A 70,740-nucleotide genomic window follows, 5' to 3' on the forward strand; every position below is an offset into this window, starting at 1 on the left:
AGATCATAGATATCAGATGGTTTTTTGATAGTTTTTCTGTTGTTAACACAATTATTTGGCTGGCAATCTGGTGATGATTCTGAGATATATTTTCATCTGCCATCTGCAGCATTACAATTGTTTATTTTTGTTTGTGGTTTTTCAATTCCTCTGACAATTTTAGAAAAATTTTGCTCAACATTTTCTTGTTGCTTTCTTTCTTGCTGGTTTGGTTCTATGGCTTTTTCTTTCAAGAGAATGAAAGGTTCAAGCATTTTCTTTAATATGATATGAAATATAACTTGGAAATGATTCTTGATGTTCTGAAAGTTTTACTTTGCCATTCAGAACTGTCAATCTCGTGGATGCATTATTTCTGGTTCTTTTAATATCATATTTCTAAAATAATATTTCTTAATCATATTATTGCATTACCTTGTTATCTTTACAAATATTAGAACAAACATCTGGGTCGTAGGATATTGTATGTTTATGTATGATGCATTGAGAATGTTGTTGAATGTAACAAACCTTTGTTTCAATACATATATTGCTAAGAGTAACTATAGAGTATTTTTGTTTGTGTGAAACATAATCCTATTTTGATGTATCTAAGTAAAAAATATTTATGTGATTTGTAAGAGGAAGAGTGTGTATTTGTGTATTGTATGGACAGTTCTTAGTTAGGAAGACAGTAATGAGATATTGCATGTCGAGAAAAATTTTAGTGAGAGAAGCGTGTCGGTAGAGTGGGTTAGGGAAACATTTGTGAGAAAAAGTATGTGGGTGGAGAGATTATTTAGAAAGTAGGTAGAAGGTTATTAAGTTTAATACCTCTTTACGAGTTTGGTCCTCGGTTTCTGAACTATTTTGTAATTATCAGTTTGGTCTTATTCTTTTGGATTGGAGTTTGTTGATTAGTCAGGATTTGTTTTGAGGGGTTGACCTTTTGTATGCTCTTGTATTTTCTTCCTGTTTCTTAATGAAAGGTTAGTTTCTCATTGAAAAAAATATTAAGAAAGAAGTTAGTGAGAGATAACTTGAACATGGGTGAGTGGGACAAAGTGTATATAGAATAGTTAGAACGAAGTTATTGAGATATCATGTGTAGAGAGATTATTGAGCACGAGTTGTATAAATAGGAATTAGCAAGAGCAAGTTCGTGTGAGAAAGGAGTTAGTGAGACATAATGTGTAAAGAAGGATTGTCGAGAGAGAATGTGTTAAAAAGAGAAGTTAGCAAGAGAAAATGTGTGGTTAAAGAAATTGTATGCATACAAAATAAGGAAAATGACCACGTAGGGTTAGAGATTCGAACTCATATCAGACATAGGTACCTTTAACCCGTTGAATTATGTTCAGGTTGACAAAAAAATTACCAGAGACAGATTAAGAGAAGTTTTAGTTATGATTTTTACTCACAGACCTAGTAGATTAGGTTAATTTTTATCTTAAAATTTCAATGGGATAAAATTGGATTTTTTTTCTTTTTTGAGAAATGGTAAGATGAACGTTAAACTTGAATAAATTTATAAAATATCAATGTGTCATTTATCGTGTATTTTATTTAATAATTTTAAAAAGATACCATGGAGCATTATTCAATTATGAACAACTTTTCCCTTCTCAAATTATGAAAAGTAGTTATTATATAAATATAACAATGGAAATTACAATTAAATTGAAGAGCAGTTGGTGAGATAATTCTTGACATACAATCGACAGCTGCCACTTGAAGATGTCTTTGTCTCCCAATAATGAATTGAGTTTTCAATTTTATTGGTTGGTTACATTCACCCAACCCAACCAACTTAACTTCTTCATTCTGCCTCCAAATCTCTAGTTAAATATCCTTAATCCTAGCATTATGCTTACAGTAATTCCCTCGCTCTCCAAAATCGCCCGATTACCCGGTTAACTTAACCGTTGTCACCGTCACGACAACGATCTCTTTTCGCCATTCGTTACCGGGCACGTTGGTATGTATGTGATTTCTACTCTACTACTAAAAACATCTATGCTGGATTCCCACACTCAACCTTGTCCTGGTGTGATTCAATCACAGTTCTTGCTGCCTCGATCGCTACTTGCCCGCTGACGTAATGTCGTCGACACACAGGCATGTACACATCTGCACCACCGATCAGCTCAGTCTCTTTTTCTTCTGTCTTCCTTAAGGTAAAGAAAGCTCGATTCCCACAGATCTCGCATCGAGCAGTTAGTTTTGTTACAGAATCAGCTAGTGGAATTATGTCGAGAACCGAACCGAAGCTCCTCCTGTGCAGTTTTTATTGGATAAACGAAACCCCAATAGAAAACTTTAACTAACTTACTGATAGGTATTAAATTTTAAATAAATCTGAAGTTCTAACGAATGTCTTTGTAAGAAAAGCATAGAAATTATTGAATTAGACTACCTCAAGTAATCCCCATCCAGCCCAGAAACTATAATTGTTTTGCCATCAATATCAGCAGCTTCCCGACAGAAATCGTAAAGATCGTCAAAGAATTGAGCTTCATCAATACCGATCACGTCTAGCTGTTATGTGAATAACACAAGTAAATTAACCATTTTGCCAACCAGGAAAACTAGGCAGTTCGATTACGATGGTTACCGAAAACTCAGAAGACTTCATAATTGATGAAACGTTTATCCATGATCCGAACAATTTAAGTACATTGACATAACAAATAAAGGGGGATAATGGTACCTTGTCATAAGCACCTTGCCCAAATTTTTGTTTGAAAGATGACAAGTTTGGTAATGCCCAGCAAGGCAGTTTCATGCCATCATGCGTGACAATCGAATCCAATCCGTATCTTGTGTCCTTATTCGACTTAATTATAGCTACACTTCTGTGAAAGAGAGAGAAAAAAAAAACAGACATGAAAAGAAAAAAATAGTATCTTTCATGAATTGTACAAAAAAAACTTCTTCTAGTTGTACACCAATCAAGATACATTAGAGTATACATACCATCCAAGTAATCACTAGGTTGAGGTTCTAAAATTTCCAAAAGATATATTTATATGCAATCACAAGTATACAGACCTTAAACCTTCAGGAGGAATGGCACTATCAAGACCTTGAGAATACAGAGAGAAGAGCAAACTTTTGTATACAAAGATACTATTCATTAAACAGAATAAAGACACATCATTTTTACAGGGCTAAAGGGGAGAATGCCCAATACTTTCAAGTAATGAAAATCAGAAAGGGGGAGTTGTTACTAAATTACAAGAGGTTTTGTATATGACAAATTCTTTTTTTCATATCCGTGAGTGTCTGGATTAGTTTGCACGCACCTAGACTAATTTCACGGAACAACCGTCTGACCTTACTACATTTGATGGCTAAAAAGACTCATAGAATATTAAATCTCAAGTAGATGGTCACTGTGGTTGGAACTCATTCTCTATAAGCCCCTTACTATTTACCTTGGTTCCTATTGATCGGTCATTAGGTCAAACCATGAAGGTTTTGTATATGACACTTCAAGAGGAGGTTTCAAAAAAACATATCGGAATAAACATTTGGGTCTGTATTTTAAAACTCTCCAGTTATATTATAGTCCTTACAAGATTAGACAACGAGATCTCAGCTCTATTTGAAAGGATGAACAACGAGAGCTTGAACCAAGAGATGGAATCGACTCGAACATAGACCAAGGAAAATCATAGGAATGTGTTAACTCTATTAAAAACACCATCATGGACGGAGGAAAAGACGAGAAACAGAAACATAATCTGAATGCTCATAACGTCGCCGTCATAGAAGTTAGGGAATCTCTTCTTAAACTTCCAATGAGCCTCCATTCCTTCGTGAGCAAAAGTCCAAATAAAGGCTTTTTTTTCTTTTGCAAGGCTCTTCAGCCAACATCCTATTTGTGGAACGTAGTATGACTAACGGTACTGTCGAGCATCTCGTGTTCCGCTCTGAATCTAATTGGCAGTGGACAAATCCCACAGCAGCCATAGTGTGCAGGGATTCTCACCCTTCTAACAGAGTTCCTCCAGAGAGGACCATAATTCATGTGTCTACTTCCTTCCTCTACATAACAAGGAGTAAAGGCCAAAAAAGATCTCTAATGCATCATTTTTGTGCACCTTCCTAGAGCATTTTCTCCAAAGAATTCTGCTACTACAGCTTGCCAATTCACTCGTTTAACTCATATAGCATTTAGAGGCTAGGAATTAAATAGCCAAAGCCCAAATCATAGCAGCTCAAAACCTCATTTATCACCAATATGCACACGTCTACTTTTCAAATTAAACAATCAAATGTACCATTTCATAACCTATATGCTTAAACTATCAGTTTGAAGCCATAAACACCAAAGAAACAAAAAGGGCAAAGTATGAAGTACCTGCCATCACTGCTCTCGGACTGAATCCGGCGAAGAAGAGTGGTGGTTTTCCCGGCGAACATGGGCCCGACTATTACGTGGACCTCGCCGGAGGGGGGTGACGAAGAAGCTCCGATTGGCCCGGTCCGATTCTGGGTTGAGAAAACCCCGTTTATGGGCAGCGAAATTGTGGGTGTTTTGAAAGTGAAAAAATTGACGGGTTGGGAGAAAATAGGCCTGCAATGGGTGGGTTTAGAAAGCAGAGAAAAGAAGGGCGGAGGAGTGGTAATGGGGATACCGGGGAAAAGGGTTGAGAAAGAGGAGGAAGAAGATACGAAGGGTTTCATCCTGGAAATAGTTGACATTGACATGGTGAGCTTTGAGCTTTGAGCTTTTTTGATGAGGGTTTTAATGGGGTTTTGCAGAAGGGTTGAGGAATCTCTGTAAATTGTTGCGAGGGTTTTTGATTTGGAGGGAAAGTGGAGATGACGATGGTACAGAGAGAAGGGGCGACTTCGGCTTTGTCTTTCCCCAAACTCTGTTGGTTAAATTACTCATTTCACTTCACAAACTTCTAGTTTGTGTTTAATTGATTTAAAATTTGCTACTCCAAACCTAATGTGGATGAATTACTTACTCTATTATAGGTACGGTGTTTTATTGATCATCGGAAGAGATTCAACGGCTTCAGCTGAATTTTCGAAGCTAGGAGGTTTGGGGAACATTCCTTTAACTTAGAGGCAGAAACGAAGTCCTTTTTATGGCTATCTCTGGCTCTAAAGAAATTGGAGTTTTCATAAATTAAATAGTTTCGTATCCATTTTGTGTGAAATAAGTTTGTTGGATCAAAATGGGAGGTTCAAATTTCCACTTCATTGGTTGTTGAATTAAAATATATATATATATATATATATATATATATATATATAAAACTTACAGAACTTTATAATTGTATGTGAAGCGTAAACCTATTGGATTTTTTTTTTAATTGGCGAATCTATTAAACATAAAATTATAATGATATCAAATTTCAATTTTATGTCTAATAGATCTAAAAATAATTAAATAGATGTTTAATTATTAGGCATAGCATTGAAAGTTTATAGATTTATTATTATTAACCACAAAATTAAAAATTTATTATATATTTTTTAAAGTACAAAATCTATTAAACATGAAATTAAACCTTGCGAATTATACACAAATCTAAAACTACAGTGACTAAATTTTAATTTAACCAAATATGTTTATGTTATAAATGTCAACTTTATCAGTTTATTATTATTATTATTAATTTCATAGAGATGTAGTTTAATTTTTTTTAGTTGGTCAAGTCAAATCATTTTTTTGGTACGACACATGAGGTAGAAATTAGAACTCATGACCATTTGATCGGACATAAATATCTTAACTCGTTGAGCTGTTTGGATGGACAATCAAATCTTATCCCTTGTTCACTAAAAAAATTAAATCATTATAAAGAAAAGTTTTGACCAAAATATTATAAACAATAACAATGATACATAGTTCTTAATTTTAATATCATGAGAAAGTCTATTGAAATATTCAAATTCATAAATATTTTATGAAAACTCATCTAAATATTTTAATTATTAAATCAATTATGTTTTAGCAATGTTAACCTACAAATGTCTTTAACTACTACAAAGAGATAACAAAAATTTAATGTAACAAGATGTAAAATTTTGTTTTTATGAGATGTAAATGGTAAGATGAAAATTATAAGATTGAATCCGAGTTCAAAGTATTATTTTAATTGAAATAACACATTAAAATAAGTTAATTCAACCCATCACATTGAATTGTATAAATAATTTAAAGTGAAATAAGAAATAACTTCTATTTTTATTTTACCTCACTAACTTCAAAATATGAATATGGTAATAAAAACTTTCAAAAGCATAAACTAAAATAAAAGCTGAAATTAAAAAAAAAAAGTAAACTTTTAACCTTGAAAAAATCACTCCAAATTCCATAATTTGTGTCCAGCTAAAGTTTTAAATATCAATGTTGATATCGAAAAGTAATGTTAAAAAAATATTATAAATACTTAAATTAATAAAAAAAAACATTTCACTAATTTTAAATATATTAAAAATTATTAATATTAATATTAGGTCCATATTACTAATATTTAGTTGATATATACATTTTTATTTTATTAAATTTTTTGAAATACATGTTATTAGCATTTCAACTTTTTAAAAAAATAATTATAGAAAAAAAACCCCTCCAATGATAAGCATGAAGGGGCATATAGTCCTTTTTTTTCTTCTTCTTTTTTTTTTTTAATTTAGGATTTCTTCCTACATTATTGGGTTGCATGTGATGAAACCCTAATTATCATCTACTCTTCTTTTATATATTTATAGAAAATTTAACATGCCCACACCCACTATAAAGCAATTCCATTATTCAATAATCAAAATCCAAAACCAATTGGCACTAGGAAAAAAGGACTTTTGTGTTAAAAGTTATTCTAACCATACCATATAAATTTCCAGCTAAATTACGAAAGTTACCCCTTCAACTTTGTCCCTTGTTTCAAAATTATAACTCTAGTAGTTCAAAAGTTTCAACATTATCGTTGACCTCTCATAAACGTTTCAAAAATATCTTTTGAGCAAACATGGGTTAATATTTTGTATAATGACATAGCAATTTAATATGGGAATAATTTGCTTGGATTTAGTATGAAAGAAAAGGAAATGCATAACAAGTTATTGTTTTTAAAAGAGGGATTAAGGTAAAATTGGGTAGACAATGGAGAAGTAAACTCTATTGACAGCGGAGGAAGAATTTTACTACATATTGGGTAGACAATCCTACAAGTCCTCCACATTACCGTCACACCGTTCTAGATTCTATCCTATCAAATTTTCATTCGAAATATTAGTAGATATTTAGTCGAAGAGCTAGTCTTTTTGGAAAGAAATGTCAAAGATAGTATTGAAAGTTTTAAAATGGTTGAAGCATTTTTTGAACCAAAAGATTTATAAATATTTTTTTTGTAATTTAGCCTCAATTTTCTAGAGTTAGTTTTCATTTTCATGAAAATTATGTCAATTACCGCTAAACTATGTTCAATTTGACAACAAACCACTCGTAATCCTAGAAAAATAAATAAATCAATCCATACATAAAACATAAAATTGAAAATTTCCGTTTCCCTATCCCTATCCCTACCATAGAAATATCATACAGTTCAAGTTTCATTTTCACTTTTTTTTTTTTTACCACTGGTAAGTGATGAAGGACCAGTCACCAGTAGCATCAAGAGTCAACTTTAAGAAAAAGTAAAAACAGTACTCCAATATGATAGAACACTTTTTTTCTTTTATTTTTAATTTGAACTTGTAGAATATAATAGGGAAAAAAAAGAGATTTAAGAAAAAGGAAAAAGAAAGAATGGTTGGGATTAGTAGGTTTTGTTTATTTATTAAATTCCACTCTCTCAAGTTCTTTCTGTAATATTGAAGATTGTTGTGTGTGGTTGGTTGCTATTCTTTTGGATTCATTTGGACCATGGCAAGTTGGTGATCCACCCTCCTTTATAACACACTATTAAATAATTATTATGTTAGGGTAAATAATCATCTGCTCGACTAATAATTTATTGTGGTTAACGATTTAGTTCTTATACTTTTAATTTTTTTTCTATCGATAACAAAAATTGAATGTGACATCATGAGAAAGCTGATGCGATCGTCACATCGATTTTTACATTTTCGATACCTCTCCCGCTCTGATACCATCTGAACAAACTACCACTCAATTCAAAAGTTTAAGCTCATGAGTTGGGTAAATTTAATTCATTTTATATGGATTCTAACAATAAGAATTCAAAGAGGTGATAAAAATGCAATCTTTAAAAGTTTAAGAAGCAGTCAAAGCAAACTCAACGGTAACTGACATATATCTCAAACTAAGAGGTTGTAAGTTTAATCACCCACCCCAGATGTTGTACTAAAAAAAAGTTTAAGAAGTAAAACAAGATGAATATAAAAGTTCGGGCCAGCCTGGTCGATCGATTACGTATTAATCAATATTCGATTGATTGGTCTGAGGTTATTAGGTTATTGGTAGAAAAGATTTGTCGAGTCACTCTGTTTCTTTTTGTCCAAGTTAACATTCAACTGATTAAAATATATATATTCAAAATTTAAATATCCACCAATATATTCAAAAACCAAAATACAATTGAAATCCATGTTTTTTTAAATACAACATGTGGGTGTGGAAATTCGAAGTCACAATTTTGAGCGAAAATACGTATTTTAACCCAAACTTATCTTAATTTCATGCAAATTTGAGTTGAGCATTAGACAAAACTCCCATTAACTAGGTCATAAAAAATGAATTTTGTTGTTGTTTGGTTTCCAAGAAAATGATGAAAAATGGAGGATTATGAGTGTAAAATTAGAATTAATACAAGTTTTTATAATAAAGTGAATAGGGAGATACATGTGTATTGTGAAATTCCCTAGAATGTGTGGAACCACAAGCAATCCCTTCTGTCTTTCACACATCTGCCCCACCTTTTCTTTTTCCTTTCTCTATTTTTATACTCAAAAGTCATCCATTCATTTATTTATTTCATTAATTAATCATTCTATTTACCACTCTGTATTTTAGGAGCCATTATCAATGAAATTCACCTATTTTTTCCTATTTTTTAAAAGTTTTTTTTTTTATTTAAAATAATTCAAGAATGATGTAAACAAGTTAGTTTAGCTTAAAATTGGCTCATTCCTTGCCTCCACAGGAAGTAATTTGGAAGTGGGTGGTGAAATTTTTTTCCTTTTTTGGAAAAAATTACTGTGGAAAAGGGAACAAGAGATCAATTTCATTACTCAAATCAGTAGAATTGGGAGTTAAATAGTGACGGTAAAAGTTAGATTTTTTTTTTTACCTTTGCATTTTGTGGTAATTCTCATTGACTAGTTCCATGGAGAAAATCAATAATTGTTGCAGACATCTCTGAATCTTTCTCACATCCATTTTGAATAATAATAAAAAAGAAAAATTGACTCAGACACTTACAATTGTGGAACATTTTTTTTTCTCTTACAAAATGTGGGAAGTTGTTCTTGTCTTTGCCTCTTCAATTAAGCTTAATGGGGTTGTGAATTTTGTGTAAAAATTTGTCCTTTTTCTTATAAAATAGTAACAATCTTAAATACCCAGAAAAAGAAAAAAAGAAAAAGAGAGAAGATTTCACTGACCCAAAAGAAAAAATTGGACAAAAATGGCAACTTTTTACAAATTGGAAGTTAAAAAACTTTGGCCTAGCTAGCGATTTACCCATCTTCCATGATTCCATCGTCTCTCTTCGTAACTTTCTTGCGCGGAAGACAGCCAAGTCTTTCTTTTCTTTTCTTTCTCTCTCAACCTATACATATATTATTATATATATATATTTATATATATTTTGTGCAAATATTGCGCCCATTCCAGATGCACATTCCTTTTTCTTACACAAATATCTGCCTCTTCTCTGTTTCATATATAGGCTTTCTTTCGTTTTTTGTATTACATATTTATCTGGAACAAAAACGAAAACAGTAACTGGAACAAGGAAAGAGATAGGAAAAAAGGAGGGCCTCTCGCCCTCTCTTCTTATTATGCCTTCTCTTAGATCTTAGATTCTAGAGTTCCCAAGTGGGTCGTTTTCATTTGGTAAGTTTTTTTTTCCTCTTTCTTTTATTTTTGTTCTGCAAATCATTTGTTTTATTAATCTTTTACTCGAATAGTTTTCTGGGTCTTGAATCAAAACTTCATTTGTTGGCAATTTTAGCCTCTTTTTTTTTTTTTGTTTTGGGTCGTTTCCTTTTTGCCTCTGGCTTTTGAGGATTCCTGGGTTGTAGATCGATCGATTTTTTCTGATCGGTGAATGGTCCGATTCTCTGAGATCGAATCTGATAGCAATCATTTTTGTATCTAACGATAAGAGCATTTTGTATTATGATGAATTGGTTATTGATACATCTGTCTAATTTAGCTCGCATTGTGATGTTTCTCAAATGAAGGCTTCTTTTTAATCGTTTGTTCAATTCTATTCCCCTTCTAAAACATTTGAGAAGCTGTTTCATCGAAATACATATCGGTTTTGTGTAGCTTTCTGTTTTTTTCTTCAACGTGGATTGATCGGCTACGTGGTTCTTCTTGTTGAATGATATTGATGGGATTGGTTGGAATGGATTTGTAGAGTGGGCATGGATCCTGGCAAGCTTTTTATTGGTGGTATTTCGTGGGACACAGATGAAGATCGTCTTAGGGAGTATTTTCAGAGCTTTGGAGAAGTGGTGGAGGTGATGATCATGAGGGATCGGACCACCGGCCGTGCCCGTGGCTTCGGTTTCGTCGTCTTTGCTGATCCTGTCATTGCAGCGAGAGTTGTATTGGAAAAGCATGTAATTGATGGAAGAACTGTAAGTTTTGTGTGTTCTTCTTGGTTCTCATTGATTTTTTACCTGTATTGGAACCTTTAGATGGTCTCTCATGACTTGTTGAAGATGTGTTCTGATTTGATTTTGTGTATAAATATGCTTCATAGAGGGATCAAGATTTTCCAGATTATCCTGTGGTCCATCTTGATTCAAAATTTTTAGGATTCTTCAGCATTTGTATTTTGAAGCTGTTTTGTTTTGGAAAACTTGCAATTTTCCTTCAGAACATAGATGGAAGATTTGGTTGTTCGCATTTTATTAGGACAAATTCTGTTTCATGTTTTTCTTGAAGCACAATGGCAATGCTGTTGCTCGGAATATCGATCGTTCTTGAGAATCAAATGCTTTATACATGTTCTAGAAAATGTGATTAGCATCTTGGCGGTAAAACATTTATTTGTATAAGAAAAGGTTTAAGACTACTTCTGGAATTAGTTTGAGAATAAGCAATTATGAGAAATCTGTTTGCATCATTTAAGGGGGAAAAAGATCATTTAAGAATTTGCTCCTGAGCTTCATTAGGAAGTTTGAATCTTTTAAGATAGAGGTTGAGAGATCCTAAAGCTACCCTAATTGTTAATTGAAGTGAGTGGTTGGCTTCATTTTCATAGTTGGAGGCAAATTTTTTTTTTTTTTGGTTGTATTGATTGTCTGCAAGCAATTATGATGTTGTCTTACAGTTACACCTACATCTTTTGAGCTGTGTCCTATATGTACAAACATTTATAAATCTAATCATTACCATGAGAGGAGCCTTGTAAGGAATATGCGGACTTTCAAATAGAAAGAAGTCTGTCATAATTTTCCTTACTAGTTCTCGATGTGAAACCGGGATATGCGAAAATTAGAAGACTTGATGTCTTAGAGAGTTCGTGGATGCACAAAAATTAGGTGATATTTTTGTGATGATCATAACTTGTATTAGAATGATATGTTTCGTTGCTTCTAGACTTCCATTTGTGTTGGTTACCATGTTCATGTTTGGTTATCCTTTTTTGTTTAGGTTGAAGCAAAGAAGGCTGTTCCTCGAGACGATCAAAACATTTTGAGCCGAAACAATACTGGTATCCTCGGATCACCCGGCCCTACTCGCACAAAGAAGATATTTGTAGGAGGTTTGGCATCCACCGTCACGGAGAGTGACTTTAAGAAGTACTTCGATCAGTTTGGAACAATCACAGATGTCGTGGTGATGTATGACCATAATACTCAGAGACCAAGAGGTTTTGGATTTATCACTTATGAGTCAGAGGAATCAGTGGAGAAAGTGTTGTACAAAACTTTCCATGAACTCAATGGTAAAATGGTTGAGGTTAAGAGAGCTGTTCCAAAGGAATCATCACCAGTGCCCAACCGAAATCAATTAGGCGGTTACCCTTATGGTTTTGGTAGAGTTGGTAGCTATTTAAATGGCTATAATCAAGGATACAATCCAGCCTCAGTTGGAGGATATGGACTGAGATCTGATGGTAGATTTAGTCCCATTTCAGTTGGTCGTGGTGGGCTTTCTCCAATAAGTCCTGGTTATGGAATAGGACTAAATCTTGACACAGGGTTGAGCCCAAACTACGGGGCAGGTCCGAATGGTAACTCTAATCTCAGCTATGGACGAGTAATGAGCCCCTCGTATGGTGTAAATTTAAATAGGTATGGTAGCCCAAACCCGATGCTATATGGTGGAGGCAGTGGAGGGAATGGTTCTATTTTAAGCTCATCGGTTCAGAATCTGTGGGGGAACGTCGGTAACTCTGCTGGTGCAAACTCCTCACACTTGAGGACTTTTCCCGGCTCTGGTGGTGTGCATACAGGAACTAATTCCTTGAACAGTATCGGAGGGCTTTGGGGTGCTTCTGCAAGTCTCGGTCATGGGGAAAATGCTGGTTCTCCATTCAATACTGCTAATCTCGATTTCGGAAACGGAGATGCCAGCTTTACATCAGGCACAACAGTAGGTTATGCTAGAAGCATTGGAACTAATGTTTCCTCAGCATCTTTGTACTCTGCACCAAATATTTATGATGAGGTTCATGGGAATAATGATGAAGGAAACTCATTCTATGGCCATTCCAGTTGGCAGTCATTGCCAACAGAGCTTGAGGATTCTTCCTCAATTGGCTTTGGCCTCGGCAATGCAGCTTCAGATGTTATTAGTAGAAACTCTGCTGGTTATACTGTTGGATATGGTGTTTCTAATAGACAATCTAATAGAGGTGAGTTCTTCTACTCTCGAGAAAACTTTGTATATTTTTGCATATTTTCGACTGTCTTACTTTACACATCTCTCGAAGCTTTAGATCTTCAAGCTTGTAACACTAAAGGCCTCACAAAAACTTATGCCAAGTTTGGATTGTTAAACTGCATAAAAGCTGCCTGCCCTTTTCATTTTTTAGTAGTTTTACCTGAAATTTTTTACAATCTTGTAAGGAGTTAAAATATGTTTAAAACCACTATATGATGTTCTCATGCACCTTCCAAAGTTGAGAGAGCCTACTTAGAGCTATTCTGAAAAACATTTCTTATTTTCCATTAGTTTCTTCTTATGGGTGATCTGTTTTTATGGACCTGTAAACAATGATTTCTACCCCATGTTAGTTTTAAATTGTCCCACCTATTTGATCACATTGTTAGGGAAACAAAAGCATAGAAACCACTCGAAAACAGTCCCTAATCTTTTCAATGCGAGCTATGGATGCTGACTAGTTTAATCAAACATGAAATAATCAAAATTTATGAACTTCAAAAGGATGTCATTACTTTTATAATCTCACTTAAAGAAACATAGCTTTTAAGACTAGGAAAATGGGCTGATCTTCTTGTTTTGTGGTTAAATGTTTGATTCAGGAATTGCTGCCTAGGAAGAAGATGATACAACAGATGTCAAAAAATTTATAGTAGGTGATGCATATTCGGTAAAGCAGGTGGACTGCGATTTTCGTATAATTTTCGTCATTGTGATACACTCCCCATTTGATACTGTCAGAGCTAATTTGTTTTCTGTTTTGACAAACTGTCCCATAAAGAAGCAGGTTCCAGAGGGTTTTCTCTTGGTCAGGATTGAGCTTGAAAATATAGGTCTTTCTTCTTCTTTCTTTCTTTATTTCTTGTAATTTGATTGATATGTATAATTGGATTGTGGGTAAGGTATATATATGCAGAACTGTTGCATAATACGTTACTCCGAGAAACGATGTCACACGAACAAATCAACATCTTTCTTCTTTTTTTTTTTTTTTCTTTTTTCGGGTTCGCTTTTCCGGGAAAGATGCTAGTTACTACTCATCAGGTTTTCTTGTTGTTTCACCTTTTATCATTAGCCATTCTGGGTTTTTATTTTTACTTCCCAATCTGATTGTATGAAACTGAGGTTGATTTAGTGGTGTGATACTATCCAGCTTGCTAATTCTATGTTGTAAATTTAGCTCCTTTTGAGCTAAACTTTTATTATAAGTTCAAAATCGCTCGCTCGCTGTCTTTATAACACCGACTTGAGTTGCTCGATCAGACATTAGTGTCTTTTCTTATCTTACGGATTACAGATTATAGGTTCGAATCAGGAGAAAATGACTTTTCAGCTCTCCACTCCATTTTTTCAAAAACTAAAACTGTGTATTGTTGGTTGTATAAGCTCAAAGTTTCAATCTTTACTGTCTTGTAATATACTTTCTTGTTTTTGTGAATTTTCTTTTGCTGAATGACTACTACTATAAGGAGAGATACTTTACAAGGCAATGATATTTACTTTTTGGTGATATTAAAAATTCCTTTTCTAATTTAACAAATGTTTATTTATAAAATGATTTGAAAACTGAAATAGAAAATTTTTTTTCTAGTCAAAATTCATTGCATAATGATATTCTCTGCCTACTCAAAAAATTTAGTAACTATGTTATGTCAAGGTAAAATTTATAAATTTACAGAAATTTAAATAGGTCCAGAATAGGGACCCAAGCCAATAAAAATTTAACTTAGAGGTAAATGACATCTATCGAAAATTCAAACTCCTGTACCCAATATATTGATTTAAGTAATATCTTTGAGTACATTACCAAGATAAATAACTCGACCCTTACAATATTTTTGAATTAGATCGGTTATGTTTATGTTATACTTAGCTCATTCTTAATAATACTATGATGTGTCTGGATTAATTTTTAAATTCCTACGTATTTCACATTGCATTACATATTATTGTTGCATTTATTCATTAAGACATCGTGCATAAATGTATGATAACGAATATTGCTGATGTTGGTTTCTGGACAAGTACTGTGTAAGTGCCACTCGTGCCTTTATCTCTTAACCCAAGCTTTACCTGCATATAGAAATTTAACACCGATGTATTGCTCTTCCAAATGCACTCTAATACCTAAGTTAGTACTTAGAGCGAATGAGTATGGAACACTAAGATATTCGTAAGTAGAGATTTCACACCAACATTCAAATTTTGCATACCTTGATTAGAGTTCTAAGTGTTGTTTTTATATGGGGAGAGAGAGGAGAGATGTGGGGACCCGATATTATGCTTTCCCTCCGACTTTTCAGAGTGGTGTGCATCACCCTCAAAGACAACCACTTGACACATCGTCAGGTGCGTCGCGGGTCTTGAGTGTTACGTTCGTTAACCATATTTGTACCTTCATACGATGCGCTCGGCACTCCCCATCCGGTGTGCTCAGCCTTGATCTGGTGTGCTTGACGCTCTCTTCTTAACAAGTCATATAGGCTTAACGTGTCTCTCGACAGGTGTATATCGTCAACAAATATAATTTTCAAAAAGTAGCTAATCATTGTATTATAATTCACTTGATCAAAAACCTCTTCATCAAATGTGGTGTATTGGTTGAGGTTAGACTATAGGTAAAATTTGTCTAATATAATCACCACACTAATAATCACATTCCAAGGTGAATTAATTATTCAACTGAAATTAAGTCTGTATCTATCATGTTGACAAATTCTCATTGTCCCTCATAATTTATGATACTATGATCATGTTATGTGTATGTATTTCTAATTTTCTGCACTACTTGGCCATCAAGTATTTTGTCTACTTGGTATTTCTCTATGATATATGAGGCGAGTGATAGGAATGTTTGATAAACATAAAATTGACTTCGAGAAAGAAATCATCATTTTCGAGATTCAATTGGTCTAAAGAAGTTGACAATCTGGAGATTAATTGTTTAAGGTACATTTTTGTGAACTTTACATTATATATATATCTTGAATTTGACTATTTAAGGTTATTTTAAATATAATAATCGAAAAAAACTTGGACTATAATATAAAATTATCATGTTTCAATTGATTTTATACATATAATTATTATCATTCTTATTTTATATTTTATATTCTAGCTTTTTATAAGATTTAATTTGAAATATAAATGGAGAGGTGCTATAAAAAAAAATTGGTGAAGTCATATCTTATGATAATAGAAGATATTTTGCATAACTAAATTTAAAATAATACCATCATGATCTGGATATAAAATTAGAATTGTTGATTACAATGGTAATGTTCGAGACCAAATTTACCGAGCATATTTACAAACAGGGCATTGCCAATCTCAAAATCATGAAGCAATTTGAGTCATTGTGTGCACGTTAAGGGCTAAGGTGTGCGCTCGCCACTATCCCAAGGGTAAGTTCTATACTTTTATGTATTAATTATATACAATTCAAAGTTCAGGGGACTCGAGCCTTTGAGCATACTGTAGATCTGTCCTTGTAAAAGTATATTTTCCTTACAAAATATAAAATAATTGTTTAATTGAAAATAAAATATAAAAATTACTTGTAGAATTATAAAAAAATTTATGCTAAAAAATATTTTTATTAACCAATTATTCTCTAAATTCTCATATGTTAAATAATGTAGTTCATTAAACAATTTAGTTTTTATAGTCTAAAATTTGCCACAATTTAATTTCTAGCATAGAAAAATATTGTTGCAATTTAAGGAAGTTTCTTATGTAGAGCGATAAACTGACCAGGGATGTATTGAAATCGAAAATTGGTGGCTACTTTTTGCAAATTCCTATGAAAAAGGGGAAAAAAGGAAATAAATGGGTTGTTTTTGGGCCATGATCATGTTAGCCCAGCCTAGAATCTCACTTCCGATCGTAATTCTTACAATCCAATCTTTTCGATCTCCCAAATTCCAAGCTTGAAGCCCTTTCTTCAGATTTGCTGGTTCTGCTTCCGTTTCTTCATTTTTCCGTTTCGAACAAATCACGATTCACATCACTGCTCATTGCTATTGCCATCGCCATTATCTGAAGAACTGATGAGCGTTGACGGAGTTGCTTCGTCTCCGTAATCTGCAACCCTAGCTCTCACTTCAAGGTATTTTCTCCATTTTTCTCTTCGTTTTAATCCATTCTTAAGCTCCAAGTTCTTGCAGTTTTTTTTTTCGCTTTCAGCATTCAGTCGCTGCCCCCACATGCTCACTAGAATTTTGTATTTAAAATCAAGAAAAAAAAAAGTCAGCCATTACCATTAACCACCCTTCTCACTCACCTCGCATTCTCTCAGACCATCAACGCCACCAAATCTACCACCCCTCTTGCCCCTGCCCTCCTCGAACTAGTAAGATTGAAGTTTCACGTCCTTTTGATTTTTTATTCTTTCGTTGACGAGTGATTTTTTGTTGATATTTGGAAAGATTGACTATTTCTATGGGCTGTTTGATTTATGGAAATGTAATTGATCTCCTTTGCATTTGTGTTTGATTTTGGGTGTGGACTCTTCTTTATTGTGTTGTTCTGGTCTAAGGTTATTATGATTTATGAGTTTCGGTGCCAGTCTCAGGACTTTTCTTTATCTTTGTTTCCTGTGTCTCATATATTTTTGAATTCTATTTCTTCATTGTGAATAGGGAAGAGTTGCACCCTTAGGTGGAATTTGACTTCCTGAAGGATCCAAATTTCAGAAGGTATTTTTAAGCTAGTATGGTTCTATAGAGTTCTGTGATGCTTGGACGATGGCCTTTAGTAATTGAGGATTATCTTTTCAAGACTGTTTTAGTCGGTGATTTAGCTGTGGTAAAACCAAAATTTCTTGCAAGATATGCTAGAGACTTTTGTACCCTAATTTGAAGTCAACCACCTGGAAAATCTGATATTAATGTTTAATTCTTTTGGAAAAATTGTCAAGCAAACCAAAAATCTTAGTTCATTGGAGCTTAAGATTATTATTCACATTGAGAACTCTTGCAAAGCTAGCTTCTTAGCTGGGAATATTGGAGATGGTAGTGGTTCAACCAAGAAGAATATTGAGTCAGAGCCTGAAGCTGAATGGGAGAGTTTACTTGAACCTTTTGATCTCACAAAACTTAGAAAGTCTCGCATTCTAATTACCCCAGTTCAACTTTGTAAATTGCTTGAGCTTCCACTTGATGTACCCACATTGTTGGAAATATTTGAACGGGTGGGTGCCCAGAAGGGATATTGCCATACATTTGACGTATACTATGTGTTAATAAGTAAGCTCGGGACAATTGGGGAGTTCAAGGTTATAGATAAACTGTTAATGCAGATGAAAGAAGAAGGGATTGTTTTTCGAGAGTCCATTTTCATGATAATTATGAAACATTATGGGAAAGCCGGCCAACCTGGACAAACAATTAGATTGCTCTTAGATATGAGGGCTGTCTATTCATGTGAACCAACTTTCCAATCTTATGATGTAGTTTTGGAAATACTTGTGACCGGTAATTGCCCAAGAGTTGCTACAAATGTTTTCTATGACATGTTGAGTAAGGGTATCCCTCCCACTGTTTTTACTTTTGGCATTGTGATGAAAGCGTTTTGTATGGTTAATGAGGTTGACTCTGCGTGCTCACTCCTTAGAGACATGACAAGGCATGGATGTGTACCTAATTCTATAGTTTATCAGACTTTAATACATGCACTATCAAAAAGTAACCAAGTAAGTGAAGCCTTAAAGCTTTTGGAAGAGATGTTTGTGATGGGATGCATGCCTGATGTTCAAACCTTCAATGATGTTATTCATGGCCTCTGCAGGGTAAATAAAATTCATGATGCAGCCAAATTGGTTGATCGAATGCTTCTGCGAGGTTTTAAGCCAGATAACATGACTTATGGTGTTCTGTTGCATGGACTATGTAGGATTGGAAAACTCAATGAAGCAAGAGCATTATTGGACAAAATCCCTTGTCCAAATAATGTGATCTTCAATATTTTAATCAATGGGTATGTTATGAGTGGACAACTGAAGGAAGCTCAAAGTTTTCTTAATGAGACTATGATAAATTTTGGTTTTGACCCTGATGTTTTTACATACAATATATTGATGCATGGTCTTTGTAAAGAGGGGAGTCTTGGTTTTGCTCGTGATTTGGTCAATGAGATGTCTAGGAGGGGTTGCAAGCCCAATGTGATCACATATGCAATATTGGTTGATGGGCTTTGTAAAGAAGGGCTTCTCGAAGAAGCTGGTCTTGTGTTACATGAGATGTCAACAAAGGGGTTGAGTATAAACACAGTTATATACAATTGCTTGATGTCCGCACTATGTAGGAACGAGAAGGTTCACGTTGCTTTAAATTTGTTTAGTGAAATGTCCACAAAAGGGTGCAAGCCTGACTTATTTACATATAATTCTCTAATCTATGGGTTGTGCAAGGTTGATAAGATTGATGAAGCCTTCAGGTTGTTTCATAATATGTTATCAGATGGCGTAGTTGCCAACAATGTAACTTACAATACACTGATTCATGCGCTTTTGAGAAGAGGTGCATTCCAAAATGCCCTCTCACTTGTTAATGATATGCTGTTCAGAGGATGCACCCTTGATAAGATTTCTTACAACGGACTGATAAAAGCATTTTGCAAGGTTGGGAATGTTGAAAAAGGATTGGGATTGTTTGAGCAAATGACAATGGATGGACTTGGCACTGATACTATATCATGTAATATTTTGATCAATGGGCTGTGTAAAGTTGGAAAAGTGGATAATGCATTTGAGTTTCTTAGAGATGTGATTAATCGAGGTTTTGTGCCCGATATAGTCACTTATAATAGTGTTTTAAATGGACTTTGCAAGCTTGGACGTATTGAGGAAGCCTTTAATCTATTTGATAGATTACAAGTTGAAGGTGTTCGCCCTGATGCTTTTACCTATAACACTTTTATCAGTTGGCATTGTAGAGAAGGAATGGTGAATGACGCTTGTTTATTTTTTTATAGAGGTGTAGAGAGTGGTTTTGTACCTAGTAAAGTGACTTGGAATGTGCTGGTCAATACTTTGGTAAAGCAAGGTGACATGGAGAATTTGTTTTTTATGTTAGATGATTTATGGTGATAAAATGTACTTGTAAATACATTTTTGTGTTTGATGTTATTATGATACCAGTTGACGTGTTTGATGTTAATATGGTGATTTTTGTTTCTCCTGTTCCATTTTTAAGCATTCTAATTTTGTCAATATTTACAACTAAAAAATCTCTCTTGGGACACTTCAGTTTTTCATTGTTAAGCACACATTAAGAAGAAATTTTGGGATTGCAAGTAAATTAGCGAATTGCTAGCACCCTTAGAACAAAATTATGAGGCTGACAATTTTTTTGAAATATAGTTTTTATGCAAGAAACCAGAGAAGCTATTCTTTAAGATAATGAAAAAGTTACAAAAATGAGAGGAGGTGGACAAAAAGGTCTTCTAATTTGCCCCAAGATTAGATATGCTGTAATCACAAAAATGGATGGTGGAATTTGCATCAAGAGCAACATAGTGTGGTAGTATTACCTCATAATCTATGGAAAATTTTACGACATAGATTTTTCCTTTTTCTTCTCCACCAAAGCGCCAAAATGAAGAAGCTCTTATAACATAAGACCATAATATCTTTTTCTTTTAGAAGGATGACCTCTGAGAACTTAAGTGATGTGGGTGATATAGAATGCACAGAGTTGTAATTTGCTTCCGTTAAAATGTTGCAACGTTTTACTGTGTTTGTATGCTCTCTCTACACTCTAGCTTCTGGAATAAATAGCAGCAACCATCAGAATAATTTCCTCTGTATTGTTTTTAGAATTTTGGTTAACTATAAATTCTTTTTTCATAAATTTCTTCGTACATTATTTTTGGTTCTTGGAATGGCCAGGCTGAGGCTGGGTTCTTGATCCGTTGAAGCTAAGGCGGAGACACAAGATAATATTCTATTGCCCTTTTTGTTTCCTTTTCTCTTCACCAGCTATTAGCTTCAGCATATAGGTACTCTCAGATTCTTTCCTTACTCCATCAAGTAAGTACTCACATAATGCCTCTAGCATATTGTATAAGTATACCTTTCCTTCCTTTCAAGTTTTCTTGTGTCTCTTATATTCTTGAATTCTATTTCTTTGATTGCGAGTAGGGAAGAATTGCATCCTTAGGTGGAATTTGACTTTCTGAAGGATCCAGAGTTCAGAAGGTATTTTGAAACTATTATGGTTCTATAGAGTTCTGTAAAGCTTGGGCGATGGCTTTTTGTTCTGAGGAGGAAAAAACTGAGGATTATCTTTTCAAGATTGTTTTAATTGGTGATTCAGCCGTGGGAAAATCAAATTTGCTCGCTAGATTTGCTAGAGATGAATTCTACCCTAATTCAAAGTCAACCATTGGAGTGGAGTTCCAAACCCAAAAGATAGAAATAAATGGAAAGGAAATCAAAGCTCAAATATGGGATACAGCTGGTCAAGAGCGATTCAGGGCTGTTACGTCTGCGTATTACAGAGGAGCCGTTGGAGCTCTTCTGGTGTATGACATTAGTCGGCGTCAGACATTTGACAGCATTGGGAGATGGCTAAATGAACTTCACAGTGAGTATTATAAACATGCTATCTTTTGTTACTGAAAATAAAATCTCTTTTTCTTACCCCTTATTATGCCGTTTTATGCGTTTCTAATTAATGCTATTGACTGGTTACTTCTCATTATTAGATTTCTTCAGTTGTCAGTTTACTTTAAATTAAGATATCCCGACTGTGAACAAAAAAACATCTGAGCAGTATTTTGTGTGGAAAGAACTTAGAAGTAGCGTTCAACTTTCTGCCCAAGTGGTAGAAGAGGATTTAAAGATTTTGAAATGGAAGAATATCCTTTATAAAAAAGAGTTTAACTGAACAAGTGAACAAGAGCTGCATCTGAATGTGGAAATGTAAAACAAAACGAAATGAGAATTATTAACTATCACTGTGAGAAGTTGCATGGTTATTATATTGTCAGAGAGTTCGATTGATGTCGGGGAGTTTTCTTTGCCTTTATAACCTGATTGGATAATCTTTTATTGAACAGCTCATTCTGACATGAACGTAGTAACCATTCTGGTTGGCAACAAGTCTGATCTCAAGGATGCTAGAGAAGTACCTACATCTGAAGGGAAGGCTTTGGCAGAAGCTCAAGGTCTGTTTTTTATCGAAACCTCAGCCCTCGATTCCTCTAACGTGACGAATGCGTTTCAGACAGTAGTGAAAGAGATCTACAACATATTGAGCCGAAAAGTTATGATATCTCAAGAACTCAAAAAGCAGGATGTGAGCTGGATGGAGGATGGAAAGACTACTGTAGTTATACAGGGAGAGGACATAGTAAGTGAAGAAGAGCCCAAGAAAGCTGGATGCTGCTCATCTTAGTAACTTTACAAATTCGAATCTGTTCTTTCATTTATTCTGCTCATTATATTAGCAGCATTTGCTACTCATCTTCCACAATGTATCTTCTTCTCCATTTGGTTGAATTTCTTTAGCTGGTGAATCTTCTTTTTTATCTTATTTTTCTACCATGCTGGGTAACATTGATTTCATGTGTTCATGGATTAAAGTAACATAGGGGAATTGAAAAATGTAAATGTGGCCTGAAAGGGTTTAATTTTTTCTAAGTAATATTGTTTACCTTGTTCCAATTTCTGCTTACTGATTCCTTACCTGAGGAACAACCATATGCGGCTAAGCTTTTCTCTGTTTCATCTACAACTTTATTATTTGTACTTTATGTTATGTGATAATTCATGTTACTAAGTTCATTATTATGAAACTTTGTCTGCTCCACCAGAAGAAGTGAGCCCCTACAAGAGAGAGCCATTGCACATCAGCTTCTTATTGTATAGGGTTCCAAACTTGCAAACCTCTTACAAAAAAGCTTTGAATCTCCATTTTTTTTTTTGCAATATTGGAAGAAGAAAGAAGCTTCTTCTTCATTATTATTAGTAGCAAGAGCAAAGCTTCTTTTTTTGAAAAACTTTTAGAACTTTTTTGTTTAGAGGTAGGGGGACGTTAACTAGCAAGAAAAGACTTCTTCCTTCTTATATTGTTGAGGTGCATTTACTAATATTCTAATAGTTTGGTCCCTCTTTCCCTTTTTGTTACTGAAAAAGAGGTCGAAGGTACGAGAGTCGGGAACGATTGAATACGATAACGAAAGAAGAATCAGAATTGACTCAATTTGAGCTATCAAGTCAGTAGCTAAATGAATCGATTTCTTAGTTCGACAATCCCTCCTACTAATTGGAATAAAAAGATTAGTTGATATGTTTTGCTCAAAATTGTAGAATGGACTAGGATTATGAACTACGTTTTTCCCTTGCAACCAAGTACAAGGGAAGATGAGCATATATAATTTTACTTACCAAGTACAAGTTATAAATTCATTTTAATTTATCAAAGCGAAGTAATTGATATATATCTCCAACCAAAAGATAGTGAGATCGATTCACACCTTCACATGTTGTAGTAAAAAAATGATTTTGATTTGTTAAAGGATGATGATCTTCGAATGACCAAACTATCTGTTGTTGGGCACACGAGATCCAAAGTATTGGAATGCACATTTAAATGACTCTAGGGTAATTGCACCTCAACAATAAATATAAATGCCATATTTATAAATATAAATGCACATTTAAAGTATTCAGAATGCACATTTAGAAAATCAAATTAGGGATTTAAATCTTTTACCTTTAAATAAAAAAAATAACAACAATAAATATAAATGCCATAAATTAGGGTAATATCGTCACTAATAAAAATTCTTAAATAAAAAATCTAAAAATGTAAAATTGGAAAACTTTAGACATTTGTAAAAATAAGTTTTTAAAACAATCCGTCCAATACATTATCTCTTGTACGCCCAATAGGTTGTTTTCGGGCCATAATTATGTTAGCACACTAAAAACGGTTCAATCAAAAGTTATTGTTTTTGGATAACCAATCAAACATACCCTTAATTATTAATATTTTTTCTTTGATATTTTCCTTCTAAAATTAAAAAATTATGAAAGTATGAAATTTCACTTTTGACTTAAAAAAAGATAATTGATGTTTTTTAAGTTCAACCATATTATTTTTTGGAATAGTAATAAGTATTCTATCCGTTTGTTCGGGCTCGTTTGCTAACCAATACTTGTATGGAAAAATCTTTTTTTTATGTGATATTATCTTAACTATTAAGTCTTTCTCTGACTACATCTTAGTTATAAATACACATGGATATAGAATTTGTCATTTGACAAAATAAACATAAAATTTGTACTTTGACAAAATTTCATTCTTGAATTCGAACCAATCTAAAAAACCGACTCGAACCGATCCTTTTTGATTCGGTATGATAATAAAAGGAAGGAAAAAATCATAAAATCTTCAAAGTGTAAAATTAAACCGAGGAAGAAAGAACAAGAAGAAGAAGGGAAAAAAAGTAAAAAGGGAACCGACCCGAATACCCGAGTTCGTATCGGTTTTACGCTATACTTAACCGAACCGGTTTATTCCAAACCGATCCGACTCGAACCGAACGTACACTAGTAATTGATTTGTTTTTTTAAATATATTTTTTATAAAAGAAACCAGAGAAGCATTTCTTGAAGATCTTCCCACTCTCTCTCATTCTTCTCTCGCACGTCTTCTTCAATCTCTGCCCATTTCGCAGAGCTTGGAATTGGTAAGCAGAGCACTGCAGATCTCAATCGCTTTCAAAATCTGCGTTGGAAATGGCTGATATCTCTTGATTTCTTTCTCGCAGAACTTCTCCCACTGGAAATTGAGGCTCGCGGAATTTGGAATCTGTATTGAAGCACATGTTAAAGGATTCTCTCCCACGGTGATCGCAAAGATCTTTAACACCTTGCGGGAAATGGCGGGTCGGTTCTCGGCCACCATGATCGTTACCAACACACCGGCAGCGGACCTCGCTCTAACTAATCTTGCTTATTGCTCGGCTTCCGATCTTCAAAACTATGCGGTCCCTGGCACGAAGCTCTTCCTCGCATTGGTTGGCGATTCGTTTGTACTCTCCCTCGCATATCCTTTCCATAAGTTTACTTTTGCCTCAACCATTTTCAGTTTTCAGATTTTTGTTTGTTTTTATTTTTTGGCCTGCATATCATGTTTTTAGGGTACCTTAATTTCTAATTAGCCATTGGGTATCTATGCCTTACTTTCAAGCTCTTGTCGAAGTTAATATCTGGATAATTTTTTTTAGTGTAGGAAACCGTGAATTATCTTACTTTGATATTATCAGAGATTATTCCTGTTCTTAATTCAAACTTCAAAGGGCATTCTGAAAATGCAAACCACTGTGTTCGGGTGAAAACTTCTACATTTGTCGTACTGCTCGTTCAATTTTTTTCGTAACTGCTTGTATCATCTGGCCAATTACGCAAAGGTGTTGAATGGCTATTGGAAACTAGGGAATCTAAAAGTGAGAGTATGTGAACATTTTATGGTGAGGGTTTTCTTTTATTGTTTGTGGTCTTAACTGAGAAAAACTCCTCATGGAAGTATAGGCAGTGGCTACATTGCCTTAAATGCTATTCAACGTCGGCATGCTAGAGTTTCAACTGGGGACAAGATATCCGTGGCCAGGTCCTTTTACCTATACCCCTACTCTTTTTCTTTTTGGCTGTTTCAGTAATCATAATACTTTTAGGATGATTTTTTTCTTAGATTTATCCCACCAGATGATTTCAACCTGGCATTACTCAGATTAGACTTGGAGTTTGTTAAAAAGGGGTCCAAAAGTGAGCAGGTAAGCAAAATGAAGTCAAATTTGAACTATTATTGCCTGCCCTAGGATAATTTCTAAGCGTATGATCAAGGGATTAATTATTAAGGATTCAATCCTTGTCTCATTTGTAGGTTGATGCTGTTCTATTGACCAATCAATTGAGGAAGAGATTTATCAACCAGGTAAAATTTTGAGGTGTAACTTGTCTGATATGCTCACAGATTTATTTTTTTGTCATTCTGTTTTCAGATTCTCTCCAGTTCCTCTTTTGGTGTTTAATAACATATGGGTCATAACTTATCAATTTTCTGGTTATGGGTTTGCTTGCATGCAGATAATGACAGCAGGGCAAAGGGCTTCTTTCGAGTACCATGGTACTAACTATATCTTCACAGTTAACCAAGCTGTTGTGGAAGGGCAAGATAAATCTGATGTTGAAAGAGGGATGATTTCAAGTGATACCTATTTTGTCTTTGAAACATCAAATGGAAGTGGAATAAAGGTCAGATCACCTGTTAACAAAAACTCATTTCCTTTTAAGTTTTATTTTTTTTTAAAAAAGAAGCGAACTTTTCATTGATGTATGAAAAAAGGAACAGAAAATGTTCAAAGATACAAAGATACAAACTCCACCAGGAGTGAGAAAGCATAAAGCATAAAAGGTAGAACAAGTAAAGATAGATACATCCAAACCTGTAAACAAAAGAAATATAAATGACTCCCAATTAGATAGTCCATTTATACAGAATGGTAAAGGGGTCATGTCATGCTAGGAGAGTAATTTGCAAATAAATTGGAAAGAGCACACCAATTAGAAGCTTTGAACTTGGCAAGGTTGAAACTTTCCAGCTGAGATATTCTTCTTTCTTCGAATTGGTTTCTCTCAAACCATACCTCTGATAAGAGCTTTAAAGCCATTAACTAAAAGGAAATTCGCTTTTGGAGGCAAATTGTGGACCAACACAACAGCTGAAAAACTATTGGCGAAACTTCCTTATCCAAAACCCATTTTCCTTTTAAGCTTTTACTCTTCTTCTTTGTCCCTCACCCTTTAGCAATTGACCAACTCTTATAGGTTGTCTTAGTTGTAGCTACATATATCACTATGAAATGTCTGGAAGTTTGTGATCCTGGATTGTTGTATTTTATGGGATAATATTATTTATGTGGCTGTTACTTGGTGCAAGATTAGGAGTACTTTTTGTAACTACAGTCTAACCTCTCTTTGTACCAATTAGCAGTTCTTCCTGTAATTTCTGTTGTGTTGGAATTTTTCTCCCCACTTCTCTGTACATTTAATTTTTTAGATTAAATCGTCTCTAATAAGAAAACCTATATTGTAGCATAGAAATGTAACTACGATTACTAACAGTTTCCTATTATGTCATGACAAGTATGGTTTATGATTACGGTCAACTGAACTCATTATGGATGCTTTTGATTGCCATAATTATTACCGAGTACAAGTCAATGATATTGTAGATAGGCTGGAGGTTTTCTTGGTGCTTGCCTCATGTGTTGGCTTAAATACTCCAACAATGAAAGTCCCCTGCTTCTCTCATATGTTTTTCTTTCCTCTTTGCTCATTATTGTCTATGAAGGAGAACCCTAATAACATTGATGTGACAGTCATCTATATATTCGTTCTCTATTGGGTGCACTATTCTTAGATGAGTAATCTTTTTAGCAACTTGTATCTGACTTGGATGAATTCCTTTAAACTTTGCAGATAGTTAATCAACGAGAAGCTGCTAGTAGTAACATATTTCGGCAAAAAGAATTTAATCTTCAGGCACTTGGTATTGGTGGATTAAGTGAGGAGTTTGCTGACATATTTCGAAGAGCTTTTGCCTCTCGTGTTTTTCCTCCTCACGTGACCAGCAAGTAATAAGCTATTTATGGAAGTCTTATATTTTTTTTTCTTGTCATTACCATGATTCTAAGCGGATACATGTGACAGATTGGGCATCAAACATGTAAAAGGAATGCTGCTTTATGGACCACCTGGAACTGGCAAAACTCTTATTGCCCGTCAAATTGGGAAAATGTTGAATGGGAGAGAACCAAAGGTTACTATATAACTCAAACTCTTATTTATATCTGGAAGTATATTTTTCATCGTGGGCTTGTTTCATCCTCCACAGTTAGCATCCCTACTCTCTTTTCTATTTACTACTTTAGATGCGTAAGATCTCTTACATTCCAAAATGATAAGTTGGTTAAAATGTTGAAGTTAACTGTTATTGGTTTGACAAAATAAAGAAGACCAGATTATGAGAAATAAGACCTCAGAGGCATTATCCAGTGTGATTGTGTAGTCATTCTTGATTTTTGCATGTGCAAATTTTCTTCCGGAATGAGGAATCATCGATGATTACACCTTTACTTGGTCAACCTGTTTATGATCTCTGGAGACTGGATGCAACTACTTCAACATCTTATTCTCTACTATTTGTCTTTTTTTTTTATTTATCTTTTATTTTTATATAAGAAACATGTGTATGTATTACTCACAAAAAGAGGTACAGCACTATGGGCTGGGGGCAGAATTCTCTACTATTTGCATCATCTATATTATGGTCTGACCACACATTTTTACTCAACTATCTCTCTCACACGTTTTAATCTGCTTTATTAGATTGTCAATGGCCCTGAAGTCTTGAGCAAGTTTGTTGGTGAAACTGAAAAGAACGTGAGAGATCTTTTTGCTGATGCTGAGAATGATCAAAGGGCCCACGGTAATGGTGGTGATATAAATATTAATATATTTCAAAGCAAGTATTTCAATTTGTTAATTCCAAGATGGTTTTTTTTCAAGACAGGAGATCAAAGTGAGTTGCATGTCATAATCTTTGATGAAATTGATGCTATTTGTAAGGTATGGGGCTCTTTTAGTATACTGTAGCATTTATTTATTTATTTTTGTAAATCCACAAAGAATTTGACTTCTCAAGTGAAAAAGACACTAGATCTTCTTAACTCTTCTCGTAGTTGTAAAAAGCTATGTTGGCTAAACGAATAGTTGGTTCATGATGTTGGCTTTTATTGAATCAAGTCTTTTTCTGCTATTTTATTCCAAAGGTTAAAACCAAGGTCCCGTTTACTTACCTGCAATCGTAATCAATGAATCGTAATGGAAACTTTGATTCCCTTTGATGGTGTTTACCAAATTGTAGGAATGTAATATGGTGGGACCCACCTCAAACTTTGTAATCTCATTACATAAAAAGGTGTAATCCCATTACACTCCTACAACTCCATCAATCCCATTCCCATTCCTTATTCCGTGGACCCCATAATCTATACATTAGATCCATATAATTTTTAATTAGTTTTTTTTTTATACTTTTATATTTTCTTCTCCATTATACTTCAATTTTGTATTAGTTGATGTGATTTTATTATATAATATGATAAATTAATATTAATTAATATCAATAAATTTTTTAAATAGATATCATTACTTTTAAATATTAGAATAATAAAACTTAATAATATGTTAGATTAAAGTTTGGTTGTTGTAATAAAAAATATTTTATTTGATGTAATTTTATTTTAATTATTCATTATGTATTAATATTAGATAAATTGTTATAATAAAAAATATTTACTATCAATAATATAGTAATAAATTAAATTAAAATTTATTATTATTGTAATTTAAAAAAGATTAGTATAATAATATATTTGTAATTAGCTAAAAAGGAGAAAGGGGTATATTAGTAATTATTATATATCTGATTCCGATTTCGATTCCAAACAGTTTTAGTAAACAACATCAAAGGAATTCTGATTACGATTCCAGAAAATTTCTGGTAAACAACATCAATGGAATAACATTACGATTCCGATTAATTTCATTACGACTGATTTTCATTACGATTGATTTCCATTACGATTGCAGATAAGTAAATGTGGCCTAAGAATTAATCCAATTCAATCCACAGGATAGTAACTGAACACACATCGTAATCAACATGCACCCATTTGCCAACCTGGGTTCTGTTTCATTTGAGCATATGTTTATATATTATAGGGTTTTGAGCCAAAATTTACCCATTTTACTTTTTTGCATTATGTTTGCAGGCAAGGGGATCAACTAGAGACGGAACTGGAGTTCATGATAGCATTGTCAACCAGTTACTCACAAAGGTTTGTGTGAACTATCGTGTTGCAGATTAATCTCAGTACTAAATTTGGAGGACTTTATTTTATCCTCTTTTTTTATCACAATGATGACATCATGTTTAAGAGGCATCATTTCTATGCAGATAGATGGTGTAGAATCATTAAACAATGTGCTTCTTATTGGCATGACTAACAGAAAGGATTTACTTGATGAAGCCCTTTTGAGGTTTCTTTCTCCTAAGCATCAGTTCTCTTTTCTAAAAAGTATTTTGTTAATGATTCTATAATTAAGCACATGAGCTTCTACAGACCAGGTCGCTTGGAAGTTCAGGTTGAAATTAGTCTGCCGGATGAGAATGGCCGTTTACAAATTCTTCAGATTCATACCAACAAGATGAAAGAAAATTCTTTTATTGCTCCTGATGTAAACCTTCAAGAAATTGGTATGTTAAATCACCTTTTTTTTTTGGCTCTTCGAAGGTAAATATATCATTTGGTCCCCAAACTTTACATCATTCTTTAATTTTGTTTCTATTATTTTAAAAGTTTCCAAATTGATCGTCAAGTTATGAATTTTTTTTTTTAAATTAAGTCTCTGCTCAATAGTGTAGTTGAAATTTAATAAGGAAATGGTGTGGCATTTTAAAAATATTATTTTTTATGAGACGATATGTTTTTAATGTTAAATATCATCTTATACCAATTCCTCCCCAATTTGAAAATTTGGGTATGATTGGGTTCGAGTCTTTAATGAGTTTGGGTTGGATGGACTTTTTAATTGAGGTAGGTAAAGTAGATATTTTATCTTTAAAAGGTACCGATGGATAGAAACTAATACTTCTACCTATCATGTCATTATTTTTTATATTCAATTTTGATGGCACTATTAAGTACAGACTTAATTAAAAAATTGACAACTTCAAGATAAAATTGGAACTTTTAATATATTAAAGACAGCTGAAAATATTGTGTAAACTTCAAGGACTAAATTGTGGATTTAGCATTTATTTTATTCTTCTTGTGTTCATTTTGATTTTGTTGGTTGACATGGCTCGTTGATTTATCTTTTTTGAATTATTGATTGCATTTAATTGTGGCTTTTGCATTGACATGTTTTTAAATATTTAAAGTTATAGAAAAAGATAGGACTAGTCCGAAAGAAGTGTTTGGTTTCATTGAATGCTCAAACCTGGTGGAAAGAAAATTTCAGCCGAATGTTGCTGCTTGATAAATCAAAGGATTGGTATACTTGTAAACCTTCTCTTTTGAAGGCAGCTCCTATTGGAGTTTTAACCAATTCTACGTTTCTGCATAATATATTAAATAAATTGTGAGGTATCCCCTCATGGAACTTTGATTGAAATCTAAAAAGAGCCTGTAGGCAATACAACAAGAACAACGAACACAGGAACACAGAAACACACGCAAACAACCCACCAATTTGAGAGGGTGGGGAACTCTCCCAAAGGCTACACAGTAGCTCCAAAATACCAAAATGCAGAATGTTCTCCTCCCAACATTACCTCCCACTAAAAAGGACTATACGGCCTACACTACTCCTAACTAACTGACATTCTCTCTGTTGGCCGTTTTGGCCTACAGTGGTTCAATTACCCCCTTACACTTATCCTTGCTCTTTCTACTATAGGTCTTCATAATCGGGGGTCTAACATAAATCCTATATGAAAATTTGAATCCTGAATTGCAAAAAATGTGTTGATTTCTCTTTTTATTAACACTGATGTGGGAGGTGACAATGGCATGGAGAGTTGGATTGTTGAAGTTTTTATTCGATTGTTTCTCTACTGTACTGTTTAAACCACAGGATGACAGGTGGTTGAGGATAATATTTTTTTGAAGATTTTCTGAGTTATTCTTATTTATATTTATTTTGACAGCTGCTCGTACAAAGAACTACAGTGGTGCTGAAATTGAAGGGGTTGTAAAAAGTGCAGTATCATACGCTTTGAATAGACAATTAAGTCTTGATGATCTTACAAAGACAGTTGATGAAGAGAGCATTAAGGTTACAATGGATGACTTTCTAAACGCAGTCCAAGAAATCATTCCTGCTTTTGGTGCTTCAACAGATGACCTTGAAAGATGCAGGTTACGTTTCGAATTATCGTTTGCTATAATAGTCTTTGAAATCAATGTTATATGTCAACAAAACAAATTACTACAAGAGAAGATGACAAGTATGCATCTTGAATAATGAATAGTTAAGGCAAAACTTCCTATCCAAAAAAAAGAATAGTTAAGGCAAAACTTGCCATGTCTTGAAAATTACATAATTTTTTGTTAACATAATTAAAAAATAAAATTTTGTTCCAAACGTCTTTGAAATGGTTGAATTTATCTGAAAATACACCTATTCCTGCCCAGCCAAATGACCCAACATTGGTGTGGCACATATGATATATATTTTTTTTGATAAGAAACGAAAAAGATTATATTCAAAATGAAGAGAGCCCAAAGGCAGTTGGACAGCCTAGTGGTAGAGGGTCGAGGAAACCTCCTCAAGGGGACTATACAATCAAGGAATTCAAGCTTTGAAGAATTAAAAAAAAACCAAAGTTACAAAAAACCTTCTTATGGATCAAAACCCACCAAGAAGCTGTATGCTTTATATTCACACTAAAAGAGTCAAAAGCCTCTTTCTCTTCAAAAAGTCTATATTCCGTTCCTTCCGTAGTAGCCAAAGAAGAGCTCTAGCAGCGCAATTCCAAAGAACATAAGCTTTTCCTTTGAGCATTGAGCACCAAAACCTTCAGCTACAAAATCATCAATTCTTTTCGGAACTCAGAGGTCGAGGTTTAGGAGAGATGCCACATAGTTCCAAGCCCATGTGGCACATATGATAGGAAAATAACAATAGAATCTTTAGCGATAAGTTAGATCTTTTTGAGATCTTCAACGACAAGTATATATCTTTCTGGGATTTTTGTGATCTTTTATGCAGTTTAAAGCTTCCTACTTGGAATGCAGTCAAAACTGCGCATTCCAAAATGTCTATCTTTATTAACAACTTCTCGAAAGAATATCTCTCTCTCAAAAACATGCAGACATGCACATGACTTGGCATGAAGTTGAAACTGCACATTTCCAAAATGTCATCTGTTTCTATTATATCAACTTCCCTAACAACTATATATCTCTTGGAAATACCTAATAGATAGATGTTAAACTGATAAAGAAGCTCAAAGCAAAATTGCTTAGAAGGAAAAGATGAACAAACCATTCTTATGTCTTTTTCTTATAAGAAACAATTTCATTTATGATTATTCCTGTCTTGTATCAAAGAATACATATGGCGAAAGAGAACTTGAAAGCCTTTCCTTTCTTGACCACTCTCATGTCATGTTTGATTTTTTCTCAAGTATACAGGGTATCATTCTAGAAAATCTAAATACCCTAGTCGTGTATTGTTGATACACACTTGCATAATTGTATTGACAATTGATTTTTCAAAACTGTCACCTGAGACCTGGATAGAACCCTCTACCTAGAGCTTACAGTCCACGTTCTAACTTTCAGAAATGCTCACGTTTGATGATTGGGGAGCGTTCTCAACCATTTGTTTTTAGAAGTAATTTATGGAACATGAATAAAGTGAATCATGCACAGATTGAATAGTTATGTGTTTGTGGTAGTTTAACATCTGCTTGTTGCACTTGAACTAAACATTTTGTATTTGATATGGAAGGGTTAATTCCATTACTCGTATTGTATCTTTCCTCTTTCATTTGGAATGGGAGGGATGACAGCCTCTTACATCCAAAATGTTTCTTAAGCTATTCAGAACGCTCGAACCCTGTTGGATTTTTATATTTGAATATTAGCCCTTAACATACTATGTTATTTGACTTGTAGGCTTAATGGAATGGTTGAATGTGGTGATCGACATAAGCACATTTATCAAAGAGCAATGCTACTTGTAGAGCAGGTTAAAGTGAGCAAGGGAAGTCCACTTGTTACTTGTCTTCTCGAAGGCCCAAGTGGCAGGTGTGCTTCATCGTGTCCTTTTCTTTTTTTTTTTTTTAATTCTTAGACAAGTTTAATTTGTTAGTTTTGGCTAATCCCTCACCCATATACAGTGGCAAAACTGCAATGGCAGCTACCGTGGGCATCGACAGTGAGTTTCCTTATGTCAAAATTGTAAGTTGTTATTTTCCTTTTGTGTTTATATTTTTATTCCTTGTCCATGCATAATCCTTCTGTTCTGTCTCATTACCTGGTCTTAAGTTAATTATTATTGTTTTTTTGGTTAGATATCAGCTGAATCAATGATTGGCCTTCTTGAGAGCACAAAATGCGCACAGATTGTCAAGGTTTGACAGTGTTTCTAGGACTGTTAGCTTGTTGCTCACCTTACTTTTATTGAACAAAGCTTATTTAGAAGCAAACTTATGCCTGCTCAATAATTATGTAGTCTGCAGAACCTTATATGAAAGTTATGTTGAGTTGTGGGCTAACTTTGTTACTACGTGGCCTGCAAAATTTGTTCGAAGGCCTTATATGATGTGTCACTTTTTGATAGGTTTTTGAGGATGCATACAAGTCTCCATTGAGCATTATCATTCTTGATGACATTGAAAGGTGACTGATGCTGATTTTGGCAACCATCACACTATGTTTCCTCCCAGTCCTAGTTATTAGTATCCTCGGCATGAATCTCCTTCTGATAGCAAAGTGCTATATTGCAGATTACTGGAATATGTTGCGATTGGTCCTCGTTTTTCAAATTTGATGTCTCAAGCGCTGATGGTTCTTCTCAAACGACTACCTCCTAAGGTATTTTTTGTCATTTTTCTGAATCTAAAGTTATTGGTTCACACCTATTTCATTCTCATTAGAATATGGCAGTGGTTTATATAGATATCCAAATCCTGAAGCTGGGGTTTATATTTCATGTGAACACAAAACTACAAAAGTAAAAATTGCATTCATGTTCTGGGGTTTCATTTGTGACACTCTTCTGCATAGTAATCTTACTGATATTGCTTTATTCTGAAGTCACTAATCAATTTTTCATTTGGATTACATTTCCAGGGTAAAAAGCTTCTGGTAATTGGAACAACCAGTGAAGTGGGCTTTTTAGATTCAGTTGGTATCTGTGATGCCTTCTCAGTCACTTACCATGTTCCAACACTGAAAACGGATGATGCAAAGAAGGTATATACTCTCGCCACACGTTTGGTTTCTTGTCAGCGATTATTGTCATGCTACTAAATGGGGACACAGATGCTGTAGCTGTACCATGTGGCATGAATTACTATTTCCTGGTCTAATAAATTATAATAATGGAAAATTTTGCTGATCAAGAGTTGATGGCTTATTGTTCCCCTTATTGAGAAATATATATATTTTTTGAGTACAACATTGAGATGAGGGATCAAACTTACAATCTCTTGGTTGAAGATATATGCCATTTGTCAATTTCCATTTATGCTCGCTTTGGCCCTTATTGAGAAATATTAATGGAAGAATACCTGGTTTTTTAAGTTTAGAAGTTATTATATCATATGCTGGTTACTCTGCTATGGATTAACTTATTTAGACGTGCATTAAACTCATGATGCTTTGTTTTGTTTTTGTTTTTTTTACCAATTTTCATCTCAATTTTAAATCTCAAATGTGCTCCCATCTGTTTCATCTTATCTTAGGTGATGCGACAACTGAATGTTTTTGCTGACGATGATGTGGATGCTGCTGCAGAGGCTGTTGGTGATGTATGTTCATCTTTCTTGCACCCTTTTTTGCAGTTATTTTTTATTTCTCAAAATTCTTCTCTCATTGAGCTTTTTTGTTAAATACCAAACCTTTACGCAACCACATCCAGATGTCTTAAAGTTCGGCTTTATACGCTGCTCACATGAGGATTTGAATAGGATTATATTAGGGGTTTCTGGATCCAATTTTATTTCTATTTTGCTTGAGAATAAGTAAGCTCCATTCGGTAGCAATTCAGTCTATTTTTTATTATTATTTTATTATTTTTAAATTAGATAGTTTAGTTTTACTTTTGAAAAACTACTTTTTCTAAATTTGATTAGGGATTAGATTAGAAAACAGAGGAAGTGTCAAGCTTTAAGAAATGGTGTTGTGCTTCAGGAATCAATAGAGTAAAAGTGGGTTTCTTCTAATAATCCCTTCATTGTTGTGATATCCTTTGGCTTGATTAACTTGGATAAAAACTTTATAGTTTCATATTCTCTTCCGGTTGAATTTTTCTCATTAATTTACGAAAATGAATATCATTTGAATATTGAAAGTAATTGAATAATGAAATTTTCTTTAGTTGAGTTCCTGGATCTTGTAAAATTGGCAATAAGTTTGATATGTTACCTGTTATTCATTCAAATGAGTGTGATGAGAGCTACTTAACTTGCTTAACCTCTGCTTTCAGATGCCCATCAAGAAGCTGTACATGTTAATTGAGATGGCAGCTCAAGGTGAGCGCGGTGGAGCAGCGGAAGCAATCTATTCTGGTGCACAGAAGATTAAGATCTCTCACTTTTTCGACTGCCTCCAGGACGTCGTCCGATACTAGAGTTTGATTCTTTTATTTGTTTTTGCACCTTATGATTTTAACCCCCTTTTTTGATATTGGGTGATGGGGCTTTGATTTGGGTTTTGATTCCATAATTTTTGAACTCCATAGTTTGTTTCATCGAGGTGCATGTAAGCTGGTTCAGATACGTTTGGAACTCCATAGAATGCTACGACAGGAGGGAAATGAGAACCGAAATCAATTGAATGTATCATTTTTTTTTTTGCTTTTAAATTTGAAGAGGTCCTGTGTTCTTGGAAAATGCCTGCATTGTTTGATTATCTCATAGAATCAGTTGGATTCTTTCCAGATTTATTTCTATCAGGAAATTGAATTGACAAAGAAGTCTAGATTCGGCTGGCCAATTAAAAAAAGATAAAATAAATATATATTTGTATTTTTTTAATTTATAAATAGTTAACTTTGGCTTGTTCTGATAATCATTTTTATTTTTTAGTTTCTATTTTGAAAGTACTGCTTATAAAAACTACTTCTCCGATTTTACTTGTGTGTTTTTCTTTTTCTACTTTTTAAAAATATTTTTGAAATCTTAACCAAATTTGGATCAAAACTAAAAAAAAGTCATTTTTAAAATTTTGTATTTATGTTTTTGAAATTTAGTTTGGAAGTCACTATGATTGAATAAGATGTGTACATCTATACGTATACATATATATACACCTAAATTTTTTTTAAGCATGTGGAGCATATTTTAAGATGGTGGATAGAAAAACTAAAGCAGGGGGAGAAGAGGGAGGGAGGAGTTGAAGAGAGAGAAGATAACAAATAATAATAATAATAATAAGAATAATAGTAATGTATTCGGAGGGTTGTTTTAAAAACTTATTTTTACAAATATCTAAAGTTTTTCAATTTTATACTTTTAGATATCTGTGTGTAGATTTTTTCTATAATACCAGATTTATTTCCTTGATTTACTAATATTATTAATTACAAAATGTCCCAATTTGTCTCTCTAATTTCCCACGGGTTGGAAGCCACCGTCGTTCGGATACATCCATTGAGTATATATAAGAGTTCTCATAACTACTTAAACATTATAAAATATATCCGATTAAATTTTTTTAGTTATAAAATATATCTAGATATAATCTAAAATCTCATATAAACTTGGATATCTTACCAACTCGACTCAGTATAAGGAATCAAACTTATCCCCATATATACAATAGTTCACACCTAAATTTTGCACCACTAAAATCATAACAGTACAAAAACAACCAAAAAAAAAAAATTAAGGTTTTCCACATTGTTCAAATCTAAAATCGAAAACTAGAAGGATATATTGGAATGTAAAATATATTGAAGTTTATATGGTGAGACAAGACAAGCCTTCTGATTGGCGAAGAGACAATGGTCGGGATAAACAAAGACAAAGGAGAAGCTAGACGGACTGCTCCGACGACGAAGAAGAACGGAGACGGAGATTGGAGACGAAGGAATGTAGACGGCAGTTTGAGACGAAGTAGCGAATGGAAACTGAACGATAGAGGAAGAATAATAGTTGACAGACTGCTCCGACGATGAAGAAGAACGGAGACGGCAACCGGAGAAAAAGGAATGCAGACGACGACCATAAATAAAGGCACGAAGACGGTGACCGGAGACGAAGGAACTGATGGAAACGAAACGACAGAGCAAGAAAAGTAAGAGGAAACATGTTTTCGAATTTTTTCAATAATGGAGGATTTGGGAGATTTAATTAGTATTTTGGGGATTTGGTATTTTTTAGTTTTGGAAAGTATAATTAGGCAAAATTTAAGGGATTTAAATTGTAAATCCAGGTAACCAATTTTGGATTTTAAAAATTAATTAATATTGAGACGTAGATACAAAATCATATACTAGTAATTTGGGTGATGGATACCAGTTGTTTGATATGACAAAACTGTAAATTTTATACATTCAATCCTTTGTAATTATAGTGTCTAAATAGCCTTACTAATCCCTGAATCTAAGGATCTTTTCAAACGATTTATTAAAGGTTGGAGACTAAACTGTCAGTTTTTTAAATTTCGGGACAAAATAAGAACTTAATCTCAAGCTTAAAGGATTAAAAATGTATCTTACCACTTATATTTTTCTCTTTTTCCTAACATATCATTGTCGTTTTTCACTCTCTAAAAATTTAATATTTTTCCGAACTTTTCTCTTTCTCAAATTTCATTTTTATAACTTTTCTTTCTCTTTTAATCTATATTTTTCTCTAACAAATATATCTCAAACTTTTCTCAATCTAATTTCTTTTTCTCTTTCAATATTTTTTTTTCACAGTAACCTTATTTTTATATATTTATTTTTCTGCAAAATTTATGAAAACGTTATTCATGAATTTTTTTTAATATAAAAATGGATAATAACTCCTCTTTCCACCATAGTACTAACAAAAAGAACCTACTTTCACCTCCCCACAAATGAAACTATAAATTTAGGACGAGTTTAATATTTTTAAAACTCTTTTTAGTAATAATTTTTCATGTGCTTAAATTAAAAAAAGTGTCAATTACTTTAAAATAAAATTTTGGACAGTCATCTTTCAATTATTTCTTAAAAAACGAATTTTAAAGCAATTCAATTTTTTTATTTTTTTTATTTACACGGTAGATTTTCTAAAAAGTTGTTATTTTTTTCTTCGGAAGAATAAAAAGTTGTTATTTAAAACCATTTAGGAAACGCACCCTAAATTGGTAAATTTGCCAAAAATATTTGTAGAAAGGTAATTTTATTTAAAATCACTTTTTTTTTCCTTCGAAAGTCATAATTTTCATAATTTTGACTGCCAGTTAAAATATATGTAACCATCAATACAGATATGGCATATGGGCTTGAAAATAACTCTCATTACATATTTGAAAGGAAGGTAAGAAGATCATTCTACTATTATTTAAATAACTTTGAAAAATTATTAATAATTTTTTCTTTTTGATAATGATTCTTTTGAAAAGTATTTTCCATGACCTCATATATTTTAGGGAAAGAACTAATTTTTACTTTCAACTTGGTCAAGTAGTTGAATTTTTACCCTAAAGTTTCAATTTAATGAAATTTCACTTTGAATGTGTTTTGATGTTTACCTTAAATTTGAAAAGAAAAAGTTTGTCTGAGTAATTGTTTTAAAAAAAGTATTTTCATGTGTATTCAATGAACTATGAAACATAGATTTGATGTGAAACTAATAAAATTTAAGAGAAAATCGGCATTAGAGCTAGTTTTTTTACTGCCGAAATTTCTGAGTTTTTACTGCCGAAATTTGTGAGTTTTGACAAAATTATTCAATGATGGATTTTATACATTGACAAACTAAATTCTGTATCAAACTTGATTTCACTGAAATTGATTAGTTTTTAAAGATGTTTACATCACTTATTGTTAAAATGAGTAAATGAATTAGCGGAATTGAACGAGGGTAAAAATTGCAACATTTATCTAACACTAGGGTTAAATTTGATAAAATCGGAAGTTTTAAGGTAAAAATTGATCCAGACTCTTTAGACTTTTTTTTTTCCTCTTTTCCCAAGAATCCATTTCCTAAATTATTTAACTGAATATAAATCATTGATTTGTCGAACATAATTAAATTCTAAATAAATACCCAACAAAGCATCTTCAAACAACATTCAACAAAATTCCATTTGTGCAAACCAAAACATTACAATGATCATCATATGAATGCATTCTATTTCCAGGCTTCTTATTCGCAAACTTTCCATTCCAAGACAAAACTCGATCGAAATACATCCCAGTGGACCTATAAATAGAAGTCGTGTCGTATAAATTTCTCTTTTTACTGGACACTCAAGATTACAGTAAAATATTACATCGCGACGCTATAGATATTTATGAACTGTATTCTGGAACCACTTGAATAAAAGAAAGAGCAAAAAGAAAAGAATTACCAATAAATGGAAAGTTGAAGATCTCATGAATTTACCGAAGTCATCACATTCTTACAGCTCCAAAACCTCCACAAATGCATTCTTTAGAATAGGGTTGGAAGCTGCTACTCTCTGAGATGTTATGTCAAAATCCTTGCCAGATCTGCCATTAGAATCATCATCCATCAAAACCAAGTTCCCAAATTTCCTAGTTTTATTTGCCTCTATATAGGACTAGCCTTCCAGAACTACCCCATTAAACGAGCATCGACCAAGGCCCGAGAAGACCATGCTGTTTTTGTATTTTGTATTTCGATTTGAAAATTGTTTGTTTATCAGGGTAGGGTTCACAAATTTGAAAAGATTGGAAGGGATTCGAGTTCTTGCTACTTACGGATCAAACACGAGCCCACCAGCTTCTGTGACAATAACGGCACCAGCAGCGACATCCCTGAACAAATAGCGAAAATAGTGTAAATATGATATCTCAGCCAAAGTAATGCAGATATAGTTTATATATCATACCAGGGACCCCCGAAACCGGTTTCGAAAAACAAATCAATCCTTCCACAGGCCACTCCACAGAGGTTCAGTGCACAAGAACCACTCATCCGAAGTGATCTCACCTATAGAAAATAAAAGACACTTGACATAAATGTGGAAACCACAGAAAGTTGTCATGAACAGAATTAAGGTCTTGCTATACCTTCAAGAGAAAACGATTAATTCTGTCTGTGGTAGCATCCACGGTCAACTTGTCGCGTTTGGTTCCGACCTGTATGTCCATTATGACAAATTTTATTTTGGTCCAAAGTTTAAGAATGGAAAGCTGTAGGCATAATTATTCATATTATATCCGTTCGACATCAATACTAGAAAATTGCTGCTCTCCGCTTGTAAAACTAGATATGCATTTGACCCAAAGATAATCCATAATTGAACAGTCAGGGTACACATAGTGAAGAAAGTAGAATGGCAACTTAAAAAAACTGTTTATTGAAATGGAGTAAAAATCTATCCATAACGTTAAAAACAGTTTTACGAACGCCAAATGATCGTCAACACAAGAATAGGGCGATAAAGAAGTGGCTGTGGTGCCAATGTGGCCAGTAAAAGAGACGACGTATGTCAGTTTTTCTGAAAGAATAGTATGCAAAGACCATTGACTCTATTAAGCACTTGTTGAAAAGATACCTCAGTTGCGAGAAGCGACTTCACCAGTTCGTCTTGAGAGGATACTGCAAAATAAGAAACAAAGGCATTTCGGATAAATGAATAATATAAAATTTCAAAGTTCAGAAGAAGTTGACGTACTGGAGACGCACCTTTAATTGGCTTTGCATTAAGAAAGGCACCTTTTCCTCGAATTCCAGTAAAAAGCTAGAGGCCACAAAAACGAACTAATACAATTGGCTCAGCAAGAAATGGATAAAGAAAACAGAGCAACAGCTCAATTGGATCATATCAAAGCCAACAGTATTTATAGGCTGAACAGAGCTTAACACTTGATCGAATGATTATAGCATGCTAACATCTTAGGGAAGAAAAAGTTTGCAATTTTGATGCCCCTATTTGGTAGTATAGGAATATCACAAAATTGACTCTTGCTTTAGACTACTTTAAGTACAAACAATGGAGGAACAAATAACAGTATCTAAAATGGTTTCCATTCACTGAAATAATGTAATTCTCACCTCATCAATAATTGGATTGTAGACAACTCCAACTGTGGGAACCTTTCCAATGGTCAGACCAATAGAAACACACACAAAAGGGAATCTACAAGTTGTCATGTTATGATATAAATGTTAGCAGAAGGTACACATATATAAAGGAAAGGAACCTAAATTGCAGGCACGGATCCGTACCCATGAACGAAGTTAGTTGTTCCATCAAGAGGATCAACAATCCACGTTGGTTCATTGGTTAATTCTGTATGGCCACAAGCAGCAGTAGTTTCTTCCCCAATGAACTGAGGTAGCCAGTTTTGAATAATTCAGAAGTAAGGAAAAAGTTCTACTTTTCTTTCATGCACAATGGGTAACTTAAAATTAGTTAAAGAGCTTAGACCTTATGTGAGGGGTGATGCTCCTTGAGGTAATTAAATATGAAATCTTCACAAGCCTTGTCAGTTTCAGTGACCAAATCAACCTGCAATCTATGTCAATATTAGTAAAAGGCCAGTAGAGTAGTCATGGAGCAGAAATAATCCATGTCACTTCGGGGCGTTTGGGGGACGAGTTACCAAACTTGAGTTGAAAACCCCAGGCTTAACTCTTTCCAAACTTAAGATGCCGAACTCGTACTCAAAACACTCCCTTCTAAGTGATCCGAATTGCATAACAGTTAGGAACTTAGGAATGTCATTAATACTCAAGTTTAGCTTGACTTCTATAGCTTACAATTCAGATAACTTGCAACGCTCCAAATAGCTTACGATTTCAATACATGAAAGAGTTTAAAAATAAAAACAAATCAATATCTCCACAACTTCAAGCAGTGTCAGAACCTTCAGAAACAAGAATTTGCATGCAATCTACTATCCAAATGGGCACATAAAATCACAATGATGCAGAGCAAGGCATTCTCTTCAGAACATTAAGCTACATTGACAAGAACAAAAAAAAAAAAAAAAAAAGAAAGAAGAAAACAGCGGAAATAAGGCAATGGATTACCTGGCCCTTGTGCTCTATATGCTTGGTTTGGTAGAATCCCTTGCGAATTATCTGCAAATCACCACAAAATAAAAATAAATCCAAGGAATCATCAGAAGATTGAGTGAAGTAAATGCAAGAGAATCCAAGAAGGAAGAAAAACCTCTCCAGCTTTCTTGGCGGCATCGACTGCAGTTGCAAGGTACTCCTCGAGAGGAACTAAAATCAAAATCAAACAGCATTTCTCACAAAATTAATAAATAAGGAGCGAGACCCATTATCTTGAATCGAAAAATGGAGCACATTGACGAATCAACGAGTAAACAATTAAACAACAGAGGTACAATTAGAGCAAAATTGAGGGGGAAAAAAAGGTCCGTACCATTTTCCGCCATTGATTGTTTTATAAAGCTGGCTCGTACTAGAGAGAGAGCTGAAGGAATTGAAGGAATGGAGATGATCGGATGATAAACAAATGATTTCGATCTAAGAGAAGACAGAAACATGTGATGCAAAAATCTGGTTACCCAAAATCTGAGAATAATCGTTGAAAATATTTGTACCGTACATAATTTAAAAATTTCAAAAAGATATTGAAGTAAAATTATAATACCCATGTTTTATTCACAATGAAAAAAAAAATACTCATGTTATATATGTATAATATACACGTCGATAAAAATATCAAGATCTTAATTTCATGGAAGGTCGATTGAAATATCGATAAAATATTGATTTTGATAGATTTCTAGAAATGATATAGAAATAAAAAAATTTAATAAAAACTATATAAATTTTAAATTAACAAATAAACCTTTCATCATTTCTAAATAAATTAAAAATAATTAGTATTAATATCATGTCACTATTAATTAGATTTTGTTTATATTTTTATATTTTGTCGATTTTTTTTAATAATATCACAAAAATGTCGATTTATTTTTTGTGTTGATGTCAAACGGATCTTTACCTTTGAAAAAAAATTTATGGATAAATTTATAGATATATATATATATATGTATGTATGTATTGTGTCGAAATGTTTTATAAGAAATCTATATTTCTTTTTTCAAAAAGGATAATTTATTGAAAACAAAATATGACCTTTGTACCAAAAGAATATGCCGAATATGCTCTCCCGTACTCGAATTTAATTTCCCATCTTCTCAAGATTTCGCTTTTTAATAAAAAATAAGAATTTAATTCCAATAGAATCTTTCCAATTTGCAGTGAATTATTTATTTATTTATTTTTATGAGACCAATTTGAACATAGGTCAACAAAATATCACCAACGCAATATCGACATGAGGAGTGAATTGATATTTCCTTAGATCAACAAAATATCACCAACGCAACATAATAATTAATATTGATAAATTTTAACTTATTTAGAAATGGTAAAAGTAGTATTTTTTTGTTAATTTAAATGTTCGTTATAATCTTTTTTAATAATTCTTTTCATAAATATCAATCGACATTGATATATGTCGATATTTTCATTGACATCTACCTTTAAAACTTTGAGTAATCTCTCAACCTAAATATTGCACTTTCATAGTTAGCAACTAGGTTAAATAGTACAAATTGGTATTTAACTTTTGATGTTGATTCTAGATCATCGGTAACATGTTGTTCATTGAAAAATTTGGACTGATTTGACACAATGTGACAAACACATGATAAAATAGAGTGGATACTTGAACAAACAAGCTCACATGGGCAACATGTACTCTCATCTTTTGCAAAAAAAAAAAAAAAAAAACTCTTCATTGGAAATATATGTCAGTTACCATTGAGTTATGCTCGCTTCTTAACTAAAACATTAAAATTTTATTTAAGAAGTTTGATTAAGAAACATTGATGAACAATACTCATGGAAGCTGAATGAGTCAAACTACTCATTATTGTAACAACATTTATTGTTTTATACGTAATTGTGTACACAATATTTGTGCAGTTGGCGTGGTAGTGAAGAAAGACCTATAATTTCTCATAATTATTTGAATTTTTCATTTCAGTTGCATAAGAATGGCAATCTGTTTTGGTTTCTGCAGACAAAAATGAAGAGGATTTCATATACTAAGATTACGTCCTTTCTTCTTCTACTTTAGATAGGATTTTTATTTTTAAGGAATTCACTTGGTTTACTTTACTTAAAGCACTCTTACGGAGGATTCAATCTTACCTTACACCTTTTTAGGACCAATATGCATAGTTTGGTTAACAATAGAGTTTCTAATCAATTTGTGGAGATATTAAGTCATTATAACCATCATGTGTTTGGCGCATGATATGGATGAAAAAATCTTTATTTTCTACCATTCAAATCCTCTAGATATCGTTAGGGTCTTAGGATTTCCCCTAGATTCACGAGAAATATATCCTAGGGGAAGTATCCTGATGGCCCTAGCTAGGATTTTCCCTCTATAAATAGAAGATAAATACTTAATGAAGGTACACTAGAAATCTCTATTATTGGCTACGCCTAAAGACCCTACTCTCCATACTTGACTTCTCCGATTCTGACTTAAGCATTAGAGCATGTTTAGTGCTCTTAATGCTCTTCTATTTTGTAGGTATCGACAATCTCTTTTATTCTAGAAGATTGATGCGGATTTGACGAAATTCTAGGAGGCCAAATTTCTGCATCAATCTTTGTTTTAATCAACTTGAGGTGTTGGATTGTATTGGAGGTACACCTTTTTCTTGAAGGTGGTGATCAATTAAGTTTGATTAATGCATAAAATCAAATAAAAAATAACGCCAACCTTACAAATAAAAAAAAATCTAAATGTTTTAGAGTTCATTTGACACATATGAAAATACTTTTCAACAAATTTCCAAAGAAAAATACAAATCAGCAATTTGATGAAATTGAAAGCTTAGGATAAAAATTGACATATAGTGCGAAGTTCAGCATTAAGAATAATATATTTTTAATAAAGTTCGTATAAATTTGTGCTACTGCATAAAAGTATAGATCCATCGTTATGCATGATCGCTTATTGTAGAGATAATTTTATTGAATCAGGATGAATTTTGTGTAACAAAATAGTGGATGTCATGCATCATATAAGATAAGAGGATAAACTCAAATAAAAACACAATCAAACAACATTAAATTGTGGGAGAAAGTGTTAACAAGAAAAACTTTTCCTCGACTTTGCCCTACTAAGATAAAATTCATGCACGAACGTTTTTAATGTCAAAAAGGAGAGAAAAAAGGGGAAAAAAAGAATGGCCGTTTTTCCACAATATTATTTAACTTGTAAATTGAAATTTTATTGGAAACAAACATAATAAAAGCTAAAGATGGAAATAAATTAAACATGACAACCATGAAATTTAACTTATATGCATGAAAGTTCAACTCTCGATTTTAATTGGTCAAAAAGAAAAAAAAATACTACGATTTTAATTATTTTATTTTGAAAAATTTAATGGGTGACAAAACTACTTACCATGTTTATGCAAATTTGTCGCACGAAAATAATTGGTAGAAATGACAATACATACTTTCTCTAATATATCACTAATAAACATTTTTTTCTATAAAATATATCACTAATATACTATTTTTATATTATATTGATAAAACATATCAATATAACATATATCATGGATATACCATTTTGTATTCTTGATAAAATATATCATCATATACTTAATGTGAAATATATACCTGATATATAGGTTCTCATTTGTGCCAATTTTGTAGAATATTTTATCATATGAAAAGTTGTAATTATTTTAATTAAATATGCTATTATTGCCAAAAAAAAAAAGTTTGAAGTTCAACGTAAGCATTGTGTGGTGATGATTTGAATCTTCAACCTAGCTAAACTATATATATATATGCTCAATTAAGCCATTAAAGTTGCCTCTTTAAAAGAACAAATTTAACTAGAGGAGATGCAATTTATATTATGTTTCTTGTTTTTGAATTTATTTAATTTTAAAATTTATGTTTACATTGTTGTGGAATTACACTAAATAGGGCAAAAACATTGACACGTGTACACTCCCATGTTATAAACTCATTTTATTTTTAATAATTAAAATAATTAATATATTATAAATTAAATTATAATTATACAAAATTTATAATATAAAACATATTAATAAATTAGTTAATAATATTTGAAATACAACGAAATATTTAATTGTAATTATCAATATTACTGAACAAAGCTATTTAAATTGTGAGGATCCAATTTTTAAAACCATTACTAAATGCATATTTAAAAATACTGAAAATAACATATAATACATCTATATTTTTATTTTAAACTCCTTGTTTTCAAATTTTTGTCAAATTATTAACTATAAACCCATAATTTATGTGTAATCCACTTCTCAACTAAAATCGGTCAATGTCTCCATAAAAGATAATTTTAATTGGAAAAAGAAATTATAAGACTTTCTTAGTCTTATATATTATCACCAACCTAAAGGTTAGCTAACAGCTAAAATATCTTACTATTTTTCTAGAGTGGAATGTTCAATCTTCATCCTATATATGTTAATATTATCATAAAAAATATTAAAAGAAACTAATAGACCAAAATGGACTAGGTTTAAAAATCAAACCAACAAGAATTTTGAAATCAATAGACAAAATGGAACGGACTTGTTTGGTAACCGTTTCTCTTTTTAATTAATTAGAAAAATAAGTTATTGTTTATTGTTTCCATAGTTACTTAATATTTTTAAAACAACGAGACAAAAAATGAAAACGTTACCAAAATATACTACAAGTTATCTACAATTCCGAGAGGAGAAATTTGTTATCTCCTCCCGTAGGTTTTGATGCATTCATCACTATAAATACCCAACAAACCCTTTCAAACAAAAAACCATCTCAACTAGCTAGAGTACTCGTTTGATCCTCAACTCTCAGCTCAAAAGCTTAAACATGGCGAAATCTCTCTTCCTGGTGGCTTCTCTCCTCGTTCTGCTCGCAGCGGCGGTTTCGGGAGCCCGAAGGGAAGCTCTGGCGGGCGGCTACGAAGCGATAAAGAACGTAAACGATCCCTACATCCAAAGTCTGGGAAAGTTCGCAGTAGAAGAGCACAACAGGAAGGCCAAAGATGATCTAAAGTTTGAGAAAGTGAAGAGTGGACTTGTCCAGATCGTGGACGGGACCAACTACAGCCTTCAGGTGCAGGCCATTGACGGCACTGTGAGCCGCCTCTACAGCGCCGCCGTCTACAAGGACCTGAAAGGGAACCTCAAGCTCAACCAATTCTTCGCCATGACCAACTAGAATATTAAATCATTGATTATTCCTTTTCGCTATATGCATGCCAAAAAAAAGGCTCTCTTTGGAATAATGCCATCTTAATGAATAATCAAAAGTGATTTTTAATGGGTTTATTCTCTACTTTATTTTGTGTTTTGGTGTTTCTCTATGAAAGTTGGAGTTTGATTTAGACCGGGAAAATCGACTATTGATTCCCTATTCATTCATGGTGAGTTTAGGATGAAGTCAGTTTAGACCTTAAACATTGATTGTTTCAAATAATAGGAAGGGACATGATAACGTATTAATTGACACTAACACCTAAATGAAAGCTAAACTAAACGACAATAACATAATTTTTAGTGCAATGTGTGTGTGGGAGGGGAATATTGAATCATTCATTTATCGAATACGTCTTCTTCCTTTTTTTTCTTCCAAAATTTTATCCCATTCTTATTAAAAGGACGAGGACGGAGAATATTACATTTCCTCCCTCAGTCCAAATGACCTTGACCCAGAGTTTTAACTATTTAATTATATATATTTTACAATATTAAATATTTATGTTTTGTTTCTATGCAGTCAAGGTGGCTCAAGAATAAGTTTAGTAATCGAGTGTTATTTATTTTGACAATAACATAATTGAAGGGATTGGAGGGAAGGTTTTGACAAAATATTAGAATAAGTTGTCCTATTTGTACAATTAGAATGTGTGCTCGAGGTGCTATAAAAAGACATAACTTTGGATTATATTCATCCAAATTGAACCACTTTAATCTTGATATAATAACTTTAATTAATCGAGTGATATTTGCTTTGGAAAAATACTTGGCTCTTTAACGGTGAGGAACAATCTTGTTCTTTACCACCATTAAATGTCTGACAGCTAAGAGAGGAATGAAAAAACAGAGACATTTTATAAAAATTAATGAGTTGTTAATTTTTCAATGATTGTTAGGACAATATTTGATCCTCACCAGCCAAGTATTTGGGGGAGGGGAATATATGTGATTTTGTTTCGAAGTTTTCATATAAATTTTGTATTGTTTTACTATTATTATTATTATTTTTAAGTTCTCAGTTATTTTCTGTTTAATCTTACCGTAGAAATATGAAATTTTTTCTGTGGCTTAGGTATATCATATATGTCACTTTACTCCTTTTGAGTTTTAAAGCTGTATTTTAATCGTCTGAGTTTTAGGAACTAATTGACCTTAGTCTTTGATGTTACTTTTCCTGTCATAAAAAGGAACGGTGCTGATTGAATAATATTTTCTGTTCCATTTATAATGCCGAGGTATTAAAAAATTATATATTTTATAATTATAATTGCTGACGTGGCATTAAAATTAAAAAAATTCTATTTGTAAACATTCACACAAAAATATTTAGGCCATCAACGTTCTCGTTTCTTATTTATCATTTTCAATTTTGTTAAGAAATTTAAGTATTGGACAGCTACTCAGGTTTCTTATTTCTTGTTTTCTAGAAATGTTATCAAAAATGTAAATAAATTTTAGAAATAATAAAAACAAATTTTTTTTGTTTCTTCTTCGTATTTCCAAATGGTTCCAAAATATAAATAAAGATATTGTTTTATCATTCTTAAATTCATGGGGTTGATTCACTTGCAATTTTATTTTTCTTTATAAAAAAAAGAAAGAAACAATAAATGAGAAAGTTACTTACGGGCCATTATTTTTTAATTCCTACGCTAGAGGTACATGCCCAAAACTCAGTAGTAGCTACATTAGCCCACCCCTAAAGCCAGAAGCTCAACTCATGTCTCTAATTAACACTCCTAATTTAGTATTTCCAAACAATTATATGGCAAATTTGTAGTCTTTTCCCCCTTTGTTTACCAGTAGATAAGACATATATTACCACAACAAATTTTGTCTTCAATAACGTTAAAAAAAAAAAGAAAAAATCACAGAGGAATACAGTGACGTGACGAACAAAAAGAAAGCGCATAGAAAAAAAGGAATATACATGTTTCCACGGCGTTAATGACCGACATTATTTGTTACCAGCACAAGTAATAAAAAATTAGTTATTCTTTTGTATAGTTTAAAGTCTAAAATAAACGTTTTTGTTAAGGCTTCTACCAATTAGAGGTGTACATCAATTGATCGACATCTATTTTACAAGTAGGTTTTCATTGGTCGGAGTTTAATAGATTCGAAAGGCTCTTGTAACACCAACAGGGCGACTACACCCACGGTTGGTCAGTTTTAGTTGAAACCGTTGTAAGATAAACATGTTGAGAACTTTGAGCGCAACAAATACTAGGAGAAGAAGCGCGAGGAGATGGAAAGCCAAAAAAGTACGTAGTGAGAAGAAGAGAAAGGGAGAATAAGAGAGAAGGGGAGGGGAGGGGAGAGCTGAGACGGAGGTCGATTTTTCGAATAAAGAGACCGAAATTAGGAAGGGAGGGGAAGAGAGAGGGAGAAGAGATGTGATTCATGCGAACTAGAAACCCTTTTTAAAAGATGGAATATACCATCGCTTGTTTTTTCAAGGATAAAGTTGAGTTCCAAACTAATAAGAAGCAACCTTGTCCTTTACACTATTAAATATTTAACATCTAAGATAAATAAATACAATTTTTTAAATGCTGAGTTGTCAAAGTCTAAATTCACATTAAAGTTGAAAAGAAAACATATGAAGCAAATTCAACATTTTAAAAACAAACTCAAAAAATAAATCTTAAATTAAAATGAATCTCAAATCAAATCTAACATTGAAAATAGAATTAAAAAGAAACATATATGTAAAAAAAAAAAAACTAGAAAAAATTCAAGGATATGTGAGAATAATTTTGAAATAGTTTAGAAGACATGATCCTTAATTTTTGGTTGAAGTTATTTAAAAAAAAAGACATCTGTTGGGTTGTCTGAAAGGACCATAGAAGGTTCAGAGACAAAATCATATCAGGGATGTAATCGTCATTCTACTAATCTCGACATTTTCTTATCCACATACTAATTTACACATTTGGGTATCATGGACTTAGTACCATATTAGTATTAGATTCATTTAAATACAAGTTAATATATTGTCTATAGCGTGAGAATCCTCGACATCCCTGCCATAATTGTGCATCGACAAAATTAATTAGAAATAATTTTAGGGAATATGAATATTAGTAACAAGGGCAAAAGTTGAAAAATAAATAAGAAAAAACAGTAAAAATAGAGTAGGCATGTATGCGATTTATAATGCATTTGACCATTTTGCATTCTGGCCTTATAAATCTGTTCATTGCCTTCAAATTTGCAACAATTATTTACCCTATAATGCAACAAGCACGCGAAAAAAAAGGGAATAATTTAAGTCTACCTTGATGGATAAGAAATTTATTACTTTCCTAGAGTTGAACACAAAGGAAAAAATTATTGTTTTGTATAGTCTGACGTTTAAAATAAACAGCTTAAAAAAAGATTTAACATAAATATTTTTATTTAAAGTTTCGATAAATAATAAGATGGAACCATTGGTAAAATATCTCTGGCTTTAAGGATTTAGTTGGTGAATTGATTTAAGTAGATGATGCTGTTATCTTGTGGTATGACTTCCAAAGTGCAATTCATTTGTCAAAGAATCATGTTTATCATGAGTATGAAGTATATAGATGTTTGTTTACATTTTGTAACAGAAGTATTTGTTGAGAAAGCTGTGGTTTTCTTAACAAGATTTATAGGGGAGATAATATTGCTGATGCATTTACGAAAACTTCGTCATCCATAAAATTTGAAAAATGCACGAACCTACTTTTAGATACAACATATAATATACCGAAATCTAGTGAAATAAATATCTGACATAATCATAAAAATGACAAGTTACACATTTGGTCATTGAAATTTGAGTTTAGTTCATCCAAACATGTAGTCATGTGAATGCCTAAATTCTTTTTTTTTTTCCCTAATCTCTCTTCCTCTCCCATTCAATTTTCATCTACTCTCTTCCTCTCTTCTTTGTTTCTCTCCTCCCTCTCTCCATCTTTTTCTTCAACTCTCCCCCAACATTTTTTTTTTCTCCATTCTACTTCACTTTCTTATAATTTTTCCTCCTCTTCCACTTATTTTAATTTTCCCATCTCTCTCCATCTTCTCTTTCGACTCTCACCTTTCATATCTATCTTTTCAATAATATATATGGCAGGTTCAACCTTTTATATCCCTTAAAAATCAACCGAGCATAATCAAATAATCGGTAATTAGTATAGATTTTTCGCTAAATTAAGAGTGTGTTTGGGAGTGATTTTAGCATAGCAAAATCATTTTTACTATTTTGGTTCATGTACTTTCAGGTTTGATTTATTTTAGTTCTTACTATCAAAATGTTGGTCATTGTATTTACAACTTTGGTTCATTTTAATCATATACTTTCAAAATGTTCATTGTGGTTCCTATACACTAGTAGAAAATCGGGTTTCAACTGCCCGTCATTGAAGGGAAACAATGTCGGACATGCGTCCAACATGATTTCGAGTGTTATTGTAACTTTTAATGTCGGACGAGTATCAATGACGGGACTGGCCTGTCATTGTAGGTGACCGCCATTGTTTCTTACAATGATGGTCACTTATGATGTCGGTCGTGGCACGACATCAGTGTTATTGTAGCCTACAATGTCAGTCATTATATGTTCGTTTTCAATGGCGACATTTCCCGTCATTGTTTGGGTAATAATTTAATAAAAAAAAATTGTTGATTTCTCAAGTGGGCTAACTAACCATCTTTCTTTTAAAAAAATGCTAAGTACTTATTTATAAGTGATCATTTTGGCCCTTCATTTTATTTTTAATATCATTTTTCTATTACAATTTCAACATGACACTACCCACAATATATTTATTAAAATGTAACTATTAATTACTTTATATTAAATGGTTTTCGTTAAGTATATATTTTATGTAAAAAGTTTGAAAATAGAGACCAAAATGATCACTTTTTAAAAGTACATAACCAAAATGAATATTTTGAGAGTAAATGGACTAAAATGAACAAAAATTGAAAGTAAAGAAACAAAAATGAACATTTTGCAAGTATAGGCATCCAAATGAACCAAACCTAAAAGTACAGTGACCAAAGTAGCATTTTAACCAAACACTTTTGGTCCTTGTAGACTTCCATTGAAGTAACAATTTGAACGTTAAACTTTAAGTTTGCAACAATTTCGTACTTGTACTTTCGAATTGGTGACAACTCAAATCCACAAATTTTACTATGTAAAAATGTAGTCAGCGTAGTGTAAAGTTTATAATGATTTAGTCCTATTGTGAATTTTTTTGTTTTGTTAAGTCTCATATATGTCGATCAATAAACCAACGAGAGACCAAATATGTTTATAAATTACAAAATCAAAATGATTATATGACAAAAGTTAACAGTAAATTTTGATGAGATTTTTCACGATTACGGACTAAATTGTTACAAGTTTTAAATTATATAAACTAAATTATTACAAACCAAAATTCATAGACTAAATTGTGATCAATTGAATATACATGGACTCAATCATTATAAATCAAAATTTAGAGACTAAATTGTTATTATAACGAAAGTAGATTGAATAAATATTTAGAGACTAAATTGTTATTATAACGAAAGTAGATTGAATAAATATGTTGAAACTTTTAATTCTAATAAACTAGACTAGAAAAAGTACATGCAAAAAATAAGAGGTGAGTTTACAAACTCTTTGAAAAGCTGCCAACAATTAATAGGGGCAACATTGTAATCTAATCCTTTCAACCAGCTGGCAACAATTATTAGGGGCAACTTGGTAATCTCCTCTCTCTCTTCCATGCATTCAACGTGACTATAGAACAATATGTGTAAGACTAGGTTTGGAGGAACATATATCTATCCCACTATTGAAAAATTAACAGTTGAATCAAATTTTAAACCGTATTCAACACATGATAGATGCTCAGCAGACAATAGTAAGTATTTTCAACGACTATAAATACAACACAATCTCATCTCCAACGAACCACAAACATCAAAAACCCTCCAAATTCCAATCAAACTCGCAAAACTTAAAGCATGGCAAGTTCATCTCCTTTCCTAGCGGCTTCCATGCTGCTGCTGCTCCTCCCGCTGCTGTCGTCGGCCGCTCGAGATCAAACAAAAGCTTTGACAAACCTCAAAACCGCCTTCCAAAACGAGATGTGTGGCTACGAGCCAATAGAGAACCTACCAGGTTACTTCCAGATCCTAGGGGAGTACGCAACCAAAGAATTCAATAATCAAAATGGGAGGAGTGTTGAGTTCCACAGAACAATGAGTGCAGCAAAATTTATTCACTTCGGGACCAGCTATGACCTCCAGATTATGGCCGTTGATGGGACAGGTTGGCGCACCTTTAGAGCCATCGTCTACAAACCGCAGATTGGCGGCCACAAAGTCAAGTACATCCTCAACGACTTCATTGCCATCTCCAGGACTGAAGATTATTCCTCTGAAGAAGCCTCATCTTAGGGAAAATAACTAATGGAGTGGAGTAGATTCTTTGGAAAATCTAGTAATGAATAATGTTGTTTGTCTTGTCTCTGCTTTTGCTTCATTTTTCATTGTATAGACTCCATACGTTTTGTTGACGTGTGTGATGTATCGTCATTTGTGTTTATGAATAAATGTTATTGTTAATTCACGTACTGAACTAATTAGCGCTCGTTTCGTAACGTTTTTGTCGTTTCTTCATTTTTAATAAAAGAACAATGATGTGCATAGCCGCAACATCCGTGAATTAAAGTATGATAAAATAACTTTTTAATTTATATTTTGGAACAAATTGGAAATGAGAACACGTACTTCTTTTTTTTTAAAAAAAAGAAACAACAAACATACTTACAAAATGCTTAGTTAACCATTTTATCCATAAAGTATGTGAGAAACATACATATAAAAGGGAGAGGAGACTTTGTAGACCATGAAGAGGCTAAGGTCTTAATATCTTCCCAAGATGAAGATAATATCTAGAAAAATTAGAGAAAATACGATTATTGTTGCGCTCCAACCATGTGCTCCAAATGAGATCCAATAACATTGCTCTAAAGAACAGATCTTTTGTTGCGGTTCAAGTGATATAAGGATTCCTTCAGAAAGGACTCAATGCATGCTGAGAACGAGAGAGGGGAATGCAAAGTATAAAAAAGGAGAGTCCAAAATTTGGCCGAACCCCTATGTGCTATAATTCTGAGCCAAGGATGCTCTGCTGTGTAAGGACAATGGAGAAAAAGATGGTCCAAAGATTCTTGAGAGTGCTAATATAATTTGATTATGGTCGGTTGATTTTTAACATATATAGAAGTTGATCCTTGGATACCCGTTGTTGAAAAGATCGAGATGAAATGAAAGAGACGAAAGTGAAAATGGAGAGAGATAGAAAAATAAATAAGAGAGCGGAAGGTTGAAGGAAGAAAAATTTAAAGAAAATTTATAAGGGAGAGAAGTAGAATGGAGAAAAAAATGTTGATAGGAGGAGAGAAACAAAGGAGAGAGGAAAAGAGTGGATGGAAATTGAACGAGAGAGGAAGAGATATTAAGGGAAAAAAAAAAGGAATTGAGGCATTCACATGAATCATGTGGGGTGTCCGTCTATATGTAATATAAAGCAGTTGTTAATTAGTTTAGGTCTAATTTTTTAGCTATATCTCTTAGAATCTTTATATATTTGGACGGACTAAACTCAAACTTCAATGATAAAATGTATAACTTATCATTTTTACGATTATGTCAGATATTTATTTTATTAGATTTCAGTATGTTATTTATTGTATCTAAATCAATATACATTAATGAATAGACGAGAAATACATACATTGCATATAAATCAATATACATAAAAAAAAAGTGGTAAATAGCTAGAAAAATGGAATGTATAATAAAGTATTAATTAAAAAGAATAAGATCAAGAACTCAGTTAAAATATGATTATAGAGGATAAATATAATGTAAAAGATTAGTAAATTATGATTATATTATAATAGAGGATAAATATAATGTATTGAAAATGAATGAAAGAAGAAAATTGGCCCACCAAGCTGGTAAAAAAACAAAATTAGAATTGCATGATAGGTACTAAATTGAAAATTCAAACAAAAAATCGAAACAACAAATCTTAAAATTTTTTAAAAATCTATAAAAAGTTGAAAAAAAAGTATTATGCAAATTATAAATTTAGAAAACAAACTCAAAAAAATAAATTCTGGATTAAAATGAATCTCAAATCAAATCTAACATTGAAATATAGAATTTTAAAATACCAAAAAAATACATAGCTGTAAAAAGGTGGAGACAAAATTATATCATGAATGCAATTATTGTCATCCTACTAATCTCGACATCCGCTGATCCACATATTAACTTAGATATTTTGATGTCATGGACCAGGTATCGTACTAATTTATTTAAACACAAGTTGTTAGATTGTCTAGAGGGTTAAAATCCTCAGACATCTCTGCCACAATCGTGCATCAACAAAATTAGAAATAATTTTAGGGAATATAAATATTAGTAACAACTGCAAAAGTCGAAAAATAAATTAGAAAAAACTAACTAAAAACAGGGCAGTCATACATGCCATTTATAATATATTGGACAAGCAGCCAACATGATTGATTCATTGATCTAAATTAGGGACTAAGATTAATTAGGAGGGAATAAGTTAAATCTCATGATGACCACCTACCTTAGAAATTAGTAATTCTTTCATGTTTTCCGACACCAAATGTTGTAGGTCGTTGCCACTTATTTCTTTTCTTAAAATTGAATGTTGAATTCCGTCCGGCTGCATTTGTTAAGCTAAAAAAAATTATTATTCTATACAATTTAAAGATTGATCAGACAAACATTTGTATTTAAAGTTCCTGCACAAAATGCAAACACTTGTATTTCATTCTATGTTATATGCTAGAAAATGAACATGTGAAAAACAAGAGGTGAGTTCATATTGTGAAATATCCATCTCTTCGATGGTTGCCACGTGGCTGATTCTTCTTATTGATAAATACAACTTCCATTTGAGGGGAAAAAAAGAGAGAAATATCCACCACCAAACTCTTTCAACAACAATTTTTAAGGGCAACTTTGTAATCTCATCCTATTCGCTTTCATGCATTCAACATGGCTATAAGTACACCATAATTACCTTATCTCAAAAATAGTTTAAAGGATAAATTAAACATTTTTATTTAAAGGTTCCATCTATAATGATAGATGTAAGTATCGGTATAGGTCTAGGTTAGAAAACACTTTTGGTCGTTGTAGTCTCTCAACATTAGTCTCTAACAATTATTTCGTACTTCTATTTTCAAATTGGTAAAAATTCACTTATGAACTTTAATATGTAGCAATTTAGTTAGTGTACTTTAAAAGTTTAAAATATTTAATATTTATTGCGATTCTTTTTTTTGTTAAATTTCTTATTGTAGATATATCGATAAAACATCAGGGACCAAACGATTTTAAAGATTAAGAGCTAAAATAAACTTTTAATGACAGGGACATCATTAAAATCTACAATAAAATTTAGGGGTATTTGGTGTATATATATAATTTAGCCTGGAAATTATCTCTGTTTCTTTTTCTCTCTACTTGCCCACTCCGGATAGGGATGGCAACTCGGTGGGGTGGGACTGGGGCCATCCTCATACCCGCTCCATTGGGGATTTTTCCCCATCCTCCGTCTTCGAAATTTTGGAGGTTGGGATGGGGCGGAATTCCCAGATCGGGACGGGTTTCTAGCAGATATTTTTTTTTCTATATTTTAATTTTAATTTTTAATTTTTTAAATTAATTTTTGTTATTATGGTATAAAAAGTGAACAAAAAGTGGTTAAATGGGATATTAGCTTGAGTTTTTTTTAAATAAAAAGTATTTATAAAATTAATATGTATTAATATTATTATATAAAAAAATAGAAAAATTAATAAAATATTAAACACAATGGGGGCGGGGAATCATCCCCGCCAAGGACCTTGATTGGGATCCCCAATAATTTGACCCGTCCCCAATCAAACCGGGATTCCCCAACCCAATCGGTATGGGGTTGGGTACCCGCAAGGACCGGTCCCGCGAGTTTTTTGTCATCCCTAACTACACATAAGAATAAGTTTTTTTTTCTTTTTTATTTTTTATTAATGAATAACTATAAGCTAGAGATATTTTTTTTATGAGATAATTTTTAGCTAGATTTACGTATCTTTTATTTCTAAATTCTAAATTCGTTCAAATTATTGGACTACCTAAGTAGTTTAGGTATTATTCCACTCAAAGCTTTTTTATATGATTCTCTGAACTAAACGGTTTTTCGGACTAAAAAATATTTGAGTTTTGTTTGTCAAAAAAATTACGAAAGAAAAAAATGAAATCAATTTAGTAGAAGTAAAAAGAGATTAAAACTAGAGCAAACTATATTTAACCATTCCTAAAATATGGTGTTTGCTATACTACAAGAAACGACGAAAGAAAAAAAGGTCACTAAAAGCGAAGAAATATTGCCTTTTCTTTTTAGGAACGAAAATGGTTTCATTGCATCACTCGTTGTTGAAATGTAATCCTAAATAATTTTCAACGACGAAAGAACATTCTTTGCACGATTTTTCAATGAAAATCTCAAAACATTGGTGCAGCGATGGAAAACTATATCATTTTGTCCCAAATTTGAGACTTTTTTCTTAAGTTTTCTTAATTTTTAAATTTTTACTTATTTTGGTTATCTCAGTGTATATTCATTATTATCAATTTTCATAAAAAAATAGAGATATGCTTTTCAAAATTAGTTGCTAAATTTAAAAAGTTGAAATAAGCAAAGCACAAGGTAATAATGTAAACAAAGTTCATAACATTCATATATAGAGCATGTCATCCACAATGTTTACACCCACGTAACTTTATTTTCACAAAAAAGAATGTATATATAGTTAGAAAATTTGAGATATATCCCCCACAATACTTACATATTAATTAAAAACATTAAACGAATACTTACATATGTATTGTGTGCAACACGTGCAGACTCATCAATCCAAACAAAATACTGTATACATATAAGAGTACGCGTCAATATCGGAATCATCAATCATTTGCAAACAAAAGCACACAGAGAAAAGTCATGTCAGATTAAATACTCATAGTTAACTAATAATCCAATATCACGCCAAAGCGAGCATAGCTCAGCGGTAGTTGGCATATACCTCCCAACCAAGAGGTCGTGAGTTCGAATTCCCTTCCAAACATGTCGAACCCATGAATTATATGACATCAGAGTCCAAAACATTCAAATTGCAGAAGATGCAAGACTTAAAATGAGTCCCAAATGAAGCCGTTTTAAGCTGCATGTTTGGGACAAATTCATTTTTCATCGCACATTTTGCGACGATTTTGATCTTCGTTGCAGCTTTTGTGACGGAAATTCGACATATTTGCAATGTTAAAAATTGTCACCTTTTTTTCCTCGTATAAGGTCTGATTTTTTTAGTACTACCAAATATATCTTCTAAGACTTTTTTTTAGAATTGATGTCGCATGACTTGTACTAGTGGATCGTGATAACTAGAGCTCATTTATTGAGCTTGGACCAACTCGCATAATTGTAAAAATTAGTCTTTTACATATGTAATTCCATTCCGTTTATGGTTGCCCCCTCCTCCTTCAGCCACTCTAATCCGCAATGGTTGCATCATCTCAAGTTCATTTGCATCACCACTATGAGAAATATAGAAGATTCAGATTTTTATTTTATTTTCGGTAAAGCATGTATGGGTGGGGAGATTCGAACTCACAAACTCATGATTAAAGATAAGTGTAAATACAGTTGAACTAAGTTCATGTTGGTAGAAGATTTGGAAATTTTAATTAGACTTTTGACTAGGTTGGATCCATCCAATTTGAATTATCAATTTAATTTTCTGTTTCCATATTGAAATGGAAGTGTTAATCTAAATATAACTCAATTAGTTAAAGATAATATAGATTAAAGATTATATATTCAAATCCTCACTCCTACCTTATTGGGTGCAAGTTCGAAATTTGTATGCCGCCCTTTGATAACGATACACGTTTGAAATTCATTTTGTAATTTCTTTCTCATACCTTTGATATTTTATTTTCTACTTTTTTTTTTTAATTTTATTTTGTACTCCCAACCATATTATTCTAGCCTTTTCAACCGGGTCGACTTTGTACAACTTTGTTTTTCTTTCCTATTTCTTGGACAATGATTATTGTTCATAATTTAAGGTAAGAAATTAAACTAAAAACAAAATCAAATAGCATTCGATGTGCAATACAAGCGTTACAAGAAATATTTTGCATTATCCTTTGAAAGAGGAAAAATATTAATTGCATTTATTTTTTTAGGTAAATTTAAGGTAGTACCACGAGTGACAGTTTTTTAAAATAATAACTATTTACCTTATTGGATGACACTTTATTGGGAAACAATTAAAGGCATAAATCCTATTTCTATAAAAATAAAGGTGGATTTACTGATAAAAAGGGAAAAAAATGCTAAAGGTGGAAAGAAATTAAATAACATGGAATTTAACCGACCAAATAAGTTCGAGATTCAATCTTTCCATCTCATTTTTTTAGTACAACATATGGAAAAGGGGGATTGAACTTACCGCCTCTTAATTAGAGATATATACCAATTATCACTTTAACTATGCACGTTTTGGCCCTCATCCCCATATTTGTTATACTTAAAAAACGACTAAATTATGTCTTAAAAACAATTTTAACTAAAAAGAGGAATTTTTAACCTAAGATCTCAATTAAAGCCACGCAATCTAAATTATAACACTTATTTTAATTTAGAATTTAAATTGTTGGTTGTTGTATTAAAAAAAAATTGCCACTAGAATTGAGAGTAAAACATTAAAATTTTTTTCAAAGTAACTAGAACTGGTTAAGCACCCATTTCCAATCTAGCTTGATTCTTTCTTTGTTTCCATCGTTCCGTGCATCCCCACTACTGGATCTACCGACGTTTTTGAATTGCAATAAAGTTAAGGGCTTTGATTGAGCAACATTCTCCCTTGTATTAGGAAAAAAAAACAAAGAAAACTTTCCACAAAAGGAAAAACTATGCTTCATGATGTAATTCCAAATAATTCATGGGCCAAACATCAATTCATTTGCATACATCCCTCCCTATAAATACCAACAACCATTCTCCTTACAAACCATCAACCACTCCCAAAATCCAAACACACCCCCCCTCACATCCTCAACTTAACCATGGCCAAGTCTCTTTTCCTTGTAGCTTCCCTCGGCCTCCTCCTCCTCCTCCCGCTCTCACTGGCAGTATCAGAGCCTAAAAAATCTTCGGAATCCCAGAAACCCGACACTAGACCGATAGACTTGGTCGGGGGCTACGAACCGATACAGAACGATGCTATAAGCAGCCCATACATCCAAAGCCTTGGGGAGTACGCAGTGAATGAACACAACAGGCAAGCCAAAAGTAATCTCAAGTTCCAGAAAGTGACGAGTGGATTTTTTCAGATCGTAGCAGGAACCAAGTACAAGCTTCATTTGACGGCCATTAATGGGGCCATAAGCAGTACCTATGAGACCATCGTGTACAAGGACTTGAAGGACATCAGCCACCTCATCACCTTCTTCTCCATCTCCAACTAAAACTTTTCTTCCTTATTGGCGTCTGCAAATGCCCACATATATTTTGCTATTTCTCTCTCATTTTGGTTTTATGTTATCAATGTTTGGAGTTTTTAGAGCACTACCTGATCTCTTGCTCCAAATGAGTACCAAATGTGAACCTTGTTAAAATGCTTTCAAACTAAAAAACATGGATAATTTTATAAGCTAAAAGCATGTTGGGTAATGTTCTTATTTCATATTTCTGGTTTACCATTCGAGAATGTGAAAATTTATTTTTGAATTTCCAAAATAATTTTCTTGGACTTGAGAATATTAGACAATCAAATTCTTTATTCTAATCTCCATCATTATTGAATCATCTAGAGAAATTTCGTATATTTAGAGAATTTAATAAATTCCTAAAAAGTATCCAATCTCCCTGTGCTCTTTTATAGGATTTTAAAATTTATCTTTAATTCCATTTTTGAAATTTGTTTTGAATTATATATTAAAATTCATTTTAACAGGAAATTTCACGTATTCGTAGAATTTAGAATCCTGAGAACACTACTTTTTCTCCAATGAAAATGGATGTTTTTTTTTCTATGATAATTTTCATGGACATGTTTGTGAATTCTACGAAAATTACAAAGACAACATTACTCATTTTCAAACTTTATTTATTTTTATTATTTTTAAACAAATTGGTAGGAGGAATATGTGTTCACACGAAATTTTCGGAGAATTTTAGAGAATTGAGAGAATTAACCAAATTGAAGATTCTCTTGAAGATTTGAAGATTCGAAGACCAACTTGAAGACTTTGAACGCTTGAAGACTTGAAAACTTTCGAAGAACATATAACTTCTATCCAAATTCAAGAATATGTATTTTGTGGATTTTTTTAATAATGCTTTATTACAGACTTATTCTAAATATATATCAACTCTCAAACTATTTGCAAGAATAATGCTTGCTAAATTATAGGTCGTCATTGATGACCTATGCCACATCACAATTTTCGAGTTGCATGGCACCAGTGGTGTCATGTGTGTGTGTGTGTTTTTTTTAATTTTGGACCTAGAGACGACATATGCCAAAATTCAATCAAACTCCCACTCTGGCATCAAACTCCCACTCTAGTACAGTGGTTGTATGCCTATTTTACAATCTACATGTCGATGTTATATTAAAATTATTTTCTATTTTAAACAAATTTAAATACTATTAAGAAACATATAATTAGGTATTTTTAATGAAGTGTTTGTACTAAATACTATAATTACTACATTAATATAATTCATTTTATTTACTTTAATGGTAAAATAAAATCTATCTTTTATTCTAAAATATTTTTTAAACAATATATTTTTAATAGTAATTATTTTTTTTAGAATTAGCAATTGTTTCTATTAATTATTTTATTTTTTATAATTAGTAGTTGTTTTATCCTATTAAAATTAAAATTTTAATAAGTAACATTTATTTAAATTTTATTTAAAAGATAAATAATTGCAATATAATTTATTTTATTTAGTACGAGTAGTTGCTAATTATCATTGAACTATGTTGCAAAAATAAATTGTTATTTTATTTTAGAAGAGAATATAAATTTAATAGGTAACATTTATTTAAATTTGTATTAAAAAATATTATTTAAATTTATTTGAGAAAATAATTTCAATATTACATTTTATTGAATAAAAAAGAAAAGAAAAAGTGATATAATGGAGATTTGAACCCAAGACATGAAGATTATAGAGCAGACATACAACCATGGATATGTCTTATCCACAATTATAAAAAAACACAAAAAAAAAAAAAAAAACACACGCACATGGCGTCAAGAAGACGGCATGCAATTCGAAAATTGTGACGTGGATCTATAATTTTGCAACCATTATTCTTGAAAATAGTCTAAGAGTTGATATATATTTGGAATAAGTTTGTAACAAAGCATTATTAAAAAAAATCCGGAATTTTGTTGATCAAATATTTTAGTTTCTAAATAATTGAAAACTAAGCTAAACTAACCTTCACATCCAAATATAAGTACAAATATCAAATATTCAAACTTCATGCCACTATATTCAAATTCAAAAAGCTAACTAAGTTGTGAAATTAAATAATTAAGCATGAAAATTAAATACATGAAATTTTTTTTTCTCCCATACAATAAATGTACAAAATTAATATATCCAAATATTAGATCGCGTTCAACCAGATTTATGGGTTTACAGATGAGGAGTGATAAGGAGTGACATCGCACCAACGAAATGGATTTCTTGAAGGAAGAAATGCTTAGAAAGGAAATTTAGAGAGTACACATAAAACTTGGTGAGAGTAAGAAGGGTCTTTTCTCCTATGTGTGTTTGTGTGATAGCTTCTTCGTATTCCCTACGTTTCCGTTCCGTTCGAAAGAAATCAATCCTCTCATACAGGGGTGAAGAAACTTGAAGAGAAAGGAAGGGGAAAAGGAGGAGAAAGGGAGATAGAAAAGGAGAGAAAATTTAGTTGGAGTGAGAGACACTTTGAGAGATGAGGAAAAGATCGAAGAGAGAAAGAAAGGGTGAGAAAAAGATTACATTGATGAGACAGAATTTGAAGGAAGGGAGAAGAAAGGGTCGAGAAGGAGCAATTGGTTGGAAAGAGAGAGAATGCGAGAGAGAATAAGAAATTGTTGTTTTTTCTTTAAACCATTTCATTCATAAAGTATGCGAGAAACATACGTATAAATGAATTCTAATTAAGAGAACAAGAAATTGTTGAGAGAGAAGGAGAATGTTACATAGAATCCAGAGAGCGGGAGGATAGAATGACAGGAAAAGAAAACCGTAAGAGATTTAGTGAAATAAAAATATTTTTTAATTATTTAATTCTTTTGTAAATTATTAATTGAATAAATTTTAATTAAAATTTTCTTTTAATGAAAAATATACTTTTTTGGTCATTGAGATTTGAGATAAGTGTCTATTTGATTCTTGAAATTTTAAAATGAACGTCGATTAGATTTGTCGTATAGTTTCTATTTGGTCTCTAAAATTTTAATATATATAGATATAAATATTTTTTAGGATTGAGAAATAGTTCTAAAAGACTCTTGAGCTCCTTTAACAATTAGTCAACTGTGTTTATGAGTTCTGACTTGTTGGATTTGCAAGGTGAATGCAAACAAAGTCTCACATTAGCTAGTTAGGGAAGAGAATGATCATGGGTATATAAGAGAGGACAATTATCTCCATTGGTACGAGGTCTTGTGGGTGAAACCAAAAGAAAAGTCGTGAGGGTTATGTCCAAAGCGGACAATATCATTTCATTGTGGAGATACGTATGGTATTTGGGGTACAGTTGTCTGTCTTTAACTAGTGGTATCAGAGCCATGGTCTAAAACCTAGCTGTGTCGGTGAAATCCTTGGATGCTGAACAAAGAAGTGATAAGACTCGGAAGATGTAGTCATTGTGTAATATATGGGTGTGCTCTATCAAGGAGGACAATTATTTCCATTGGTATGAGACCTTTTGGGTGAAACCAAAAGCAAAGCCGTGAGGGCTATACCCAAAGTGGACAATATCATACCATTATGGAGATACGTGGGTTGGGTACCGTTGTACTTAACACTGGCTAATGTTGTTGTCACAACCACCGACTGTTTTTATCCTTGCCCATCGCCTATTGTCGCCATCATTGTTGTCACGTTGTCTAACTAACCTTTGTCCTTGTTCAATCAATCAATGCACTGACTAGCTAACCTTTGTCCCTATCCCTCAATCAATCAATGAGGTAAGTCGAGGCATGTCTTCTTTCTTTCAAGTAAGAAAGAGTTAGCTTCTTTCTCTAAAAGATAAGGAGAACAACGTCGAAAGGAGGCATTTGGTAAATATGGAGTGTTCCCTAGCTTGATTCTTTCTTTACTTCCGTCGCTCAGTGCATCTCCACTACCGCCCCTATAAACTTTCTGTCTAACTGTCAAGATCTCTTGCTCAGTGTGCTCGTTACTAGTTTAGCAGCTTAGCAAGCAAGTATAATTTTTCATCAATATTTCATTTCTAAGCTAGGCGACCTGAGTTTTGGAATTTTGTTTAGTTAGTAAGGGAGTGGCAAGAAGAGTAAAAGGGTGGGAATAGATTGTAGTGAATTGTGGGAGTTTATAAGAAAAGCTATTTTTGGTGGAACCAAGGTGAGAGACCCTAACTCAGACTCATATTACTTTCCTCTTACTCTTTTGATCTCTCTCTCTCTCTTTTTTCCTTTTCCACCATTAGCTGAGATCAAATCACATCCAAATAAACCACCAGTGAACTTATATCGGAAGGAAATGTGCTAAGCAATCTTTAAATAGATTAATATAGCAAATATTAAATAGATAGAATAGTCAAAACCGAGCATAATTCAATAGTAATTGACATATATCTCTAACTAAGAGGGTGTGAATTCGTACTCTCCCAGTCCAGCAATCTCTTCCTTTATTATTACCTGTTTATGCAAAGATGTGCACAACAGTGTGTTCCTGATTGTAGCTCGAACTCGGCCTCCGGACCGACCTGAACACTTGGGCGGACCTGCACAAAAAGGTGAACACTCCGACGATCAAGTCAGTATAGGTCAGATTCCAAGTTTAGTTTGAAGCCAGAAATCATCGTACCTGATCGGGGAGTGAGGTCCTCTACTTATGGGTGGTGGTCCCGCTAATCTAGCGACGGTTACATTCGGCAATCTCGGGACCGTCGGTTACACCCGGTAATCTCGGGACCGACGGTTACGCCCGATAACCACGCCGCAGACAGTTGCTCATCTCGGCCCCTACCGAGCTCCCCGGTAGGTCAGACCTGGGCCAGGTTCACCTCGGCCCTCATACTTAGCATTTGTCGGCGTTGGTGGCGGCCATCTCGGCTATCCGAGCTGGGCATGCCTCATGAGCCATCTTGGAGCACCAATAGGGGTCCTCCACGTGTCCAGGGTATTCCCTTCCCCAAACATTGGCCCCCTCTCTGTCTGGTCCGATCTCGACCTGGCAGAGAAGTTCATTCGACTTGCTTTGGACACGTGGCGACTTCCTATTCGTGGGAAAATACAACCGTCGCGGAAGATTTATCGTCGGAATATTCAAATATTCCGACGCTTCGGATCTCAGAGAGGATCCTGGCCGCTCGTTGATCACACGTGTACGGTGGGGAAATTCTTCCGACGGGCTATAAATGCCCCCAATCCTTCAGATCATACCTTACGTTCCTTGAATTCTTGGAGTTCGATCTGAAGGCAGCTCGAACCCTTGGTAGGTCGGTCTCTTCCGTCTCTCTTTCGAACGTAATTGCCATGTCGTCCTCTATTAGCAGCAACCTAGGATCCGATTTAGCTCGTAGGTTAGAGTCCGAGCTCGAGGAGATAGAAAACTTTAGAATCTCCGATGACGGGGAGGATAGTGACGCCTCCACTTCAGGTCAGGGTTTGGAATACCCTTCTAGGATACCTGAGCACTACCTCGAATCCCTTCGTAGGGGGTTCGCTATCCCTGAGAACATCCTCCTCAGGCTTCCGGAGGAGGGGGAGAGAGCTGACAATCCTCTAGAGGGATGGGTCACTCTCTACTTCAAAATGTTTGAGTACGGCCTCAGACTTCCCCTTCACCCTTTTGTCCAAGAATTTCTCTTCCGGACTGGGTTGGCTCCGGCTCAAGTGGCCCCCAATGGGTGGGGTGTCATTTTCGCTTTGGCCATCCTCTTTTGGCTACGAGCTCGGGATAGTGAGGAGGCCGAGCTGTTGGACGTAGACCAGCTCCTCGCGTGCTTCGAGGCGAAAAGGATAGCTAAGAAGCCTGGTCGGTTCTATATGTGCGCAAGGAAAGGCGCAGGCGGTATAGTTAAGGGGCCGACCTCCATCAAGGGATGGGTGAGGAAGTGGTTCTACGCTTCCAGGGAATGGCTCGCAAAGGACGAGTCAGGTCGTTCCTTCTTTGACGTCCCTACTAGGTTTGGGAACCTAGGTACGGAGTAGTTCTTACTTTTCGTAATTTTCTTCTGTCATTCAGGTCTAACTCGGATTTTGTCTTCGTGCAGTTTCAATCCGACCAGTCCCCGAGCTTACGTAAGCCTCCTTCGATACGCTGAAATACTACAAGGAGCGCTTTCCGCGGGGTAGGAAGGTCGGAACCCTGGTGACTGACGAACTGTTGCTTGAGTCCGGGCTGCTAGATTACAACCCTGCAGTTCGTCCCATTGAATCCTCAAGGCCGAACTCTGAACTTGGTATGCCGAGCTTGCCTCCCCCCTTTTTCCTCTAACCTTGTGTTGACCCGTGTTTTTATTTCGCAGCCATGGTTTGCGGATTTGCAAGCGGCGTGAAGCGCAAGTCTAAGGGCCGAGCCGATGCTCTTGAGGCTGCCCAGAGTTCGAAACCTGCCACCCCTGCCGTGGTAGGGCCTGCCTCGGAAGATCCAGCCCCGGTGATCGAGCTGGAGTCTTCTAGGGGTCCCTCGAGGGAGAAGCGCCCCAGGGATCAGACCGAGGCGGTGGACGCCTAGACCGAGGCGGCGGACGTCCCGCCTTTGGGCGAGGAGGCGACGGAGGAAGCCCCTCCGAAGCGAAGAAGGAAGAAAAAGAAGGCGATCTCCCCCTCGGAGATCGGAGCTTGCAGGGTCTGGCCTGCAAGTTTCGCAGATCGGGTGGACGATCCTGCGGCCAGGATGGGCGGGACGTCCGACGTGACGGCACGGTTCAGAATTGAGCCATCAAGTTCCGGGGTGAGGGACCAGGTGTCCCGCATCTCAGCTGCAAGTTTGGACCGCTGCCTAAGGAGGTCGTCCAAATTTGTGAGCGACCCTGAGTCCGTTCTGCAGAGGACCATCGACTACGCCGCCGAGGTAAGACTAGTGCCCCATTTTTGCTTGATTTCGCCCAACAGGTAGTTCGATCTAACTTTTTCCTTGTACCATTTCTCAGGCGTTCGTTGCTTCCATTCAATCGGCTCTGGCTGTAAAGGCCGAGCTGGATGGGAGGGAAGTTCTGGCAGCGAGGGAGAAAGAGGAGTTCTCTGCTGCCTTGGAGGCTGCTTCCTCCACCATGAAGGATGAGCTGCTGAAGGCTCACTCTGAGGTGGAGACTTTGAAGGCCGAGGTGGAGTCCCAGGCCGAGCTGCTGAAGAAGGAAGAGGACAGGCGCAAGGCCCAACTCCGAGCTGCCCACGCTATTACCAGGGGCCTGGAGAGGAAGAAGTTCCAGCTCCTGAAGGAGAAGGACGACATGCTCCAGGCGCTCGAAGCGAAGGATAAGGAGCTGGAGCATGCGACTGCCGAGCTGGAGACGGCGAAGGAGCGCCTCAGCAATGGAGTCCTACTGGAGGAATCGTTTAGGCAACATCCTGACTTCGATGGATTTGCCAAAGACTTTTCTGACGCGGGCTTCAAGTTCCTCATGAAGAGACTGAAAATTGCTTTCGACATGCCCGACCTTCAGATCGATCTCAGCGGTCTGAAAAGGAGGTATGCCGAGAAGTGGGCGTCTGGGCCTGGCGGCACCCCTGGCCCCCAAGCATTGGTGGATCAGTATGTCAGAGATCTGGACTCTGACTACTCCGATCTCGAAGAGGACCAGGTCGGCGCTGCAGAGGAGGGCACTCCTCAGGCGGACCCTTAGGCGACCATCCTTCATGAGGCTTTTCTCTGTCTCTCTTCTCTTCCTTTTTTGTTTGGTTTTGTAAGTGTCAGGGCAGAGCTGCAAGGTCTATAAGCTTTGGCTCTGCTCTTCATTCAATAAAGAGACTCCCATTTGCTTCTACTTTGTTGTTGGCAACCTCTTTTCTTTGCTTTTCCTTTGAACTGCACCTAATGTCGCCTCGCACCTCTTACTTTTGAGGTCGCGCCTTTAATTAGAATAATTTGAAAGTTTGAGTTTGAATCTCTTAATGTTCAATACATTGCACCAACTCTGGATTTTTAACATTTCACCCTTAACTTAAAAAGGTAAAAAGACTAAAATCCTAAGTCCGTAGCTATTCTTCATATCGTTCCTCGTACCCCCAAGTTCGGAGGCTTGATCATTTTGAACTTTCCACATCGCCCCCTTTGCCTTGAAGGTTTGAATTTTAAGTTCGTCAGTGGTTTTGGCATCGCACCTCGTACCCTTAGGCTTCGAAGGATTGAATTTGAACCAACTGCTGGAATGCGATCGCGTGGGAGTCCGTGGACCCATTTAATTTCTTGTCGAACTCGGAAGCATGAAATTAAATCATCACATTTATTCCGATCATAATTCTTTTGGAACAGTCTTTACAGATGCATTGAAAATCCTTTTGTCATTTCAAGGATAATAACGCTTCAGGTGCTCCGCGTTCCACGGGTGCGCGAGGACGTCTCCTTTCAGATCGGCCAATATGTACGTCCCAGGTCGGACTATGCCCTTGATCTCAAACGGGCCCTCCCAGGCCGGGTCAAGGGCACCCACATGCGTTTGGACCCTCCTTAAGACCAGATGTCCGACCTGGAAGGCCCGAGGTCGAACGCGAGCATTGTAATGTCTGGCCATTCTGCCCTGATATTCCGCCAGGCGTAGCTGGGTCATTGCTCTTCTTTCTTCCAACAAGTCGAGGTTGAGGAGCAGCCCATCCTCATTCGTCGTAGGCTCGTAATGCTTTACTCTGTCAGATGGCATGCCGATCTCAACCGGGACTACAGCTTCGGAGCCGAAGGCCAGGGAGAACGGGGTCTCACCCGTCGACTCTCGTTGAGTGGTCCGGTACGACCATAGAACCTCTGGTAGCTCCTCGGCCCACCTGCCTTTCTTGGAGTCCAGTCTAAGTTTGATGCCTCGCTTGATGATCTTGTTGACCGCCTCCACCTGCCCATTTGCTTGCGGATGTG

The 70,740-nt window shown here is 33.9% G+C and overlaps 7 protein-coding genes and 1 pseudogene across 14 annotated transcripts; 6 read left to right on the plus strand and 2 right to left on the minus strand.

Moving 5' to 3' along the window:
• Positions 1-1,609: 1,609 nt before the first annotated feature.
• LOC111012527 (thymidine kinase a) lies at positions 1,610-5,025 on the minus strand. The gene is made up of 4 exons (XM_022286688.2): positions 4,346-5,025; positions 2,690-2,834; positions 2,396-2,517; positions 1,610-2,255 (listed from the first exon to the last, which is right to left on the minus strand). Exons 1-4 carry the CDS (start codon positions 4,693-4,695, stop codon positions 1,994-1,996), a joined length of 879 nt encoding a protein of 292 aa, XP_022142380.1. The 5' UTR covers positions 4,696-5,025; the 3' UTR covers positions 1,610-1,993.
• Positions 5,026-9,714: 4,689 nt separating this feature from the next.
• On the plus strand, positions 9,715-14,194 carry LOC111012638 (RNA-binding (RRM/RBD/RNP motifs) family protein). 2 transcript variants are annotated; one of them, XM_022286863.2, is made up of 4 exons: positions 9,715-10,024; positions 10,463-10,776; positions 11,798-13,004; positions 13,636-14,194. In XM_022286863.2, the coding sequence occupies exons 2-4, from the start codon at positions 10,561-10,563 to the stop codon at positions 13,647-13,649; spliced, it is 1,437 nt and encodes a 478-aa protein (XP_022142555.1). In that variant the 5' UTR covers positions 9,715-10,024; positions 10,463-10,560; the 3' UTR covers positions 13,650-14,194. The 2 variants fall into 2 exon arrangements, with proteins under 2 accessions (XP_022142555.1, XP_022142553.1); XM_022286861.2 differs by having other exon boundaries at positions 9,716-10,024; positions 10,554-10,776.
• A 2,602-nt stretch (positions 14,195-16,796) lies between these two features.
• On the plus strand, positions 16,797-22,700 carry RABA5A (RAB GTPase homolog A5A). Of its 6 annotated transcripts, none has more exons than XM_088122122.1 (5): positions 16,797-17,141; positions 17,331-17,384; positions 20,922-21,062; positions 21,174-21,618; positions 22,094-22,700. In XM_088122122.1, exons 4-5 carry the CDS (start codon positions 21,279-21,281, stop codon positions 22,429-22,431), a joined length of 678 nt encoding a protein of 225 aa, XP_087978248.1. In that variant the 5' UTR covers positions 16,797-17,141; positions 17,331-17,384; positions 20,922-21,062; positions 21,174-21,278; the 3' UTR covers positions 22,432-22,700. The 6 variants fall into 6 exon arrangements, with proteins under 6 accessions (XP_087978248.1, XP_087978250.1, XP_022142493.1 ...); XM_088122124.1 differs by having other exon boundaries at positions 20,922-21,031; XM_022286801.2 differs by lacking the exon at positions 17,331-17,384 and adding an exon at positions 17,674-17,730.
• LOC111012598 (Pentatricopeptide repeat (PPR) superfamily protein) lies at positions 17,737-20,190 on the plus strand. The gene has a single exon (XM_022286799.2). It carries the CDS (start codon positions 17,922-17,924, stop codon positions 20,118-20,120), a length of 2,199 nt encoding a protein of 732 aa, XP_022142491.1. The 5' UTR covers positions 17,737-17,921; the 3' UTR covers positions 20,121-20,190.
• A 1,942-nt stretch (positions 22,701-24,642) lies between the features above and the next one.
• On the plus strand, positions 24,643-36,738 carry NSF (AAA-type ATPase family protein). The gene is made up of 22 exons (XM_088121773.1): positions 24,643-24,730; positions 24,812-25,088; positions 25,557-25,653; positions 25,735-25,816; positions 25,927-25,977; positions 26,130-26,297; positions 27,525-27,679; positions 27,756-27,864; positions 28,434-28,533; positions 28,618-28,673; positions 29,882-29,947; positions 30,067-30,149; positions 30,233-30,366; positions 31,822-32,032; positions 33,797-33,928; positions 34,021-34,081; positions 34,195-34,254; positions 34,464-34,522; positions 34,630-34,717; positions 34,976-35,098; positions 35,590-35,655; positions 36,333-36,738. The coding sequence occupies exons 2-22, from the start codon at positions 24,923-24,925 to the stop codon at positions 36,474-36,476; spliced, it is 2,211 nt and encodes a 736-aa protein (XP_087977899.1). The 5' UTR covers positions 24,643-24,730; positions 24,812-24,922; the 3' UTR covers positions 36,477-36,738.
• A 3,420-nt stretch (positions 36,739-40,158) lies between these two features.
• Positions 40,159-43,572, minus strand: LOC111012748 (inositol monophosphatase 3). Of its 2 annotated transcripts, XR_015789945.1 has the most exons (13): positions 43,409-43,572; positions 43,190-43,245; positions 43,048-43,098; positions 42,443-42,523; positions 42,241-42,344; positions 42,067-42,151; positions 41,698-41,752; positions 41,567-41,610; positions 41,079-41,147; positions 40,898-40,998; positions 40,767-40,823; positions 40,394-40,535; positions 40,159-40,245 (listed from the first exon to the last, which is right to left on the minus strand). XR_015789945.1 is itself a non-coding variant. In XM_088122094.1 (12 exons), the coding sequence occupies exons 1-12, from the start codon at positions 43,530-43,532 to the stop codon at positions 40,445-40,447; spliced, it is 918 nt and encodes a 305-aa protein (XP_087978220.1). In that variant the 5' UTR covers positions 43,533-43,572; the 3' UTR covers positions 40,159-40,444. The 2 variants fall into 2 exon arrangements, 1 of the variants encoding a protein (XP_087978220.1); XM_088122094.1 differs by having other exon boundaries at positions 40,159-40,535.
• Positions 43,573-47,943: 4,371 nt separating this feature from the next.
• Positions 47,944-48,294, plus strand: LOC111012731 (cysteine proteinase inhibitor 1 pseudogene; annotated as a pseudogene).
• Positions 48,295-61,526: 13,232 nt separating this feature from the next.
• Positions 61,527-61,928, plus strand: LOC148212474 (cysteine proteinase inhibitor 1-like). The gene has a single exon (XM_088122235.1). It carries the CDS (start codon positions 61,527-61,529, stop codon positions 61,926-61,928), a length of 402 nt encoding a protein of 133 aa, XP_087978361.1.
• Positions 61,929-70,740: the final 8,812 nt, after the last annotated feature.

Source organism: Momordica charantia, assembly GCF_013281855.1.
Source record: "Momordica charantia cultivar OHB3-1 chromosome 3 unlocalized genomic scaffold, Mcharantia_2.0 BLBB01000003.1, whole genome shotgun sequence".
Lineage (NCBI taxonomy): Eukaryota > Viridiplantae > Streptophyta > Magnoliopsida > Cucurbitales > Cucurbitaceae > Momordica > Momordica charantia.

Excerpts from the sequence above, each read along its gene's own strand:
- LOC111012598 (XM_022286799.2), top strand. The coding sequence starts at position 17,922 with ATGTTTAATTCTTTTGGAAAAATTGTCAAGCAAACCAAAAATCTTAGT.
- LOC111012748 (XM_088122094.1), bottom strand. The coding sequence starts at position 43,532 with ATGTTTCTGTCTTCTCTTAGATCGAAATCATTTGTTTATCATCCGATC. Across the intron at positions 42,524-43,047 it reads ATATAGAGCACAAGGGCCAG|GTTGATTTGGTCACTGAAAC; the intron begins GTAATCCATTGC and ends CATAGATTGCAG. Across the intron at positions 42,152-42,240 it reads ACAACTAACTTCGTTCATGG|ATTCCCTTTTGTGTGTGTTT; the intron begins GTACGGATCCGT and ends GACAACTTGTAG.
- LOC148212474 (XM_088122235.1), top strand. The coding sequence starts at position 61,527 with ATGGCCAAGTCTCTTTTCCTTGTAGCTTCCCTCGGCCTCCTCCTCCTC.
- NSF (XM_088121773.1), top strand. The coding sequence starts at position 24,923 with ATGGCGGGTCGGTTCTCGGCCACCATGATCGTTACCAACACACCGGCA. Across the intron at positions 25,817-25,926 it reads AGGGGTCCAAAAGTGAGCAG|GTTGATGCTGTTCTATTGAC; the intron begins GTAAGCAAAATG and ends TCTCATTTGTAG. Across the intron at positions 35,099-35,589 it reads AAACGGATGATGCAAAGAAG|GTGATGCGACAACTGAATGT; the intron begins GTATATACTCTC and ends ATCTTATCTTAG.
- LOC111012638 (XM_022286863.2), top strand. The coding sequence starts at position 10,561 with ATGGATCCTGGCAAGCTTTTTATTGGTGGTATTTCGTGGGACACAGAT. Across the intron at positions 10,777-11,797 it reads ATGTAATTGATGGAAGAACT|GTTGAAGCAAAGAAGGCTGT; the intron begins GTAAGTTTTGTG and ends TTTTTTGTTTAG.
- RABA5A (XM_088122122.1), top strand. The coding sequence starts at position 21,279 with ATGGCTTTTTGTTCTGAGGAGGAAAAAACTGAGGATTATCTTTTCAAG. Across the intron at positions 21,619-22,093 it reads ATGGCTAAATGAACTTCACA|CTCATTCTGACATGAACGTA; the intron begins GTGAGTATTATA and ends TTTATTGAACAG.
- LOC111012527 (XM_022286688.2), bottom strand. The coding sequence starts at position 4,695 with ATGTCAATGTCAACTATTTCCAGGATGAAACCCTTCGTATCTTCTTCC. Across the intron at positions 2,835-4,345 it reads TCCGAGAGCAGTGATGGCAG|AAGTGTAGCTATAATTAAGT; the intron begins GTACTTCATACT and ends TCTCTTTCACAG. Across the intron at positions 2,518-2,689 it reads GGCAAGGTGCTTATGACAAG|CTAGACGTGATCGGTATTGA; the intron begins GTACCATTATCC and ends TTCACATAACAG.